This window comes from Brassica napus, chromosome C3 (assembly GCF_020379485.1).
Source record: "Brassica napus cultivar Da-Ae chromosome C3, Da-Ae, whole genome shotgun sequence".
Lineage (NCBI taxonomy): Eukaryota > Viridiplantae > Streptophyta > Magnoliopsida > Brassicales > Brassicaceae > Brassica > Brassica napus.
Window position 1 is genome coordinate 18,050,167 of NC_063446.1, and position 67,116 is coordinate 18,117,282.

The 67,116-nt window shown below is 34.7% G+C and overlaps 7 protein-coding genes and 1 long non-coding RNA gene across 12 annotated transcripts; 2 read left to right on the top strand and 6 right to left on the bottom strand.

The window, feature by feature from the left end:
* Positions 1-3,098: 3,098 nt before the first annotated feature.
* On the top strand, positions 3,099-5,666 carry LOC106388509. The gene is made up of 2 exons (XM_013828595.3): positions 3,099-3,833; positions 5,130-5,666. The coding sequence occupies exons 1-2, from the start codon at positions 3,372-3,374 to the stop codon at positions 5,586-5,588; spliced, it is 921 nt and encodes a 306-aa protein (XP_013684049.1). The 5' UTR covers positions 3,099-3,371; the 3' UTR covers positions 5,589-5,666.
* Positions 5,667-7,151: 1,485 nt separating this feature from the next.
* Positions 7,152-7,636, bottom strand: LOC106388510 (metallothionein-like protein 4B). Its single transcript, XM_048752853.1, has 2 exons — positions 7,489-7,636; positions 7,152-7,409 (listed from the first exon to the last, which is right to left on the bottom strand). Exons 1-2 carry the CDS (start codon positions 7,575-7,577, stop codon positions 7,238-7,240), a joined length of 261 nt encoding a protein of 86 aa, XP_048608810.1. The 5' UTR covers positions 7,578-7,636; the 3' UTR covers positions 7,152-7,237.
* Positions 7,637-10,276: 2,640 nt separating this feature from the next.
* LOC125584403 (amino acid transporter AVT3B) lies at positions 10,277-11,708 on the bottom strand. Its single transcript, XM_048752854.1, has one exon. It carries the CDS (start codon positions 11,594-11,596, stop codon positions 10,385-10,387), a length of 1,212 nt encoding a protein of 403 aa, XP_048608811.1. The 5' UTR covers positions 11,597-11,708; the 3' UTR covers positions 10,277-10,384.
* A 3,399-nt stretch (positions 11,709-15,107) lies between these two features.
* Positions 15,108-19,987, bottom strand: LOC125584404 (leucine-rich repeat receptor protein kinase HPCA1-like). Its single transcript, XM_048752858.1, has 19 exons — positions 19,551-19,987; positions 19,348-19,468; positions 19,187-19,258; positions 19,031-19,105; positions 18,868-18,939; positions 18,616-18,780; positions 18,444-18,518; positions 18,276-18,347; positions 18,127-18,198; positions 17,976-18,044; positions 17,779-17,853; positions 17,631-17,702; positions 17,414-17,551; positions 16,867-17,342; positions 16,644-16,796; positions 16,438-16,574; positions 16,144-16,363; positions 15,838-16,073; positions 15,108-15,761 (listed from the first exon to the last, which is right to left on the bottom strand). The coding sequence occupies exons 1-19, from the start codon at positions 19,636-19,638 to the stop codon at positions 15,288-15,290; spliced, it is 2,862 nt and encodes a 953-aa protein (XP_048608815.1). The 5' UTR covers positions 19,639-19,987; the 3' UTR covers positions 15,108-15,287.
* A 6,240-nt stretch (positions 19,988-26,227) lies between these two features.
* LOC106388504 (leucine-rich repeat receptor protein kinase HPCA1) lies at positions 26,228-34,212 on the bottom strand. Of its 5 annotated transcripts, none has more exons than XM_013828587.3 (19): positions 33,976-34,212; positions 33,787-33,907; positions 33,626-33,697; positions 33,467-33,541; positions 30,208-30,279; positions 29,941-30,105; positions 29,763-29,837; positions 29,594-29,665; positions 29,434-29,505; positions 29,285-29,353; positions 28,818-28,892; positions 28,660-28,731; positions 28,440-28,577; positions 27,889-28,364; positions 27,666-27,818; positions 27,460-27,596; positions 27,166-27,385; positions 26,860-27,095; positions 26,228-26,783 (listed from the first exon to the last, which is right to left on the bottom strand). In XM_013828587.3, the coding sequence occupies exons 1-19, from the start codon at positions 34,061-34,063 to the stop codon at positions 26,310-26,312; spliced, it is 2,862 nt and encodes a 953-aa protein (XP_013684041.2). In that variant the 5' UTR covers positions 34,064-34,212; the 3' UTR covers positions 26,228-26,309. The 5 variants fall into 5 exon arrangements, with proteins under 5 accessions (XP_013684041.2, XP_048608812.1, XP_048608813.1 ...); XM_048752855.1 differs by having other exon boundaries at positions 33,626-33,715; XM_048752856.1 differs by having other exon boundaries at positions 33,772-33,907.
* A 12,332-nt stretch (positions 34,213-46,544) lies between these two features.
* On the top strand, positions 46,545-49,865 carry LOC106388501 (AT-hook motif nuclear-localized protein 17). The gene is made up of 2 exons (XM_013828582.3): positions 46,545-47,729; positions 49,435-49,865. The coding sequence occupies exon 1, from the start codon at positions 46,821-46,823 to the stop codon at positions 47,610-47,612; it is 792 nt and encodes a 263-aa protein (XP_013684036.2). The 5' UTR covers positions 46,545-46,820; the 3' UTR covers positions 47,613-47,729; positions 49,435-49,865.
* On the bottom strand, positions 47,850-49,426 carry LOC125584405. Its single transcript, XR_007321347.1, has 2 exons — positions 48,186-49,426; positions 47,850-48,070 (listed from the first exon to the last, which is right to left on the bottom strand). It is a non-coding gene; the product is annotated as an uncharacterized LOC125584405 (long non-coding RNA).
* An 11,893-nt stretch (positions 49,866-61,758) lies between the features above and the next one.
* On the bottom strand, positions 61,759-64,704 carry LOC106388500 (endoglucanase 25). The gene is made up of 6 exons (XM_013828580.3): positions 64,180-64,704; positions 63,795-64,105; positions 63,256-63,720; positions 63,046-63,181; positions 62,782-62,954; positions 61,759-62,506 (listed from the first exon to the last, which is right to left on the bottom strand). Exons 1-6 carry the CDS (start codon positions 64,550-64,552, stop codon positions 62,099-62,101), a joined length of 1,866 nt encoding a protein of 621 aa, XP_013684034.2. The 5' UTR covers positions 64,553-64,704; the 3' UTR covers positions 61,759-62,098.
* Positions 64,705-67,116: the final 2,412 nt, after the last annotated feature.

Consider the following 67,116-nt stretch of genomic DNA (forward strand, 5'->3'; position numbering starts at 1 on the left):
TAACGAAACAGAATGGCATCGACCATCATTGTCTTGGCAAGATCCTCGGACTAAATAATGTGAAATAGACGTCCAAAGATTATAAATTTACAAATCTAGCTTATCAAATGTCAGACACATTTGCTGACCCGAAAAAGAATGACTAAGTCATATATAAACCAGCTTGTAAAGCACCAACTAAATTGATGTCCAAGAGAGACACAGTCAAGTTGCTACAGAGTCTATACAAGATAGACCAATAAGTTCCAAAAGATAAGAATCATCGGAAACAAAACAGAAAGGTGCATAGAATGGTAAAAAAAAATCCGAGGTTAAGTAAACCATCCCAGACATAGAGATAAGGCCGGCCGGCTCTAAGGTACAGGTACCAAACAATGTAGCTTGGGACGCCAAGCTGCAAAGTATTAAAGGTCCTGATAATAATGAATCTCAATCGATTATATCATGTCTTGAACATAATGGAACACAATAAGGAATGTCGACATAAGATGATACAAGGTAGCACTTGAATTTATGAATATAAGCGAGGATCATGAACCCACGTCAATATAAGAGTGCGCACTCGTAAAACAGATTGAATAGAAACGTGGGGTTAAATAGTTTAAAGAAGAAAGACGCATTTGGCCATATGATTAAGACGCTACATGATGTTAAAACCAGTGGATATAAATGGGTCGTGTGAGGAATAGAAATCGTGAGATATAAAGCTGATGTTGCACAAGGATTCTCACAAAGACCAGTAATAGATTATGAGGAGACATACTCCCATGTGGTGGATGCAACTACTTTTAGATTTCTCATAAGTCTGGCTATATAAGAGAGAAAATTAGACTTGCAGCAAACTGATGTAGTGATTGCATATTTATATGGTCCACTGGATAATGAAAGTACTAGACGGTATTGAGCTGAATGTATAGCAAGTTCTCGAGAACAATATTGATAATCATCGAAATATATGATCTGGATATCCTAGGAACCTCTGGATACAATTTTCCAAACGGTTGAATACCTTAAGAAAGAATTCGAGATGAAAGATCTCGGGAAAACAAAATTCTGTTTGGGATTACAACTTGAGTACATAAATGATGTGATCCTTGTGCATCAGATGGCATACACTGAAAAAGATACTCAAGAGATTCAATATGGCCGATTGCCATTCTTTGACCAGTCCCATGGTCGTGAGGTCTCTCGGCCTGGACACTGACCCATTCCGTCCCAAGATGGACGATGAGAATGTCCTTGGTCCCGAAATGTCATATCTCAGTGCCATAGGAGCTTTAATGTACTTGGCAACTCACACACGGCCTAATATAAGCTTTGTCGTGAACCTACTATCTAGATTTAGCTCCTGTCCGACCCAGAGGCATTGGAATGGGATCAAACATGTTCTTTGTTACCTACAAGGAATGAAAGACTTGGGTCTATATTATACTAACCATAACAAAGATGATTTAGTTGGTTTTGCTGATTCTGGTTATTTATCAGATCCACATCAAGCTCGATCACAGACATGATATGTCTTTACACATGGAGGTACAACCATATCATGGCGTTCCATGAAACAAACCATCGCGGCCACTTCATCTAATCACTCGGAAATCCTTGCCATACATGAGGCCAACCGCGAGTATGTTTGGTTGAGGTCGATGACCCAACACGTCCGAGCTGATTGCGGGATGGCCGAGTGCAAAAAGCCAACTGTGACGTATGAGGACAATGATGCGTGCATTGCTCAGCTCAAGGACGGTTACATAAAAGGTGATAGGACGAAGCACATATTGCCTAAGTTCTTCTTTACTCACGAGCTTCAGAAAGCCGGTGAGTCCAGGTCGTCCAAGTACGATCCGGTGACAATTCAGCTGACCTATTCACCAAGGCACTTCCTACCTGCACGTTCAGGAAGCTCACGCATCAGATTGGAATGCGTAGGCTGAAGGACCTCCACTGAGGTTCACATCAGGGGGAGTAGTACGTGTTGTACTCTTTTTCCTTCGTCATGGTTTTGTCCCACTGGGTTTTCCTGATAAGGTTTTAATGAGGCAACATTAAGCGTATTACAATCCATGTATGGTTATGGCATCCAAGGGGGAGTGTTATAAATCATTTGGTGGATGTCCATAACTGGCCCGGTCCATAACTGGCCCGGTCCATAACTGGCCCATACACTTAGAGAGAGAGACGGCCCAACCCCAGAGAGAGAGAGGCGGCCGCGAGACTTGGAGAGGAGAGAGAGGCGGCTACAACTTGCCTATTTCCTAATTCGTTTATGTTTATGATTTGTAATCTTTCATATTATTGTATTTCCATTTATCTCTCTTGTAATCCCTATATAAAGGGAACACTTATTCATTAATAATATACAGATACTTACAATTCTAAATCCTTATGTTTACAACAAGTTCAACAATTTTAGCTATAATCTGCAAATTAAAAATTAAAAGATTCATTTCTTATTTCGAATTGCATTTTGATGATATATGTGAGTATTACGAAAATAATTTATGAAATAAAGTGATATTGTAGTTGTAATATAGTATTTAATTATGTATTTCTATTCATAATTTTATATTTTAGTATAATATTTTATTAATTAATATTGCTGTAATATTTTTAAATTATTTATGAATTTAAATTAATTATGAAAAATATAAGGACAACAATATGAAATATAAATAATTTTAAATTTAAGTTTAAAATTTTGCTTTTGAAGAAAATATTTTTATATAATATAGAATTTTGAAAATTTTAAAATAAAAAAAATCTTTTTGAAGATAATTTGAAACAATAACCTGAAAGAGGATTAGAAAGGAAACGTCACGTTCTTTTTGGATATGTTTTTTTTTTTTGTTACTAAAAGTTCCAAGTTTTTAAAGTTTTCGAGGAAGGCCTTTTCCCACCAAAATGAGGAATTAAAAAGAAAATAAATGTGTAAATCTATTTATTATTGAGGAGTTTTCAGTTCTTCAAAGACATTCTGGGTTACTGTCAGTACAGTTGACTGCATTTTTCATTTTCATAACCCACGCGCTGATTCTGTGGCTTGAGACGCACCTTCTGCCATGTATAAATATCAGCCGTGTTGTGGGTTTAGTTATGCGTTGAAGCGCGTGGAGAGGAACGTCACTAAATTGGACCAACTTGCTTGAAAAGAAGTTATGAAAGACCCCATACGGCTTTCGCTTTTATTGCACAACCTCCGAAACCATTTCGCGTTTATCGTCTAGAGACGGGAGTTGATAAAAAAAAAAAGACATAGAGTCGGGACAAAAGAAAGAGCCAGACACGACACTAGCGTCTCTGTTTTATTGCTGCTTACCTCTATTATTCTGTCACAAAGGAAAAACCAAGGAGAGAAGATCCAATTGAGAGACATGCATGCAAAGACGGACTCCGAGGCCACTAGCATTGACGCGGCTTTGTCATGGCCGCCGCGCTCTCCGCCCCGTTCGGCGACTAGACCTCTTTACTATGTACAGAGTCCCTCCAACCACGACGTGGAGAAGATGTCATTTGGGTCCGGTTGCAGCCCGATGGGTTCTCCCTCACACCCACATTACTACCACTGCTCACCCATCCATCACTCCCGTGAATCCTCCACCTCTCGCTTCTCTGACCGAGCACTCCTCTCCTACCAGTCAATCCGCGAAGGAAGCGGACGCCGTCGTTACATCAACAGCGCCATCGACGAAGAAACTGACGACGGAGATGACGACCCCTTTCGAAATGTGCGTCTCTACGGCTGCTTGCTCCTCTCCTTGTTCCTCTTGTTCTCAATCTTCTCTCTCATACTGTGGGGTGCTAGCAAATCCTACCCTCCTAAAGTTGTGGTAAAGGTAACAATAACTATCGCTCTTTTCTTCACTCGGTGACTCGGGCTGAGTTAAGAGTAGAGTCGACTCGTCTAGTGGATAGGTGTTCGGTTTCACTTTCTTCGGTTTCACTTTCCTTAAAAGAAACAATCTGAAAAAGGCCAACAATGAAAAATAGTATAATACTAGTGTTATGTCCCGTACTAGCGTACGGGCACAAAAATTAATATTACGCATATCTTACGAAACTTGAGTTTATGTAACTGATGAGATCCTCAACAAAATTTCCTTCCTGATAAACTGTGTTGGATCTGATCCATTAAAAATGATTTGGATTATCTAGTCTAGTGTTGCGTCAGAAAAATTCACTCGTACTTGTGTGGACATAGTTTTGACTATCTCATACCAACTGCACCAGTTAGTCTAGTGTTGCGTCAGAAAAATTCACTCGCGCTAGTGTTATATTTTTTTTGCGTCAATGGTTAAAACAAACAGATTTAGTTCACAATCTATACCTCATATATTGTATTGCACATAATTCATTTCATTTGTTGCAGAGAAATATGATGGAGCAATATATGAAAAAGTAGCAATAGCAGAAAATAGAGAAAACGAAAAATTAAAGAAAAAACAGTTATAGAAGATGAAACAGTTTAAAGTCATGTTATGATTTGAGAGAGTGACGATTTGATAGTGATTTTTTGTAACTTTTTCATCTTCTATAAGTGAGTTTTTTTCTTTATTTCTCTCTCTATCGTTTCTTATTCTTGATAATGTTTCCCAGCTTTTCAATATTCAACAAAAATCAGTATAGGTTTTTGAGTACTCTATTCATATTCCTTTTGTTTGGTTTATCCCTAGATTTAGAGATTAAGAATCTAAAATATGTTTTTGCCAAAGCAAATTTCTTCTCTTATGTTTTTGCCATATAATTTTAATTAAATATAATGTAAATCAAAATTTATGGAAGAAAAAAGCTTTTTGAAGTGGTGAAAACTAATTTGAACGTGGGATGAGATTAGATGAGATCTTTGAGAAAATATAGGACTTTAGATATTTGAAGTTGCAAAAAATGAAACTGACGTTAAGATTTTTTTCATTTTTCTTTTTGGTAAAACATTATCCATGTGTCAGAATTTTAGTGGGCAAGTATTTTAGTGGGTAAGTGACTTGTGCTTTAGTATATAAGAGATTCTCTTTTAAAAATAAATAAGTAAAATAGATTAACAAGTAAACAAAGTGTGGAATGAGAGACAAGTGTGCATTTGATTTGGGAGTTAGAATGTGAGCAAGTGTTAGACTGAATATAAATACTTGCAGGGGATGCTGGTGAGGAACTTTAACGTGCAGGCTGGTAACGATCTTAGCGGTGTGCCCACTGACATGCTGTCTCTTAATTCGACTGTCAGGATCTTCTACCGGAACCCCTCCACCTTCTTCGCCGTCCATGTCACTGCTCTCCCTCTCCTCCTCCGCTACTCCAACCTCCTCCTTTCCTCCGGTGAGATGGAGAAGTTCACGGTGGGTAGGAAAAGCGGAAGGAATATAGCCACGGTGGTGCATGGCCATCAGATTCCCCTATACGGCAGTGTCTCTCCCCATCTCGACAAACTGTCCCTGCCCCTCAATCTCACTCTCGTCCTCCGTTCCAGGGCTTACATTTTAGGCAGACTCGTCACCTCCAATTTCCATACAAGGATCATTTGCTCTTTCACTCTTAATGCCAACCGCCTTACCAAACCCATGTCTCTTATCCACTCATGTACTCATCACCACTGACACCACCTTGCACACTTTCTGTGTACTTTGGATATATATTTTTATCTTTTGCAATCAATCAACAAATTCTTCCAGGAATATTATTGCTACGACCAAAAAAAAGGCGGTGCAACTCATCACATATAGGTGAAAGCAGACAAGGTTTACAGTTTCCACCGAGTTTATTAATACTCAATTGTGAAGAACAATGAGCCAAGATTCTACAAAAAGAAAAAAAAAATTCAAATAACATAATCGGTAAATATATCTACAAATATACAGTATACTATGAGTAGAGTAGCCTTGGAAGTTGGAATGAAGAGAACCTCCGGCGATAATCACTGGAGTAGTCTCTGTATTACCATCCATACTTAGTATTGTGTTTGCATCCATTATTCTACGCATGGAACGGGAAATTTTGAACTTTATGAAACGTATTGTTGTGTGATACTGTTATCTTTCACATAAGGAAATTTTGATTCGTTTGATTTCTTTCATTGATAACCCTATCTATAATAGTCTTTCAACATAGACTCCAAATCTATGTTTAGACTCCACAATTACATTCAAAGAATTTGATAGAATTCATCACATATGTTACTGTAAATGTAAAAGAAGGAAAAAGAGAGTGGAGGCAGAGGAAAGTCAAAAGGAAAACAGAGGAAAAGAAGATTGATATGATCTGTAAGCTGAGCTGGTCAATTGATAGAAAGGAGCAAAGACTCCTGGATAAGCCACAAGTAGTATAAATAAGAAACACTGTACTTGATTTACTGTTTCCCTATGCGTTTTATATTTATGTATTTGTTTGTTTGTAAACAAGCAACACTGATCTGTTTGTAATAAGCTTTCTATCATTAGTAAAGGAGCTCCCAATTCCATATTCTATTATCAGAGTTGCTCTAAAGGATGTGAAAGTGCCGGTTTTCACTTTCTTGTTTGATTAATTCAAGATTTGCTACTGTCTTCAGTTGCTGTAAAATTTAGATTCATGGTTTCATATATTAGCAGAACTTGTGGAGTCGGGGGTTGGGTTGTGCTGGGCTGGACAGGTGTTTCCACGTCAACCTTTGGTACACCAGATCACAAACAACTCTTCCATATTTAATAGGAGGTCCCTGCAGGCGATTGGTCTTAGTGGGAGAGTTTCTCACTGTTTAGAATGGTGTTACTATGTGTTGTATGAACAGATATCCTGTTCTTTTTTTTTGAACGGATATCCTGTTCAATTCATAGATCTTTTATATTCCATTACCTTTTATATTCCATTCGTAATGTGAAATACTTCACTAAAATGTTCATTTTTCCAAAATATCAAGTTTGACCAGGCTGGGGTGGTTACATGCATTTCACCAGCTTTCGTTTTGAGTTTGGGGCCTCCTTTCTGACTCAGTTAGTAGACTACTTTCCAAGTGAAGTTATTTGGAAGATTGATATGGTGAAAGTGGCCCTGGTGGTTCATGCGTCCTTGATACTCACATCACCCATTCCCAAGGTATGTTTCCTTGGTCTTCATATTGGACTTTAGATGCAAGCGCTTTCAGTACAAGAACAGAGAATAAACGATATGTTTGGTTGTATTTGGACCTGGCAAACACAGTTTTATTCCAGAGACTGGGACCTAATCGACTAGCTCGTACCCTATTATACATGTATGCTATAAACATGGTCTAAGCGGCACAAGAGGCGCAGGTGCAACCCTCCCCACAGGTGCAAAAGGCCTTGCCGCCCTTAGCGGACGTCTGGGTCTTGGAGCATGTGCAAGGGTTGCAGCCGCAGTGCTCCCCACACGGGCACATGTTGTGTTCTTGATCCCCACCAGATGCTGCGCTCATCCTGCACCTACATGGACTCCAACAACGTTCTTTTTTAAGTTGAACAAAACACATCAATTCAAGAGAGCATATAGAAGAGTAGAAACCTGCAGGATTCTCCACCTGGACAGGGAGATGGGCAGCCACAGCGATCGTTGCAGCCAGCGACTGAGGTTCCTTTGCCTATGTCTGCCATTTCTTTTACCTCGCTCTTTTTCTTTTTTCTTCTACTCCCGTCTTTCACATGATCTATATAGATATAGACGATGGGCCGTGCACGCACGTGGCCTCTATGTTGGGTAGCATGTGCCATGTGGTAGCTTCTCGTCTCACTTGATTGGTGACGAAGCTTCATGAGTTCAAATGTGCTACGTAACCACAGCACCATCACAAAAAAAAGATTGGCCAATTCATACATCAATAAAGAGTCGCGGTCCGAATCAGTGCTAAACACACGAATCATATGTTAAAACATATATCACAAAATATATTTAAATTTTATACACTAACAAAAATATTTATGTTTATACATACATTGAAGTATCCCCATTATTCAAATGATAACACTGACATGACATCTACATTTTAATTAATTAATAAAAAATAATAAAAAATTCATTCTAAAAATCTATAGATAGTGGACATCAAACCCAGTTTCAAATCATATCTAACCATATGCTCAACCATTATGCTAAATCAGATTATTAGTTGAATTATGTTTTAAATACATTGGACCATTTTTATGATCTTTTAATTAAAAGGTAAGATGTTTTGTATATTTATGTTAAGCCCAATTTAATAAGCTAATATGATTGATTTAAATTCGGCAAGTGGTTAGGGTAGTCGGGTAGGTAGTTCGGCATTCGGGTAGTTAGGTTTAACCAAAATCTTGCATAAAAAAACTGGAAAAATGTTTTGGTTGGTTCGGTATTTTGGATAGTTTTTTTAATTTTTACCGAAATTAACCGTTTTTTAGTTTTGATTATATTTTGGTTAAAATTCGGTTAAACTCGGGTGATTTCAGGTAATTTTACTGAAACTAACGTTTACCTAATTGAACTGAAAACCAGAATTTTAAATAAACCCGCCAAATCGAACCAAACTTCTCACCAAAATTTTGGTTTAGCGGGTTTGGTTCGGTTCAACATCCTAGACCTAATTTAAACGGTAATCAATACCATTAAAATATGATCATTCCCAAATTATACTCTTAATGAAAGTTACAGTTTTTTCAAAAATACCCATATTTTTACAAGGAATTAATAAAATTCATTAATCGCATTTAAGTATTTTGGTTTTGAGCCTATTGATACACCTAAATGGATCTATAAGTAATGAGCATATATATGTATATAAAAGATATATTAACTTTAAATTTAATATAAATATTCTAAGTATAAATATATTATGAACCATAAATAAATTAACAAACACATGAAAATATTATTTTCATAAATCTATGTTTCAATATTCAAAATAGATAATTCAAATATTATGCAGATTTTCAATACAAATCAAAACTTTAACACCATATATCATATACATATTTGAATATCATTTTTCCGTGTAAAATGTCATTTTGTACATAGTATTGATATGGCAAATACGAGTGTTTAAGAATATTTTAAAAATTATCTTAAATTCATTTTTTAAATCTAAAATAAAAATACAAACTTATAATAGGTTATTAATAACGAAAATAAACTAATATTGTCATATCAATAAGTTTTTTTTATATTATCATTTTTAATTTGGATAATATAATAAAATTTCATAATATTCTAAAGAATCATAATTTTTTGTAATATTTAAAAATATATGAGTAATTTAATCATTTTCTTAAAAAATACTATCAGATATTTTGTGTTTTTATTAGATCAATGATGGATCATATCACCAGTTAATAGTGAGTTTTTGGGTTTTTATCGGGTTCTATCAGATTTTTAATTAACGAATTTTTCATCGGATTATGTACAATATATCGGGTATATAGGTTCAACCACACATCTAAGTTGGATATGAAAACAATTCTTAAACTCAAACATTATTATAGAACAACTACCATATTTCGAACAAATAACATATTTTGAAAGAAAAAAAAAACAAATGATAGAAACCTAAAAACTCAAATATTATGGATCGAAACAAAAATAATGGTAGTTTGTAAATCAGTTTTCAATCAATAAATGAAAAACAAACCCGCGCTTTCTAAGCGCAGATCAAAATCTCGTTTAAACTTATGTCTTAGTAATATAAATAACTAATATTAAATATGTGTATTTGAATAAAGTAAGATATTTATAAAATGCAAATTTTACTAAATTCATTAGTTTTTTATTACTTATAATTTTTATATGATATTAAATGATATATGAGTTACATACAAAAATATTTCCAAATTAGTTAATCTTTCAAACGCAAATCCAATATGTACTACTAAATATATAATAAGAATCTACAAGTAAATGTTAGTTTGAAACAATATACTAAATGATGAACATGTAAACTATAACATTATGGTGTTTAGAAAAGTCATATAAACATTTTAACAGATGGTTAAAGTACATATATTTGCCACTAATACTTTAAAATAAAATCTCTATATATATATAAATGTGAAAATAAACATCTGCGCGGTTACGCAGCTGACATGATTAAAAAGGAGTCAGGATCAAAACATGATAATATTTATTTGATACATGGCTGGACTGGGCCAAAATGCTTCTTTTACCATCCCTGAATATAAGTCGTGGTGGCCGAATGATACGAGATATCATAGAATGTTTGAAACATTACCTCTAAAGGATTGAACAAGAACACCGTAAATGTTATAAAAAATAACAATGGCAACAGTTGAATCGAATTGTTACCAATATAGTAATATAACAAATAGTATTCTGGAAATCTCTTGATTGAAAAGTAGAAAAAGATTCGAACAAAAGAAGACAAAATGGGCAGAAAAGAAACAGCAACGTTCAGTCTCTTTTCACCTACCTACAAACTCTAGTTCCAGTTGAATATCTCGCTCAGGGAGCTCCAAGTACCTGAGACAGCTAGAACGAGGCCCAGTAGCACGATCCCAGAGTTGAAAGTCTGTTGCTTCCACCCTATTTCGTCTTTGAAGACCATCAGATGAAACAAAGCAGGCAACACGAAGCCCAACGCACAGCAGACGCTGCTGCCCACCAATGACAAAAAATCTGCAAAGTTTGGCACCAAGAGAGCCACCAGGGTCACTGCTAAGACGAGTAGCCATCTGAGCCACACGCAGTACATACCACTCCAAAAACGTCTCTCAACGATCTCAAACACAGGGTTCATCATCAAGGGGAAGGTGAAGAAGAGGTTGATGCAGAGTCCCAGCTTCACCAGGCTGCTCACCAGTCCTGGCCCCAAGTTGGCTGTGATTATGTCCATTGTTTCATCCCCAAAGGCCATGTAACCTAACACACCGAAAGCTCCGAAAATCAACGCGATGATTCCCATGCTGAGCGCCAACACTTTGCCAAACTTTTCCTTGTCCTTCATCTCCGATTCGAGGGGTAAAACCATCCCCACACCTTCGAAGGCGTAGACAGCCACTCCCATCCCATAGAAGAAAACTGACATACCACCAAAGGCAACCACGTCAGGCCTTTGCTCCACTGCAATCTTGACATCCTCCACAATCACCACCGCCATTGCGCCAAGATCAACCACGTCGGCGAATATGCTTAGAGGTGCCAAGTGAGTGAGCGTCTTGACGGAGTTCAAGCCCAGCTGAAAAGGAAAACATCCCCATATGTAGAGACTCTTAGGGGACACGTGTCTCAGGGTCAGAGTGGTGGTTGGGTTGAAGAGATTAGCTAAAGTAGTACCGATAAAGATGAGATATCCGACACAGAAGCCAGCCTGGGACAAGATGATAAGAATGTCAACGAGGAACCTCCCGAGTGGGCCGCAGACTGCAAAACCAAGGTCTCCGAAAGAGCCGATGTTGGCGGCACCGAGCTTGCGGCGGATGTGAACGAGAAGCATCATGCAGTGGGTGATCAAAGCCGCTACGGAGAAGAGCGTGAGCACACCCATGAGCCATCCGGTACGCTTGAAGGCGTAAGGAAGACCCAGAACCCCAGCCCCGACGATAGCAATAAAGACATTGGCGAAAGTCTTGAACTGGCTGGACAAGGGTCTTTCCTTCCCGAGAAGGGGTGTGTCCTCTCTCGCCGGTCCCATGTTGTCGCCAAAAAGCCAGAGATTGGGGCTCTCTCGAAATCAAATTTATCAAAATAAAATAGATGGATGATTTGGGCGGCATTCCCTCGCGCTTTTAATTACCACCTGAAAACAATCTTCTATTAAAAGCAGCCTCCCTCTCCATCGTAGCTTCAATTTGGCATAATAAATCTCTCTCTCTCTCTCTCTCTCTCTCTCTCTCTCTCTCTCTCTCTCTCTCTCTCTCTCTCTCTCTTCATTTAGAGATATTACTGTTTATGGATGAAGAGAGAGACATGGCGAGAATTTCTTGTCTGCTTCGTCTACAACATATTCCTTCATCTCAGTCATTTCGCTGTTTCTCCTTTTCTTTTTTTCTTGTTAGTGCCAAATCAATGATCAAGTTTAAGATTATTACCAGCTCCTCTAAGACTGATCTGGGTCTTGTCTTATTGTTCCTCTGGCTTATCTTTACTATGCAACATAGATTTGACATGTGTTGGTTGAGCACCCCCACTAAAAAAAGGATGACGATATGATAGATAAGAAAACCTACTCTTGATAGCGATCACCATGGCGGCTGCTTCCATGGATCAATTTCTTCACTGGAATTTTAGTTCTCACTCTGATCTTCACATCCTTTGGTGTATGATCGGCCTCCACACTCACATTCTTCTACTCTTGTGTGGTCACCGCGTTTGGTTACACGTTACGTCTCTGATCCGCGTTACGATCTCTTTGGATAGTTCGATTTTAACTCGGTTGGAGCTTTGATGCTGAGACTGAGAATCTATCTCACAAGCCAGGCGAACAATCGCTCTGTGCTCAACGTCTCTTTCTTGTCATCAGCGTTCATCATGTTGAATCTGGAGTGATCCTAGCTATATCAACAACTGCATTGTCTGATCATGACGGTATTGCGTCTAATCCTTGATCAGCTAGTCTAAACAACCTAAAATGAAGTTCTCTAAGAAATATAGAAGACTCAACTGTTGATTGAGTTTAATGAGTTAAGAAATTGTTACATACACGTATATGCACCTGCAATCTCCATACATATTGTGAAGATAATACAGAACCGGCTCATCACACACCGCTGTCTGTACCATACATATATATATATATATATCTTTAGGAGGAGAATGCGGAGTGCAGAAACTAACTATGTACTATTCATGCATTGCTTGTTTCATGTGGCGTTTTAGGCACCATATTTGTTCATGTTTTCTGTATTTGAGTCGGTGGTTGCATGTTTAGAATCTCATATTTCACTAAGTGGCTCTGATGTTGCCACTCCTTTTTCTTCCTCTTTTCAGATCAGTCGGATGAGTGGTTAAATATCTAATTCAGTGTGTTACGATGATCATGATTTTATTTCGGTTTATATAACTTTTTGCTTCGAGATATTTTGATTGTTGAATTTTAAATTTTTTATTTCAGAGTGTTGATATTTTATTTAATAGTTTTTGATATTTTATTTTTCTGTTAATCCAATTATTTGGATTATTTATAGAAGAATGATTAAGTGTAGGAAACTAGTTATCAGTAATCCCCTGTATATCCATCCTGGAGCATTAACCACGTGTCATCACTAAAATAATTCTTAGAATCTTTAGAAATAAGTTGGTCAATATAGATATATATATATATTATAGTTATTATTAAATTAACTATCAAATTGATTAGTAGTGTACAAAAAAATATTATTTTTTTCTTTAAATAAAAACTATGAAATATTATTTTTTTCTTTAAATAAAAACTATGTAATTATCTAATATGATTATCATATATATGACAATTAATGATTATGAATAATTCATATTTGATAACGATTTTTGTTTTCTCTCTGTTTTTGGATTAATTTTGTATTATTAAAATAAATTAAACAATCACATTAAGAATATAATAAAAAAATTAGTTTTTTCTTATATGTTATATTTTGAAATTTTTAATTAAAACAACTATAAATTACTAAAAACAACTATAAATTACTAAAAACAGTAAAATTCCCACATTGAAAATTTTGTGATCAATGGTTTAATTTTTATTTGTTCAAGCAAGATAGAAATAATCATAAATAGTATAAATATGAAGTTTCATTAATATATATTCATATATATATATATATTAATATCATTTAAATTAAATTATATACTATATAAAAATATGTTAATCTCAAAATTTGGAGTGAAAAATTATTGAGATCTTAATATTTTAATTTTGAAATTTGTATTGAAAAATCTCACAATAAAAGTTTTGTGATTAACGGTTTAATTTTTTTGTAACAGCAAGTATACAAATGTTAATAAAATCATATGAGTAGAAAGTGTCAATAATAAATATTTATATTAAAATATACTATATATATCTATGTCAATATCACTAAAGTTTAATTATATACCATATAAAGTAAATAAAATGAGTTTTTTATTTATTTACAAAAAACATAATTGTAAATTAACAAAATTATTGGTTTTGATTTATGTCCTTAATGTATATACTTTTATGTATACAAATTATTTTTAAATAGGTGGTTTCTAATATGTTATTTGATTCTGAAAATTCCAGAAATACACTTTTTCAAATCGAAGTGATTTTAATATTGGAAGCGTTGTATATTATTTCATTCAGATTAAATAATTTAGTCTTGATTCTCATTCCTAAAAGCTTTTAATGAAATATCATGACAAGATTTCAATCACCTCCTTTTGAATTTATTCGAAGAATGAGAGATTTGATCATTCATCTTTTATTTGTTTCTCCCTAATAATACCCTATCTATTAATCTATTGTAATTGTAAGAATGAGAGATTTGAACTATTTATTATAAGTTTTCTAGTTTATTATTTAATAAATCAAACATTTCTTAGTTTATAGATAGTTTACATATACTACAATGATAAAGTATTATATATATTGTTTATCGGTATACTCTTAAGTAACTAAACCCAAAAACATAGGTTAATAAAATAAATAATTTGTTTTGTTGTTTTAGAATTATATGATTTTTAGACCAAACTCGTGAATATATATACTAGACAGACATTTATATTTAGAATCTGCACTCATATTCTATAACAACAAAATTTTATAGAGGTAGAAAATGAAATCACTTATGGAGAGTCAAAAGTAAACAAATCGAGAGCAGAAAACCTAATCCTCTTTCGTCATTTTACAACAGATGTTGCCTATCTGGTTTTGGTGATTTATGTCAGCCGCAAAACTTAATTTTTTTTTTGTGCTTATGAAGTCTTAAAAATAATTAAAATGAGTTGTAATACGTTAACTCTCCAACAAAGATGATACATTTAAGAGACCAACATTTATATTCGTCATTTTATAATAGATAAAATTTTAGTATTGCATAATGTTAAAAGCATTTAATAAACAAATATTATTATAAAAAGTTATCCGTCCATGCTCGTAGGTTATCATCTAGTGTCTCTTATTAAAACATAATCATTATCATAGACTCAACCTTTTTTGTAAGTTTTTAATATACATCATTCTATTATATAATTCGCTCTTCTAATTATGGAAAATAACATTATACTACTAAATGTGTTTCTAAACAATACAATAACTAATCTTGTGTCCAAACAATATAATAGATTAGGCACATAGCAGCAAAATCAAATCTTGAAAATCTGACATTCACAAGGCATTTGACGTATTAAGTCAGTTACAAAATATTTGAAAATAACACAACCGATCATTGGGGTTCGAGCTTTGAAGCTGGGAAATTCCCACTGTACTCAAACGAGTCCTTTCCATAAGGATCACCGGATCCTTTGATAGCTTCCTCGTACGTTCTCGAAGAAGATGCTGAATCAACGTTCGGGTTTAAACCCGCAAGCTGCATTATGTTCTCAATCTCTTTGACAACCTCACCCATGGATGGTCTATTCACTCCTTCCTCCTCCACGCATCTCAGAGCCAAATCTACATACTTCTCAAACCCTTTAAGGTTGCTGCTGCTTGCGATGATTGTAGTGTCCATCAGTTCTTGGAGGTCATACAAACTTCTGGTCTTGTTCATCTTCGTCTTCACCTCTCTCACCACGTATTTACCTCTCTCTATTGGACTTTTACCGGTTAACAGCTCAAGCATCACCACACCAAACCCATACACGTCACTCTTCTCAGTCAACTGATTTGTCATGTAATACTCAGGATCCAAGTATCCCTAATTACAGAGAGTACTTTTATATTAAAAATATATGAGAAAGATATTGAAATATTATGATTGATTCGCTACTCACCATAGTTCCTTTCACCTGTGTTGTCACATGTGTTTTCTCAGGGTCTCCCACAATTTTGGAGAGGCCGAAATCAGCAACCTTAGCAGTAAGATTTTCATCAAGTAATATATTGTTTGATTTGATGTCTCTGTGTATAATTGGAGGATCAGCAAGCTCATGAAGATAAGCTAGACCCTTCCCTGAACCAAGTGCTATTTTAAGCCTTCTTGTCCAATCAAGTCTAATCCCACTCTTACCTGCATTATTACAAAATTCAGCACCCAAAACTGGCAGAAATTCCGCAAAGACAGAGGTTTGGTATATAACCTGATAGACTGTCTCTAAGAGATCCATTTGGAATGTACTCGTACACCAGCATTTGTTCCCTTCTATCGAAACAGAAGCCCAAAAGTCTGACAACATTCTTATGATGGACTCTAGAAAGAAGTTCAATCTCAGTTTTGAACTCCAAGCCTCCTTGCAAAGATCCTTGTTGAGCCCTTTTGATGGCTATGAGTTGTCCAGAGGGAAGAATCCCTCTGTAAACCTGTTTCACCATCAGAATTTCAACGAAGGCCATGTATGTATCATTTGAATTGATTCCATTGCAAAGACACAAACCTTGCCATAACCTCCACCCCCAACATCATTTGCCTCTGAAAAGTTTTCTGTACATTTCTTCAACTCTTCAAAAGTAAAAGATTTTGCTCCCATTAGCTGCGGAGCATCAATACTGCTCTTGCTCGTACTCCACTTGGCTGAAACATACAAAATGAAGATGTAAGCATTTTAAGTCTTAAGGGACAAATCTTTTGTAGTAAACTTACCAAAAGGATTGTTTTGATCAGTTGCTTTGTCTGCTCTCTTCCTTTGCCTGAGAGCGTAAACCCCAGCTAAAGTTAACAACAACAGAAGAACCACAGCGCCAACTGCTGCTCCGATTATAATGCCCATGTTTGATGAGCTGGGACCTCCTCTATCTGTGGCAAAAAAATAACTGAGCCATATTGATCAATACAGATTCTGTTTGACTGCGTGTGTTGATCATACCAGAGAATTGATTGTAAGGATTGGCTCTGAATACGTAAGGACCAAATCTAGGAGGAGGTTTATAAATCTGATTGCTAAAGGCAAAATTAACAAGTGACATTCCACTCTCATTAAAACTCTCTCTGCCAAACGGGAAGACTAGGAGATCTATTAGAAGCTGATGATCGGTAGCGTTCTCTCTTATGTTTCTGACGGCTACGGAGTCCACTGGATAACTCGACTTCTTAGAGAAATTTGCTATAGACTTCTGGAGAATTTCGAAGTTGGTGGAGTTGAACAACCCTGAGAAGGAAGGAGATCTGAAGTAGAGTGTTCCTATGATTGGATGCGCGCAGCGGCACGAGGGACTTGCTTCCCTGCCCTGATCACACGGAGTGCATGTTGGTGGGATTGTAGAATATGAGGTATTGGGTGGGATTGCTGAGCAGTAATTTGGCTTGTTACCCTCTTCCTGGCACACTGGATTATCTGCCAATCTGTAGATATAAAAAAACACATAAGCAAACTATTATTAAGAAAAAAAATCATTTGTGACCAGGATACATACATTACTTGGATGAATGTGTTAGAGGATGGTTGTTTATAGACATCTATGTTGTTGTATTGTAAATCAACAAACTCCAACTGGTTGCTAAAGCTGGTACCGAAGTCTAACGTTGAATCTATCTGATTTCTCTTTAGGATACTGCAAGTCAATAAAGCACAATTAGTACTTATCTCATAACATGAGTTTATTTTCCTGTTTCATGTATTGTTTGACTTACACAGTCTGCAACTGAGCAGGGCTGAAAAATGAGTTTGGTATCGAACCATTGAGTTTGATTCCTTCCAACCTTCTGAAAAGGAGAAGACCATTTGTTCTTAACACATGGAGATCAAGAAGAAGAAAAGAGATAAGGGAAGTTCTCATACAATGTTGCCAGAGAGTCTAATGAAGAGATCCATGATGGAATAGGTGAGGGTTCGAAAGTGTTATTGCTCACATCTCTGTTACAAAAAAAAACAAGCACATATAGCATTAGATTGATTGATAATATATGAAGGCTTGATAATAGTAGTAATGGTAAACAGAGCATCAAAAGAGGACATATATATTTTTTAAAACTTACAGTGTGTAGAGACTGGTCAAGCTGGTTAGATTTGGAAGAGTGCCAGTAAATTCGTTGTTCGCCAAGTACCTGAAATGAATTCAACTCAAACTCTCTACCATTTTCTTTATATATCTACAAACACAGAACAAAACTTTGGTTGTTCACTTACAGTTCTTGGAGACTTGTGAGATTATTAAGACTTGTAGGAATATTGCCAGTTAGTTTATTCCTATCAAGGCGTCTGTAATGGAGAGTAAAGCATAGTATAATAATAAACAATTTAGAATAAAATTTTTTTAACAAAGCGTTACTGCTTACAACACTGTCAACGTTTGAACCAGGCTGAGTGTGTCCGGGATTTTTCCCGTGAATTGGTTTCCATCGAATAGCCTATGGATAAAAAAAAACAAAAAATGTAGTCATGTTGTTAGTTACAAGTCTCAAATTGTGCAAACTCTGAACTTTCATAAGTATTATGAAGCTTACACATGTATCAAAGTCATGTTTGAACTGAAAAGGTTTTCTGGGATATAGCCTGAAAGCTTGTTTTTTCCAAAATGGCTGGAGAAAGTGAAGGACAGTCAGACTAATTAGTATCTAAAATGAGTGATTACACACCCAAAAAATTAAAGATAGAAAGATTTAGGATTATATATACAAATGCTTAGTTTCAAGAAGCATATCAAGTCCAGGTGAAGAAGTCCCATTAGAAACTGGAAGCGTTCCTTCAATCTGATTGTCAGCTATATCAAACCAATATAGTTTCGATAACCGTCCAATGGAAGCTGGAATTGTACCACTGAATTGATTTAAATTTAGGGAGCTGTATTTCGGAAACACACAAATTAATACTGATGGATTTAGAGAGGCTTGAGCGCAAAAATTGAAAAAGAGTCAAACAAAATCTTACAGATATATAAGTTGTTCTAATTGTCCAATGGACTCAGGGATTTGACCAGTGAAACTGCATCCCACAAGGATCCTGGAGAGTAAAAATGAGTTAGCCAAAATAGGAAATAAGACAAGGAGATATATAAAGTTGTGATACAGATCCAAAGATCATGTTTTCCTACAAGTTTTTCAACTTCTTAAGTTCACCAATATTTGGTGGAAGTGGTCCAGTCAATCCAGTGTTGTATGACAAATCCCTACAAATATTAGATCATAAGATGAAAAAAAATAATCCATTTCTATGTAAAGAAAGAACAGAAAGAAGAAGAAAGACAAACAAGATCTGCAATTCAGACAAGGCTGCAATATCCCCAGAAAGCTTTCCTTCCACGTTAAGGTTACCTAGTGATCTGCAGCAAGCAACAACACTGTTAATAATCTGCACAGAGGGTTATTGGAAGAAGCAGAAACAAATTACAAATAACAAACATGTCAATACATTGAAACGACCCGGTTATTGCTACATGTAATTCCAACCCAACTGGTTCCACAAGGATCAGCGCCTTCCCAGCTACTAGGAGGCTTGGTCCATTCAGCCTTCAGGGCTTGTAAAGCAGGACCTGCACCAAAATTTCAAACTAGTTCAGAATTGAAATTTTTGTATCTAGAAACAGTGATCAGCGTCTATTTGATTATACTTACCGTCAAAACCATTTGTGAGAGCAGAGACGGACAAAATTTGGAAGAAAAGAAAGATCAGGAGCATAAAGGCTCCAATTCTTGAACTCATCTTCAATCCGTCAGTGTAACTCTTTTCTGTTCCTACTTTTTCTAATCCGTCAACGTAACACAACTTATGAAAGACTGTAATGTTTACAAAAGGAGGACTTCGAACAATTTAATTAAAAATATATATGAAATAAGGTGTGGACCATAAAAACCTTAGTCAACTTGAAATAGCCGATAATGGGATTTTAGAAGGTTTCAATTCAGTAGGGTTATGGGTAGGAACAAATCATGAACAATACATTAAAGAAAACATATGAGTTGTCGTGATGCGAACCTTTTGTGGGACCTCTTTACATCTACTATACTTAATACACTCAATTATTGATTTCAAAATTAAATATCTCCAAACGTATTACTACCTCCGTTCCCGAAAGTAAGATGTTTTAGATTTTTTTCTTGTTCCACAAAGATAGATTTTCTATATTGTTAAGGTACTTTTTTATACTTTTGAGGAACATTAATTGAGAATATTTGAATTGATTAAATTTTATTGGTGGAAAGTTATTGAAAAGTGTATAAAAAAGTAAAAAATAAATTAAATTATAAACATTTATTAAATTCTTAATAAGCGTGCATACTCTAGAAAATCTTACTTTCAGGAACAGAGGGAGTATTTGTTAGCCCAAAACATTTTAGTATCTTCATTCCTCCTCTAGACTGCAAGAAATCATTTTAATATTTTATAGTATGTAAGAAGCTTTATTTGGATACGTGAAAAATCACCGGAAAGTTAAATAAATCTAATAGGAGCTAGGATGAAAAAGCTATCCCACTATAAATACCGAATAGAGGAGAAAGGAGAAAGGAGAACCAGAAACACACAGAATTTTACGTTTTAGACTTGCAAGAGGAATCCAAATTAGTGTATACAAAGCCCCAAAACAACAAAGGTAAGTTGATTAAGGTTGAAGGCCAACTTTGGTTCCTTCAGATTTTTTCAGCTAGCGTGAATATTATTGGCAGGTGATCCACTTTGGTATTTCCATTTAGTACACGCTACAATCAATAATTTCAAAGAATGGTACTAGAGAATGGTTAAAAAGTAAGTAAAATTGAAAAAGTTCATTATCCTCCATCTTGACTCAATAAAACATATAAAACTAAAGCTCAAAACAAAACACAATATCATATCAGTAGAACCTCCTCCAGACTTAAATAACATTGTCCCCACTGTTATACAATATAAGATTGGTGGGAAAATAAATCATAAAGACACAATTTAACAAGGAAAACAGTATACATGCTCGCTGATGGTGAGCGTCGATCGGCACAGTTAAGTGGCAATCGATCGATACTCGTGATGCTTTGTCGATCGATAATGGCCAGTTGTCGTCAATCGTTGCTGGTATATCAACTCCTCTTCCTTGGATCTTTTTATGAACAGTGACACTGCTATAGTGTCGATCGACGACTCTGCTATAGTGTCGTTCGACATTGTTCATCTTATTTTTTTTACTTACCTATCAGTGGGTTGCCTCTTACTCAGCGCTTATTTTCAGCCACTAGCTTAACTTCTGGAGATCTGATTCAGACCGGATGAGAACTTGCTCCAACAAAAGTCTCAATGTCTACTCTTTGAAGCTTTATCATTTTTTTTGTGAAAGCCTCCACAGACTCTTCTCCTTTGTCTATCATCTCAGCAATAAGGAGTGCTTGAAGCTTTGCGAATGGCTGTGAGAAGTGAGGAATCAATGATAACTGAGGACCGCCCTAGGTCCTTTTCCTCTTCTTCCAGTTCTTCCTCTTCTTTCCCCCCAGACTTGTCTGGTCGTGTGGTGGTGCCTCTATCAAAAAGATTTCGACACACTTCAAACTCCTTCTGATCTGATACACGTCCAATGTCGATCGACGATGAAGTGGTAGTGTCGATCGATGTTGTTTCTGTTGGGGCTGTGTCGACGTCACTTATATGTCTCAACCCTCTCTCAAAAACTAGTGCATACATATGATCATCAAATTTCCCAATGTAAGAACCTAGATGCACGCTTCTATTTGTTGGAATAGGAGATTCAACTTCAAATACAATGCATGGGACCACAAACTTCACATGGTCATGTATCCTCTTGACTCTTTTGTGAAACCCAGCAGCTTCTTCTGTGCATATAGGTGGTCTCGGATGTTCGGGGACAGCAAGGTGTGAGGTCGTAGACGTGTGCATTCTCTCCTCAACTACTTTCAGCCCAACTGTGACCTTGGCAGGTCGTCCAACGATGGGTGTCGATCGATATCATTAGGTGGATGTCGATCGGTATCAGGTGGGCGGGGTCGATCGATGTTGGGTTGGCGGTGTCGATCGATGCTGGCCTTTGGAGAAGTTTCCAGATCTCTTCTTGTAGTGTGATGATCGTCATAAAGCTTTATCTTCGAGTCATGGCCCAAATCTCAAGGTTGTGCTTTATCCTCTAACTTCAAGAAATCCTATGGCTCTAAGAAATCTTCCATAGTGATCTATTTATCAATATCCCAATCTTCAAGATTTTCTCCCTCCTCTAGATCCAAAAATTCTTCTAGCTCCAAGAAATCTTCCATAGTGATCTCTCTGTTTACATCTAAGGAAAGATAGCTGCTTGGTATATCGATGCTCTCTGGTGTCGAGTCTGTAATGTCCTGAGGAAACCTCGAACCTTCAGGGATTTCAAGTGGTGTCTATCAAGAATAAGAGATTGTGTCGATCGACACGATCGATGTTGAGGTGGTATTGTCGATCGATGTTAAGGTGATGATGGTGTTGATTGATGCTGAAGCCGTAGCATCATCTGCTTGTTGAACCTGAATGTCTGGTTTCTTGATGTGAGTGCTCATGGTTTCAAATTCTCCTTTCTGCTAATTGTAGACAACACCCAACATCTGACTGAAACTAGACATCAATTCCCTCTCCTGATCATCAATCATCTTGTCCAACATATAATCAAGCTTTCTATGTCGAGTTGCTGCAGCTTCTCTGAATAATTTGATGAGGAAGGCATTTTTAATGTCCTCCCAACAGGTTAGAGATCCTTGCTGCAGTTGACTGAACAAGCTAAATGCACCCCCTAAGAGAAAGTGAGGGAAAATCTTGCAGAGAATGTGTGTGGTCTACATATACATCATTGCTCGCTCTCTGAGGCTAACTTCTCAAGCTCCTTGATGTGGTTTCTAGGATCTTCATGAGGAAGACCATGTAAGGGGTCTTGACCTACCCAATCATACCATTCGCGGCTCAGATCAAAGTCATTCATCTCTGCAGCAACAATCACATAAGGGATTACAGCATCATGTGCATTAATCAGTTGTCATGCGCTGTTGCGAATGCGGCCTTCTTCGTCTCGTAAGAACCCATTTTCATCAAAACTCAGTATGAGTACTTCGATATTCTCTGTCTCCATCCCATTCGGCGCCGGATGAATAGTACCAGGATGAACAGTGTTGGAGTAAACATTGTTGGATAAATAGTATCGTTCGGCATGGGATGAACAGTGTAGTAAGGTGCTTGGTTAAAGTTGTCGATCGCTGCTGCTCCTAGACTTACGGATCGTGCGTGAATTAGCATGCTCCTTCTTTGAAGAACCCAAATATCCTCTCATCATAGTTTTTCATGGTACTAATATGTATGTACCTGAACAGAAGAATTTATTTTATGTTAATAAACTAATATAGAAAAACCTAGATTAAATCAAACCAACTGAGTCTAATGGCGATCCAATGCTCCCCGGCAACGGCGCCAAATTTGATGTCACTCAAATTACCCTAAGGAGTGACTTTACTCTCTCAAATAAGAGGTTCAGTGGTAGTAATTGGGGATCAAATTCACAGGGAGCATGAACACACAATAAACTCAATACAGTAGGCAAACAATTATGAAAACAATAAATAAAGTAAACATGGTGAACAAGGTAGTTGTTCAGTTGATTGATGAGTTGTTTGATGGAAGGAGGGTTGCCAGACTTAGGGTTTCAATCAGGTTATCATGACTTTATCAATAAATGCTAAGGGTTGATCCTAGAACTCGAATTCATATAAGTAAGTAAACCAGCTCTCGCATGCGCTTACTAACAGATGCCTGGAACCATGTGATTCCAGTTGTTGCATGCGAACTTATGAACGAGCGCCGATCGATACTATAGAGTGAGTGTCGATCAACACTCGTTCCAGAAAAGCGTTAAGAGCCAATTCGATTTGTTCACTAAGTTATCTAAATCAGCTTTCGCATGCACTTAGCAACCTAGCTCAACAAGACTCAAGTCAAGTAGTAGACCAGCTGTCGCGTGCGCCTAACTATCCTATGATCATGTTTCTAGTTAATTACTCTAGAAACAAGCAGTAAGAACAATCCTATTAAATAATCTATTAAAGCACCCTAGCATATCTATATTTCAGAAGAACATCAAAACCCTAGAAAACCTAGATCTAGCAGGTGAATCTATTCACACCTGATAGTTGTCACAGAAAATCATAGATGAATATATATAAAATAGAAAGAAATATGAAAAACAAAAGAGTTCCAAGAGGACTCTAAAGGAGTTACTCTCTTCTTTCCTAACATAAACTAAGAAAAAAATATGTAAAGAAAGCGTAGCCGTCAACTATGGCTTAAAAACACATAAATAGGGTTCTGAGTCGTTTATCGGCATTCTGGTAAGTTGTTGTGACTTCTGGGCATAAGTCGGTCTTCAAATATACTTGTCCAGTATTTTTGGATCTCCGTCGATTGACAGCAAAGCTGTGTCATCGATCGACATTCCTTCATATCTTCGACAGCTTCCTCTTGCGAGGCAGACGTACCACTCTTCAGTAAAACGGGCATAACTTCTGCTACAGAATGCGGATTGACCTCAAACCGGTGGCATTGAAAAGATAAATCAAATATATATCTTGTATCAAAAACATCAGCTTAATCTCACCGTGGTAAAGTATCTATCCATAGATAAACATCTGATGCATCTGTGCAGTTCTACACCTCAAAGGCTCCAAAATCACCAAAGTTTTCTAGAACGTACCTAAACCTGAAAATACTCTAAAACGGACTCCAAAAACATATACTAGACTCTAAAACAACTATATATCATGGTCTAAAAGTGGTATAATGTATGGTATATCAAAACTCAAAAGAGAAGAAGCTGAAAGTTGCAGATTTTTATTTGCTTTCCTTCCTAAACGATGTTGTTTTCTTACTGTTTTTTATGCCTGATAAAATGAATAATTACCACATAATATTCACTTAATACCACGTACTACACTATAAAACACGTAAGCAACATATAACGGACATCCAATTTTCTATAACGTTTTACCAACAAAAATCGGATCAATGTATGCAAAAGCCATTATTAATAAGTTTGTGTATCGAATTTGAATGTTTTTGTTGTTGACGTATGAATTGCCCAACCATAGAGTTCGTATACTGATCGGGACCGTTCGATCTTGTTGACGTATGAACATGTTGATTTGCCGTTATAAATAGCATGGTTGTACTAGTTATACTAGTTCTACTGAATCTGTTTTTATAACATATTATTACTAGTTGAACTAGTTTCAGTCTTTTAAATGCACTAGATGATACACTACATATATAATTTCTACTTATTTTTTAGTTCAACCCTGTCATAATAATTTCCAAAACAATTTTCAATTGACTTGTTTACCGATCTTTGCGCGTCATTGTCAATAGCAGCCTCGGGTGTGCGTGAATATCTGTTGTTATATCCATTCTCCTCATCATTGTCTTCTACACGATGTGAATGACTCTTTATGGAAGAGTTTGAAACTGAAAGTGAGGTTACTGGAGGTTACCTGGATTCCCCACCTCAGTAGGTGCTTGACTAGGTGATTTTTGGGGCTGACTCCAAAGCGTTGGGCTTGCCGTAGCCTCATTATCGGGCTGCGAAGACAATTTCGTTGATGGTGCCAGGGAATGACAGCCTTGACGGTCCGGTGGAGATGCTGCCGCTTCTCTCACGCGGTTCCAAACCCACTTGGTTGGATTCGAGGGGGACCCACCGTTGACACCACTTTCTTGCTTTCTCTTCTTTTCTGCGGCCTCACTCTTCTTCTCCGCCAGTTCACTATTCTTCTTCGCTGCGTCTCTCTCTTTCTTCACGGCGTCTCCTCTTTTCCGCTGCCACTTCTCTTCTCTTTACGGTGGCGTTGTTCTTCTTATTTTCCGCCGCACCTGTGTTTTTCCTCGCCGGTGAGTCGCTCTTCTTCTCTGGCGCTCCTTCCTTCTTCTTCTTTCCGGTGAGTCGAGTTTTTGGCGACATTGCTGGATGTCTCACACAAAATTGGAGATGGAGATGAGATTTAATATGATTGATGCTTGAATCTGAGTTTAATTACTGATTAGAGGAATTTGAGAGGAAAGATAGAGGGATGAGATCGTGGTTGGTTATGGGAGTTTCGAAATCGAAACTGAGAGATTTGGAATTTAGGGTTAGAAAGTGGGGTTGGGTTGGTTGGTTTGGATGATTGAGTTTGTAAATAAGTTAAAGTTCTTAGGTTTTATGGTCCTTTCTTCCTATTTGTATTTTTTTACTCATTTTTTAAATAGTAAAACAAGAGGTTCATATTAGATTTTTTTTTTTATACCTTGTGGTCTATTCCAGCAATTTTCTAGGTGGGAAACAAAAACAAAACATGCAAATTCAGACATTTGAAGTATTACGTCAGTTACAAAATATTTGAAAATAACACAACCGATCATTGGGGTTCGAGCTTTGAAGCTGGGAAATTCCCACTGTACTCAAACGAGTCCTTTCCATAAGGATCACCGGATCCTTTGATAGCTTCCTCGTACGTTCTCGAAGAAGATGCTGAATCAACGTTCGGGTTTAAACCCGCAAGCTGCATTATGTTCTCAATCTCTTTGACAACCTCACCCATGGATGGTCTATTCACTCCTTCCTCCTCCACGCATCTCAGAGCCAAATCTACATACTTCTCAAACCCTTTAAGGTTGCTGCTGCTTGCGATGATTGTAGTGTCCATCAGTTCTTGGAGGTCATACAAACTTCTGGTCTTGTTCATCTTCGTCTTCACCTCTCTCACCACGTATTTACCTCTCTCTATTGGACTTTTACCGGTTAACAGCTCAAGCATCACCACACCAAACCCATACACGTCACTCTTCTCAGTCAACTGATTTGTCATGTAATACTCAGGATCCAAGTATCCCTAATTACAGAGAGTACTTTTATATTAAAAATATATGAGAAAGATATTGAAATATTATGATTGATTCGCTACTCACCATAGTTCCTTTCACCTGTGTTGTCACATGTGTTTTCTCAGGGTCTCCCACAATTTTGGAGAGGCCGAAATCAGCAACCTTAGCAGTAAGATTTTCATCAAGTAATATATTGTTTGATTTGATGTCTCTGTGTATAATTGGAGGATCAGCAAGCTCATGAAGATAAGCTAGACCCTTCCCTGAACCAAGTGCTATTTTAAGCCTTCTTGTCCAATCAAGTCTAATCCCACTCTTACCTGCATTATTACAAAATTCAGCACCCAAAACTGGCAGAAATTCCGCAAAGACAGAGGTTTGGTATATAACCTGATAGACTGTCTCTAAGAGATCCATTTGGAATGTACTCGTACACCAGCATTTGTTCCCTTCTATCGAAACAGAAGCCCAAAAGTCTGACAACATTCTTATGATGGACTCTAGAAAGAAGTTCAATCTCAGTTTTGAACTCCAAGCCTCCTTGCAAAGATCCTTGTTGAGCCCTTTTGATGGCTATGAGTTGTCCAGAGGGAAGAATCCCTCTGTAAACCTGTTTCACCATCAGAATTTCAACGAAGGCCATGTATGTATCATTTGAATTGATTCCATTGCAAAGACACAAACCTTGCCATAACCTCCACCCCCAACATCATTTGCCTCTGAAAAGTTTTCTGTACATTTCTTCAACTCTTCAAAAGTAAAAGATTTTGCTCCCATTAGCTGCGGAGCATCAATACTGCTCTTGCTCGTACTCCACTTGGCTGAAACATACAAAATGAAGATGTAAGCATTTTAAGTCTTAAGGGACAAATCTTTTGTAGTAAACTTACCAAAAGGATTGTTTTGATCAGTTGCTTTGTCTGCTCTCTTCCTTTGCCTGAGAGCGTAAACCCCAGCTAAAGTTAACAACAACAGAAGAACCACAGCGCCAACTGCTGCTCCGATTATAATGCCCATGTTTGATGAGCTGGGACCTCCTCTATCTGTGGCAAAAAAATAACTGAGCCATATTGATCAATACAGATTCTGTTTGACTGCGTGTGTTGATCATACCAGAGAATTGGTTGTAAGGATTGGCTCTGAATATGTAAGGGCCAAATCTAGGAGGAGGTTTGTAAGTCTGATTGCTAAAGGCAAAATTAACAAGTGACATTCCACTCTCATTAAAACTCTCTCTGCCCAATGGAAAGACTAAGAGATCTATTAGAAGCTGATGATCGGTAGCGTTCTCTCTTATGTTTCTGATGGCTACAGAGTCCACAGGATAACTCAATTTCTTAAAGAAATCTGCTATAGCCTTCTGGAGAATTTCGAAGTTGGTGGAGTTGAACAACCCTGAGAAGGAAGGAGAACCAAAGTAGAGTGTTCCTATGATTGGATGCGCGCAGCGGCACGAGGGACTTGCTTCCCTGCCCTGATCACACGGAAGGCATGCAGGTGGGATTGTAGAATATGAGGTATTTGGTTGGATTGCTGAGCAGTAACTTGGCCTGTTACCCAACTCCTGGCACACTGGATTATCTGCCAACCTGTAGATATATAAACAGACATAAGCAAACAATTGATAAAAAAAAAACATTTTGATTTCTGATCAGGATACATACATTACTTGGATGCGTGTGTTAGAAGATGGTTGTTTATAAACATCTATGTTGTTGTATTGTAAATTAACAAACTCCAACTGGTTGCTGAAGCTGGCACCAAAGTCTAACGTTGAATCTATTTGATTTTTCTTTAGGATACTGCAAGTCAAAAAGCACAAGAAGTACATATCTCATCTCACACCATGAGTTGATTTTCTGTTTCATATATTGTTTGACTTACACGGTCTGTAACTGAGGAGGGCTGAAAAATGAATTTGATATCGAACCATTAAGTTTGATCCCTTCCATCCTTCTGAAAAGGAGAAGGCCATTTGTTCTTAGAGAATATACACTTGGAGATCAAGAAGAAGAAGAGAGATATAAGGGAAATTCTCATACAATGTTGCCAGGGAGCGTAATGAAGAGATCCATGATGGTATAGGTGATGATTCTAAAGTATTATTGCTCACATCTCTGTTATATAAAAAAAAATCACATCATGGCATTAGATTGATTGATTATGAAGGCTCGATAAGGGCATCTCCAACCCTACTCCTTTTTTTCCTCCGTAATGGAGTAAAAATGGAGTATAGAGTAAAAAATGGTACAACCCAACTTCATATCTCATTTTGTAATGTAGTTTACGTCATAAATGGAGTAACTTATTTTTTGTTTGTTCATTATTCTATTATGAAATGAAAAATAGAGTTGGGTTAGAGCATTTTTACTCTATATTCTCTTTTATTCTATTTTGGAAAAAAAATAGAGTTTTACATTGAAAAATGGCGTAGAGTTTGAGTTGAATTAATTATATATTCTAAAAAACTTACAATGTGTAAGCCTTTTATTCAAAAAAAAAAACTTACAATGTGTAGAGACTGGTCAAACTAGTTAGACTTGGAAGAGTACCAGTAAATTCGTTGTTGGCCAAGTACCTGAAATTAATTCAACTCAAACTCTACCATTTTCTATTTATATCTACAAACACAGAACACAACTTTAGTTGTTCACTTACAGTTCTTGAAGACTTGTGAGATTATTAAGACTTGTAGGAATATTGCCAGTTAGTTTATTCCTATCAAGGCGTCTGTAATGGAGAGTGAAGCATAGTATGAGAATAAACAATGTGGCCATGTGAGATAAATAAAAAATTTGAACAAAGCTTTACTACTTACAACACTGTCAACGTCTTAACGAGGCTGAGTGTGTCCGGGATTTTTCCCGTGAATTGGTTCCCATCGAATAGCCTATGGATCAAACAAAACAAAAAAATGTAGTCATTTTTTTAGTTACAAGTCTCAGATTGTGCAAACTCTCATCTTTCATAAGTAACATGAAGCTTACACATGTATCAAAGTCATTTTGGAACTGAAAAGGTTTTCTGGGATATGGCCCGAAAGCTTGTTTTTTCCAAAATGGCTGATGGAGAAAGTGAAGGACAGTCAGACTAAATAGTATATACTAAAACGAGTGATTACACACCTAAGAAGTTAAAGATCGAAAGATTTGAGATTATATATACAAATGCTTAGTTTCAAGAAGCATATCAAGTCCAGGTAAAGAAGTCCCATTAGAAACTGGAAGCGTTCCCTCAATCTGATTGTCAGCTATATCAAACCAATATAGTTTCGATAACCGTCCAATGGAAACCGGAATTGTTCCACTGAATTGATTTAAATTTAGGGATCTGTATCGAGGAAACACACAAATTAATACTGATGGCTTTAGAGAGGTTTGAGAGTGAAAATTGGATTAAAAAAAACAAAAAAAGAGACAAACCAAATCTTACAGATATATAAGTTGTTCTAATTTTCCAATGGACTCAGGGATTTGACCAGTGAAACTACATCCTACAAGGATCCTGGAGAGTAAAACAGAGTTAGCTAAAATAGGAAATAAGACAAGGAGAAATATACACTAACAAAAACTCTATAAATTAATAGTACTGAATCATAACATTTTATTAATTTATAGTTATCAATTTACAAAAAAAATTGTTTTTAAATTTTTTATTTTAGAGTGTTTTTACTTCTAAACTAAGAAAATAATTAAGTTTATGTTATATTCATTTACATGTTCGTTTTTGTATGCAGACAGTGCATTTAGATGACAATATTCAAATGTTGTTTGTTTGAATACTATTTATCAACATTTAGATATTGCATATGGATGCTACATTTGTATCTCAAAATTAAAAAGACTTAAACACCCTTCAATACAATTATAAAAATTAATTATATTAATCATGATGATTATTATATAATATTTTCAATTACAAAATCAAGTTTTTCAGGAAAACTAAAAATCAGGTTTTTTCACAGAAACTGAAAAATCAAAATTTTCGGCCAAAACCAGAAAATCGAGTTTTCTGTCAAAACTACATTTTCTGCCAAACGGCAAAATCTAGTTTTTTCCACCAAAACAAAAAAAAAATTGAATTTTCCTACCAATACAGGAAAGTCGAGCTTTTCATTTGGAATCGGTAAATCGAGTTTTCACATCGAAACCGAAAATTGATCTTTCTGCCAAAACTAGAAAATCACATTTTCCACTAGAACAAAAAATTGACTTTTCCCACCAAAATCAGAAATTATGTTTTCTTGTCAAAAGTGTAAAATCAGGTTTTCTTGCCAAAACATCAAAACTAGTCTTTCCTCCTAAAATCGCAAAATCACGTTTTTGTGCGGAAACCAGAAGATCAAGTTTTTTCACCGAAACCGATAAATCAAAATTTTCCGCCAAAACTAGAAATAGAGTTTTCCACCAAACCGTGAAATTAGGTTTTTCCGTTCAAACCTTAAAATCACAATTTTCACCGAAATTACAAATTGTGTTTTTCAGTCAAAACTGCAAAAGTAAATTTCTTGCAAAAATTACAAAATTTATTTTAAATATATTTATTGAAATATTATTATTAATTCATTATTAACATTTTTATGAACCGTCCACAAATTTGTCAAAACTAGTTAGGGCAAACTTTGTCATAAAGACCTCACAATTGTTTTGTTGGCTATTTCCGCCACACTAATGTGACAAACTGTGACAAAATTTGGTTACAACTTAGAATGTCACCATTTTTTGATGAAAGAATTACTAAATGGTGATAGACCATGGATTTGACTCACTTTTACCCATGGTTTATAAGTGTTTTAACTACTAATTATTATATTGTAGAGTCTATTTAATATATTTATAGGATCAGAAGTGATTTGGAGGAAAGTGATGATTTTGGAGCATTTTGGAGATATTTGGAGTAAGCACCCGAGATGACCATCGAGCACGACCATCGGTCGACACTGAGGAAGAATAATCGATTGATGTTCACATTTTGACATCGATCGACAGCGAAGCGCGCAGAAAGCTCGTTTGGTCACAGCCGGCTTAGAGCCTAAGTCTTTACCTATTTACAAGATTACCCCTGACGAGTTTTAACCTAATTATATAAGCTTTGCCAACATGTTAGATGCAAAGTGTGCTTTGTTGTTTTATTATTTTCACAGCAAAGATTTTCTAGGATTTTTAGTAGATTGGAGAGAAGATCCAAAGAGATTTGTGATTGGAACTCCATTAATATCTATCTATTTATCTAATACAGTTTTCATACCTTATTGTTGTTATGAATTGTTTAGCCATGTCTGAGTAGTTCTCTTGTTAGATTTAGGGTTTAAATAGGTTATAAGGGATTAGCCCCAACTATAGATTGCTAAGTTGTGATATTCATCTTTAGGATTGTCATTAATGCTTGTTTCTAGATTAGCTACCTAGAATTTGCCCTAGGAGTTGTAGACATAAGCGATAGCTTGCATCTCACCCTGAATTCATCCTAACTGAGCTAAGATTGGTAGAGTATGTGAGAGCTGATCTAGGAAACTTAGTGAGCATATTCAATCCGCGCATTAACGCTTGACCAAGAGCGTCGATCAATATTCCAACGAATAATTGGTCGACGTTTCAACAAGTGTATCGATCGATATTCCTATAGAATACTCGATCGACACTGGTCAATAGACAAACCTAGAAAGCGAAAGCCTAATGGTTTGTTATTAAGTGTTGAGCTCTATAATATCATGCATACAACTTATTAGGAATCTGTAGGATTATAATCTCAACACCTGAATAAAAACCCTAAGTCTAGCTATTTCCATATAAGTACCAAAACCCCAATCAATCAATCGAGCAATCATTTGCTCACAAACCTGCAACTTTACATTTAAATCATTAAACAACCTAGCTTAACAAATTTGATTAGATTTATTAGGTTCTCTGGCTCTATGTGGATTTGATCTCTAAGTACTACAACTGAACCTCTTATTTGAGAGAGTAATTCACTTCTTATGATAATTTGAGTGATATCAAATTGTGACCTAATAAAATAGCAATGTATTTGTTATGTCACAGATTTGTGACCAATAATTTTTGTCTCAAAACTTCTCACAATAACTCATTTTCGTGTAGTTTTTAGTTTTTTAACTACTAATTCAAATGCTATTATAAAAAAACAATGGATGCAAATACTAATTATAAAAATGAAAAATATTTAGTTGCAACATCTAGATGTTGTATCCAGATATTAGGTTTAGATGTTGAATCAATACAAAAATGAACATGATGTTACTAAATTTTAGAAATTTGAATTTCATATTATTTTATTATAATATTTTTTGAATATGAAATATTTTTTATAGAATTGAAAATGTGTTAGATATAACATTAGAAAATAAAATCAAAATATAGTGAAGTGTTAGAAAAATAAAGATAATGCCAATGTAAATATAAGAAAACAAGACAATGTTTTGTTTGTACATATAAAAAAATGTGTATATATATTAATTATTAATTTATGATTTCAAAGGAACCATATATTTACATAAGGTTTTCTATAAAAACAAAATTATCTTACTAAATTTATCAATTTATGTTATATTTTGAGCCGGTCTAATTTAGAACCGAGAAAATTTATTAATTTATCATGTTTATTAGTTTATCAAATATTAATTTATAAATCTACACTAATTTGTGCTACATATTCAAAGTTTATGTTTGCCTACAAGTTCTTCAACTTCTTAGCTTCACCAATATTTGGTGGAAGTGGTCCAGTCAATCCAGTGTTGTATGATAAATCCCTGCAAACATTGGATCATAAGATGAACAAAATTAATCCATTTGTCAGTAAGGAAAGAACAGAAAGAAGAACAAGAAATACATACAAGATCTGCAATTCAGACAAGGCTGCAATATCCCCCGAAAGCTTTCCTTCCACGTTAAGGTTACCTAGTGATCTGCAACAAGCAAAAACACTGTCAAAAAAATATGCGGAGGTTTATTGGAAGAAGCAGAAACAAATTATAAATACAAAACAAGTCTTGACATTGACACGACGCGGTCACTGATACATGTAATTCCAACCCAGCTGGTTCCACAAGGATCATCGCCTTCCCAACTACTAGGAGGCTTGGTCCATTCAGCCTTCAGGGCTTGTAATGCAGCACCTGCACCAAAATTTCAAACTAATTCAGATATTGTGAACAGTGATCAGCATCTATTTGATTATACTTACCGTCAAAACCATTGGTAAGAGCAGAAACAGAAAAAAATTTGAAGAAAAGGAAGATCAGGAGCATGACGGCACCGATTCTTGAACTCATCTTCAGTCCGACAATGTAACTCTTTTATGTTTCTACTGCTTCTTATTGTATCTCAAAAGATAAATTCATGTGGTCTACACAATTTATGAAATAATTTTTAAATAAAAATTGACAGCCTCGCTTAGTCGCTCTCAAAGGTTATAATGTTTACAAACGGAGGATTTCAAACAATTTAATTAGAAACATAAAAAAATATACAGAGTGGACCATAAGAAAATTGGTCAACTTGAAATAGCCGATAAAAGGATTTGAGAAAAGTTTCATTCGGTAGGGTAACGGGAAGGAACACATCATGAACAATACATAAAAAACAAATGAGTTGTCGTACTGCAAACGGCAAACATATTGTGAGTTATAAAGAATACAAAATTAATTATCTCCAACGTATAATTTGTGGTACGATCTGGTCTCAACTTCAAGGGTAGGAAGACTATGTAAGAACCAGATAAACAATGGGCTAATGCACGATCTGATGGGCTTTATGGAAAACTAATAAGCTTGATCCATGAAATCTTGGACCGAGAGAAGGCTATGGACCTTGATGCGGCTTCTATCTAACCGGATCGGATACCAGTGAGAAACTTATTTAATCAGGACATGGGCTGGACGAACCTCGATAGACAGGAAATGGCAACGAACTTGCTTGGATATAAAACGGACTGGGGGATCTGATATGATCGAAAAATGAACCAGTCAAGACGACATGGGTGAGAAATGAGCTGGAAATGGAAGATGAATATCTGGAACTAGAAATGGATCAGCAAGAGCATTTTCATCAACCAAGTGTGCCTGAAGAACATAGCGGACGTGCTGAAGTTGGTGAAGATGGAGCCCATTATGGAGTTAGTCGTATGTGGCCTTTACCGGCCCATAAAGTGGAAGGACCGACCTGCTTGGTTTAAGTTGGGTCGATTTTTTTATTTAAAGGGTATTGGTATTTTGCTACATGTAAACCAATTAGAATTAGTATTTTGTCTTTGGAAACCCATTTGGATAGGTGTTCATAAACCAATTCGAATTAGGATTAGGATTTGGTTTTCTTAAACCAAGTTGTTTTAGGATCTGCCTTACTTTACTAAATGCATTATGCAAGTCCATTATGGAAACTTAACCATTCTCTTAATAAAAACAAATTATTAAGGCTTCAAAATCTTGTCTCCTTCAAAAGACTTCTATCATTGTACTTCTTGAACAATCTTCACACTAAGGAGAGTGATCTCCTGTGGATCATCTTTTGCACTAAGAGGGCTGAACCTGTTCCATAAGAGTAGCAAAACAACCTGAGAGCAATCAATAGCTCCAAGGTGAAGATTATCCATCATCCAAGAGCTTTCAAAGGTAAAGGTTTTGCCCACCATACTTTCAAGTCTGATTGACAAAAGGTCTTCTTTTCCAAGGCCACGCCAAGTGGCATCAACGTTGCTCGAAGGTTTAGGGTTTCAAGTTATAAACCTAGGATCACGAAACCCATCAAATATCTAGCAACATTCTATGTAATCTTATAGAAAACAAGAAGCGAAGGCTAAACAACAAGCAACAAGGGAGTTATCGGAAGGAAAGAAAAGATTGATACAGATTCCGCCATTCTATAGGGAGTTTGATCTTAATACTTACATAAAATGGGAAAAGGAGATGGAGTTTGTCTATGGATGCAAAAACTACACAGCAGAGTTTGGTATCTTCGTAGCAGCCACATTATGTGGATATGCACTTGACGGATGGTGTCAAATTGCTAACACTAGGAGACACACTAAATAGCCATATGTTTCTTCTTGGCATGAGATGAAAACCATGATGAAGAAAAAGTTTATATCTAGAATGATGGCGACGTCAAGTCATCATCAGAAAAGGAGAAAGGAACCAGGAGCAAATCAGTGGAGAACATGAACCTGAAGAAAGCTAAAGAAGTCAACCAGGACATAGGTACAATCAAAACAACATATCTTAAAAATCAAGAGGAATGTATCCATGAAACCGGTTTTCCTGAATTCTATACTCAACAAGAGCACACAGAGAATTGGTTCCACACCACAAGGATTAATGGTTTAGGAGATATTCCATTTCTAAGTCAAGGGTGACCCGACTTACCTTATTTGGAAGCCCAATGGTTTAATCAGTTGCAAACCAAACAAGATTTGGCATCACCGCTTAATTCATGCCAAGCGTGATTCCAAATCCATTATATATTAATTGAGAAACATTACAACCTTTAAGTGTAGACACGTGTCATCACCAGAATGAAATTCAGAATCCTTAGAAAATATGTTGGTCCAATTAAGTATATATTATACTTTTCATTAAACTAATCATAAAATTAATTAAAGTATACAATTACTATTTTCTTTTCTTTCCTTAAATAAAAGCTACGAAATTACCAAATATGACTAATATATATATGACAATTAATGATTTTAATAATAAAGATTTGATAACAATTTATAGTTCATCAATCGTTATTGTTTAATTTTATATTATTAAAATAAATTAAACAATCAAATTAGCTATAAAACTAAAATATAGATTTTTTCGTATATGTTATATTTTGAATTTTAAAAACGACAAATTACTAAAACTGTTAACATTATTATGTTAAAAATTAATGATCAATGGTTTAACACCCCCTATATATTAATAGAGAAACATTTAAAAAGTTTAGAACATGTAGTTTGTACTAATTAAAAAAATATCATGCTGAGTTGTCACGTAATTAGAATTTTAATTTGTTTACGTTGCGGCTTGAAAATCAATTGAGAATTTTGTTAGTCCAAAATTAAATTGCTAGGGAATATTATATTATATAGTATGTCCATTACAGACAATTCATTTATCAAATTGAAATTTATTATATGTTATTTCCTTAAATAAAACCTACCGAATTACCTAATGTGATTATGATATATATAGTAATTAATGATTTTAAATAATGAAGATTTGCTAATAATCTGTATATTTTCTATCATTTTTGTTTAATTCTTTATTATTAAAATAAATTACACAATTACATTAGTTTAAAATTTAAATTTTGTTGTATATGTTGTATTTTGAATTTTTCAAAACGAGTATAAATTGCTAAAAGTGTTAAAAATCTCACATAAACTTTTGTGATCAATGTTTAAATTTTTTTCTATAATAAGATACAACGATAATAAAATTATATAAATAAATAATTTTATTTTAATAGGTGTTTATGTTAATATACATATATATATACTTCATATCGTTTAAATTTAATTATATATCATATACGATAGATAAGATTGATTGTTTTGATTTATTTATCATAAAATGATTGCGAATAAACAAGAGCTGTCATTTAATTTATATGTGCAAGTCAATTTATTACATAATAGTAACTGATTTCTTAGTATTTAACATATAATTATTATTTTATTATTTCATAATATGCAGAAAAATATAAAATAAGTAATAAGTATAAAATATTTATTCTGCACAAGGCGCATATCTTAACCTAAGTATGTTTCTCTTTAATAATTTTGAATCTTAAACATTTTCTAAATCTGAGGCCAAAATAAAAGAAAGAAATGAGAATAAACTCAAAAATCAATATTTATATCGAGCAATAACCAAAATGACACAAAAAGAAGAAAAATATCAAAGATAGATAGGATTGACACGTAAACGTAAACTTCTCATAACCATAATTAACTTTTAAATTGCTAAATCATGATATAAAACCGAACTGACATAGTTCCATTGTAACCAAATAGTAGGCATGATATTCTTCGGCCTAAACGTTAGGTTTTTATGTTATAAATAATTTTTTGACCTAAAATATTTTTTAAAATGAGATAAGTTCATTAGTAAACAAATTATGTAATTAACAAAAAAGTTTTTAAAAAATTGTTTAAGGGCCAAAAATATAAATTCGATCAATAATATAAATTTTATTTTCCATACGATATTTCTTAAATAATTTTCATATAAATTTACCATGCGCAAGGCGCAGGTCTTATCCTAGTATAGATTAGAGGTGAAAGCTCTAACGCATTATCCAGGTGATTCCAAATATAGATTAGAGGTGAAAGCTCTAACGCATTATCCAGCAATAAATAAGTTTTGTTCTTTAAAATATCACTAGACGTGCGGGTGTTTGTTTAACTTGTAAAATCATTGTAAACTATAAACCATTGGTAAGTATTAGGCCTGGAACTTATTATCCGAGATCTGAGATCCGGATTCGATCCGAAATCTTCTTCGGAAATGGGATATCCGGGTGTCCGGATCCGAATTCGGATAGTAAAATCTTGGATCCATGCAAACTGAATCCGGATCTGGATATCTTAATTTTTAGGTCTGAATATCCGGATGCGGATCCGTATTTTTAAAATACATTAAATTTTAAAATTTCATTAATATTTATATTTGATATATTAATATTTATACATGAATTAATCTTACAATATTATATTTTAGTTTTTACAATATTATAGATATATATAAATATATTTATAAATCTTGTATAAATATTTAATTTATGTATTATATTAAAAAATTTAGTATTTTAAAAAATATTTATATTTTTAATTATTTTTACGGATCCGGATATCCGCGGGTAATAGAATATCGAGACGGATATTCGAAATCCGGAAACCACGAATCCGGTTCCAATATTAAATCCACGGATCCGACGGATCCGGATCCGGGTACCCTAAATTTTCCGGATATCCGGATCCATCCCAGGCCTAGTAAGTATTGTGTTTTATAAATGTGGTCAATGTTATTAGATTTTTGTTGGGTTAGATTATCGTGCTGAATATATGTTTAACACAAATAAGATGATTAGTAATACATTCAGCTATTAATCATTTTTGTTTTTTTTGTGTTTCGTTGTTAATCTTATATTGTAGTCATACCCTAATATCTAAAATTTTGAAATTTGAAATTTTATATATTATATTATAAATGGACTACATATTTTTGGGCAACAAAAATGTATGTTTAAATATCTATTAAAGTTTTAAAAAGGAGTATTGATCTTATATCTTAATGTTTGTATTAAATGTGTTTTTAGTTCGTATAAAACAATTGGTAATACAATAAGTAATTAATTATTTGAAATTTAATTGGTTTTATGTCAAATTTATGTTACTCATATAAAAAATTATATATATATATAGTTATTGTATATAATATAAATGGACTATTTATTTTGTACTTGAAAATTGATCTATATTTTAATAAAATAGATTAAATGTTAAAAATGGTTTTATATTTAATTTGGTTAAATGAAATACAAATTGGATAATGGATATGTTCTTTATATAATATCTAAACTATTAATACAAACAACTACAATGGGCCAATATAATACTTTAATCAAAATATAGTGGATCGTTACTGATGACAAATAAAGTCTATCATACACTAATGTTAATTAAGTCTGGATCGTTACTGATGACAAATTTTAATTTACATATTGTTATTTCAAATTTGCTTTAAGACCGAATAAAGAGAATCAAGTTTGATTAGTTATTTCCATTTGATAAATTCTGATTTAAACTCATTAACCATTGATAATTATATTCTGGAAGGTTGGATTCAAATTAATCATGCTTGATTGTAGGGATAATATATAACTAAGAAAAATAGATTATGAGTGAATCACGTTTTAGGTAATAAAATCCACAGTTTGTTTAATATATATTGGGATATCGTATCTCTATGCAACCTTTTGAAAAAAAAAATCAGTTATAATAAATGTACAATAACTACAATGCATAAGATATTAAATGTAAAGTTTAAGTTTTTGGTAAGTGAACTATCCGGCCAAATGGAATGCGGTTAGATAAAAGTTGTAATTTGGAGTAATTATTTGTTTTAAATGCAGTGGCATGGGATAGTAATATTTGAGAAAAACTCAGAGTTAAGTACAATATGTACTCCTGTTTTAATAGATTAGATACGAGATGTACTCCTGTTTTAATAGATTAGATACGAGAAGGAGAAACCTAAAAAAAAATCACTAGACCACTAAACTAAAATTTGATTTACATAAAAATAATAATATCTGCATGGATGTGCCAGTCAAAGATACTTTGTTCCTTAGATACCGATTATCTAAGCATAATTAAAATATGAAGACATTCAAAAACACAAAATAAAATTCAAAAAATATAGCCAAAAATATAGCTACCTAAATCAAAATTATGTTCGACAATTACATATTCAGATTCAAACCCACATGCTCAAATTGAACTCAAAATTTTATCAGGTTCTTAACATTATTATTTGAACCAAAATAAAAACAAAAATAACTAAACCAAAACCAAATCATATTCATAAAAAACCGAACTATTGACATATTTCTAAAACTCGAAACAAAATCCTACAACCGAACCAAATCCAACAAATAAAAAATACAATATTAATGTGAACCGAAAATTTAATATAAAAAATATATAGATATAAATATAAATAATCTCGTGTTTTGTTCTATGGCAATCTTGGATGTCTAGAAAAGAGAGTATATTCTATTTGTCTAGAAAATTACATATTCATATTTAGATTGAGACGTTTGAATTGAACTCAATGTTTTATCACATTTTTAACATTGTTATTTGAATCAAATCAAAAACCAAAATAACTAAACCCAAATTTATAAATAACCAAATTATTACTATATTTTCTGAACCAACCGAAAACCAAAACTCACAACCAAACCAGAACCAATAAATCAAAAATATAATATTGACGTTAACCGAAGTATATAAAATATTATTAAATCATAAAATTTTAATTTAAAATTATGAAATTATAGATATAAATATAAATAATTATGTGCAACCGCGCATGTCAGAATCTAGTTTGCATCATTAAATAAATCAAATATAACAACCTTGGTATATCTATGTTTAAACATTCCAATTCATCATTTAACAGGTATATACAATTAACATACAGAACATAATCGTATGTAACCGGTTCTGGCCACCATTTCTAATAAGTAGTGATTAGATTTAATAATAAACATGTCCGGTTTATATAGTTATTAAAAGAAATAAGTGATCAGCATAAGACCGGTACTGATAATTATATCTAATACATTAGTAGCTATACAACCGGTTCTTAGAATGTGATACTTGCTAAACTTCATACACTAGAAGAAACCAAAAAATCTTATACAATGAAGTTGGCTTTTTTCTCTAGGCCTGGGCGTTCGGGTACCCGTTGACATTCGGATCGGGTTTTTCGGGTTTTCGGATTTTCGGGTTTACGGTTTTAGGTCCCATACTAAAATTTTATTAGTACGGGTCGGGTTCGGATAATAACACTTCGGGTTCGGTTCAAAATTGTATTACATCATAAAACCCATAAAGTAATCATATATCATACGGATTCGGGTTATATCGGTTCGGTTCGGATATAACCAAAATAAAAAACAAAATTTTTGAAGTAAAACATAAAGAAAAACATCTAAATTAAATAAAAATTAATCTATCACATATAAAATTGATAAAATAACAATAAAATGTTAAATCAAGCATGAAAACAAACATCATTTGTAAACAATATGTATTGCCTTATAGAGAGTAGACTTTTTATTTCAATGAGCAAATTATAAAATACTTGTTTATAACTAATTGTGTGCTTAAAGCATTTATTAGAATTTTAACATTTATTATTATATATAATATTACCACAAATATTGAATTTAATAATTGGAATACTTATATATATTTCAAAATATTTATATTGACTATTAATTTCGGATTTTTCGGGTTACTGGTTCGGATTCGGTTAATAACACTTCGGGTTCAGATATTTTTTGTATCACCCTACAAGACCCGTTCGGGTATTTTTACGTTTCGGGTCGGATAACGGGTCGGGTTTTTCGGTTCGAGTTCGGTTCGGATTTCGGATTCCGGATTTTATGCCCAGGCCTATTTTTCTCCATAGGGGAAAATGCCAAGTGTCACAACTCCATAGGCTACGTGTTATTTTTAATGGTTTTGGTTGGGCTTTAATTTAGATTAAAGGCCCAGAGTTGACCTACTTTCCTTCGTCTGTTCCCCTTTGCAGCTTCGAACGTCTGCGACTAAAAGTGTTTTTGATCGTCAATGACCTTTATGATCTCTGATCAAAACTGTAAAGTCATAATTTAGATGGCTTCATGTCCTTTTCGATCTTGATTTCTCTTCCATCTCAATTTTTTATTTTTTGATAGTTTGTTCTGTGTGGATTTTGGCTTTCATGAACGACCTTATATGATTCTATGTCTGCGATGAGGATTGTTTGATAGATTGAAGCTTTATTGATTACCTCCCAAGCTTCGATCTTTGTTTTGTTTTGTGTTTTTTTTCTTTGCTACTGATTAATTCCAAGGTCATCTCTAACTCTACTTCAAAACCCACTCCAAATTCTCAACCCACTCCAAATTCTATTTTGAGGTAAAATCATCTACAAACTCATTTCAAAATCAACTCCAAAATGGAATAATAGATATGTTTACTCCAAATATGGAGTAAACCAACTCATTACTTCAAAATGAAGAAGTCTTTTATATTTAAATATTTTCGCTTTTAATAAAATATTATTATAAATAAATATATAATATTATTTTATTATATATATTATAAAAATTACTGTTAATATTTCTTAATTATATAAATATCCATCTAGTGAACTATTTTATGCAACAAAATATATATAATATAAAACATAAAAGACCATACATATAAAAAATAAAAAATAAACACCATATAAAAGATATATAATATAAAACATAAAAAATTATACATACGAAAATAGACTATACGAAAATAGACTATTTTACAAATAGCATAAATGAAAGATGATATTACTAATTTTTTAATAACATAAAACATAATATATTAAAAATATTCTATTTTGGAATAAGGAATGGAGTAATACATTGGAGCAAAACTCAACTCCATTTTAGAGTTATTCTATTTTGGAGTAGAAAATGAAATAATACATTAGAGATGTTCTAACAAAATTTCGATATATATATATATAAATCAAAACAAACATTAGCGCGGTTGAATAGATCGAGGTATTACTAGCGTTAATTCTACATTTTCTCGTGACGACAGCTCAGCAGTTTTAAAACAAATATAGTAACATTAATCATGACAAGAAGATAACAAATAACAGATTACTAGGATAAGACATGCGCCTTGCGCAGGGTAAGTTTATTTCTATATATTATCGATAAATTTTTTTATATATTTGATCATTTTATTTATATATATACAATATTTTTTGTTGTTATTATATCATTTCTTTCCGATAGATCAGATCAATTTTTATTAAAAATGATGGAACAAAACTATAATTAATATATCATGGGTTGATCGGATTGGACATTAAACAAATTATGACATAAAAACTTTATTTTTTTCATCGAACACATTCTTGAAAAAAGTGAACAATGTTGTTTTCACAGTTGAATTATGATGACTTTTATCTTCCATATGGTTTTGAAAGCTTTCAAATCAATCATCGAATTGATACATGTCATTTTAATGTTTTTAGTCGTATACTTAAGGAAAACTTACATTTTTGTAATTTAAAGTCGTTTTAAAAAATTCAAAATATAATATATAAGAAAAAATCTACCATATAAGAGAAATATAACATATAAGGTGTCCTCATTTTTGTATTTTAAAGTCGTTTAAAAAAAATATATATAACATATAGTGATTCCTCATTTTTGTAATTTAATGTCATTTAAAAAAATTCCAAATATAACATATAAGAAAAAATCTATTTTTTAATAATATAAAATAAAACAAAATGAAGAAGAATGCAAAAATTGTTATCAAATCTTTATTATTCATAATCATTAATTGCCATATATATGTAAATCATATTAGGTAATTTTGTAGCTTTTATTTAGGGAAAAAATACACACTTCTTATATTTTAGGTTAATATAATGTTCTCTAGTGGACATTAAACAAATTATGACATAAAAACCTTATTTTTTCCTTCGAACACATTCTTGAAAAGTGAACAATATTGTTTTCACAGTTAAATTATTTTGACTTTTATCTTACATATGGTTTTGAAAGCTTTCAAATCAATCATCGAATTGATACATGTCATTTTAATGTTTTTAGTCGTATAATTAAGAAAAACTTACATTTTTGTAATTTAAAGTCGTTTTAAAAAATTCAAAATATAACATATAAGAAAAAGTCTAACAAATAAGAAAAATATAACATATAAAGTGTCCTCATTTTTGTATTTTAAAGTCGTTTTAAAAAAAAATATAACATATAAGGTTTCCTCATTTTTGTAATTTAAAGTCATTTTAAAAAATTCAAAATATAACATATAAGAAAAAATCTAATTTTTTATTATATGGTTAATGTGATTGTTTAATTTTTTTAATAATATAAAATTAAACAAAAATGAAGAAGGATGCAAAAATTGTTATCAAATCTTTATTATTCATAATCATTAATTGTCATATATATGTAAATCATATTAGGTAATTCTGTAACTTTTATTTAAGGAAAGAATGCACACTTCTTATATTTTAGGTTAATAAAATATTCTCTAATGGACATTAAACAAATTATGACATAAAAACTTTATTTTTTCTCTCGAACACATTCTTCAAAAAATGAACAGTATTGTTTCCACAGTTAAATTATTTTGACTTTTATCTTCCATATGGTTTTGAAAGCTTTCAAATCAACCATCGAATTGATACATGTCATTTTAATGTTTTTAGTTGTATACTTAAGGAAAACTTACATTTTTGTAATTTAAAGTCGTTTTAAAAAATTTCAAAATATAACATATAAGAAAATTCTAACATATAAAAAAAATATAACATATAAGGTGTCCTCTTTTTGTATTTTAAAGTCGTTTTAAAAAATATATATATAACATATAAGGTGTCCTCATTTTTGTAATTTAAAGTCATTTTAAAAAATTCAAAATATAACATATAACAAAAAATCTAATTTTTTTTATTATATGGTTAATGTGATTGTTTAATTTTTTTTAATAATATAAATTTAAACAAAAATGAAGAAGGATGCAAAAATTGTTATCAAATATTTATTATTCATAATCATTAATTGTCATATATATGTAAATCATATTAGGTAATTTCGTGGCTTTTATTTAAGGAAAGAATACACACTTCTTATATTTTAGGTTAATATAATGTTCTCTAGTGTTATATAATTATGGAATAATGTGACACCATTATATTAAACTATACTTTATATTAGATGCTCTAGAATTCTTTGAAATTGAATTTAGAAGGCATTTAGAGTGTCAGGTAGAATTTGAGGTTTTTTTTAATTAATACAAAAATAAGGTTCTAATTTTTCAAATGCTTCTCAATTAATATATAGAGGATTATCTCAGCCCTGAAGAAAATTGTTACGCAGTCAAATATCAACCATAGCTGGAGTTAGAAATAGGGCCGAAACCAAGCACATCCACTTGAAACATTGGTCATGGCCTCTAAAATTTTGAAAAGTTTTTTATACAGAAATAGGCTTCTAACTTAAGCAAAAAATATTTATAAAAATTCTTACAAACATGTTTTAAACTCACGGAATTTCAGATCCCGTCTCCTTAGAGCATCTGCATTGAAGGTTCAATGCCCAAATTCACACTATTCCCAAAAAAAATATATATTATAATATTCTCATTTTTATGAACTCGTCTCTTGCAGGTTCGCTGGGATGAACTCGGTTCATCACTGTAACGTGGATTCCACGCCACGTGGCGGTCCACGATTGATTCCCTTACTTTTTTTTTTTTTTAAATCAAACGAAAAAAATAAAAAATTAAAATTATGATCCCCTCAAAATTTATTGATGCAGATGTTCTTATTCCACCAAACACAGTTTTTAGGATTACTTATCGTGAGATGCATAACATCATTTTAAAAAAACAGAGGCATGTATGCTTAAATCTCTGTTAATCTCTCTGTAATGTTTTCTTGTTTTTCTTTTTTTCCTTGGAAATGTTTCTTTAGGATTACAACACTGTGATTTCCTCTTTTCGGTTTATATGATATTAATGTTTTAGCAAAAAAGAAAAGAGATAACAGATTTACTAAAGAGTAAAAATGAGGCGACCAAGGGATATATGAAAGAGACAGAGTTGGTTCCTAGAATGCTCCAGATTTGGGATATGGGGGATGTCTCTATCTCTTTCTCATCCCCACTTGTCTCCAATCTTTTTCTATCTAGCATTCAAATCAATTTCTAAATCTTACTAATCCATGACTCAGACCAGGAAAATAATTTTTTCCTACTTATCATATTTAAATAATCTAAATTTTTATTTTCTCGGCATATGTAACATTTTAAGCAGATTCATATATCTACTTCGAAAGTTTAACAATATTTTAAATTAAAGTTGAAAATATATTTATACGAAAAGAGAAAGTGTGAACCCACAAACATGGCACAGAATCAAACATATATATCTTCGCTTTTAATTCTCAGCTAGCGGCGCCGCTCTCTCTTTTCTTGCATTCAAAGCTCATCTTTCTTCTTCTTCCCTATCCTCTCATTTTCCTCTTTCATTTTTATTTATATATTACCAAAAGAGAATACTTTTCCATTTTATAATTTCTCCTTACCACAGTTGGATTACGAAAGGTCCTTCCCTCCTCCATATCTTTCCATTTTATACAACCCATACCAACCTCTTCACACTCTTCTTCCTCCTTTTTAATCATTTACATAAAAATCCAAACCAAAAACTGTAATAAACAAATCAGAAAAGAAAAGAAAAAAATGAAAGGTGAAGGTAACGAGATGTTTCCAAAGCTCCCTCAAAACCACTCACTCTCCTCTCACTTCAACCTCCCGGCAACCATCGCCGTCGATGACTCCTCCATCGAAGTCGTCCGTCGACCACGTGGCAGACCACCAGGTTCCAAAAACAAACCAAAACCACAAGTTTACGTCACACGCGACACTGAGCCTCCTATGAGTCCTTACATCCTCGAAGTACCTTCGGGAAACGACGTCGTTGAAGCCATCAACCGCTTCTGCCGCAGAAAATCCATCGGCGTGTGCGTTCTCAGTGGCTCTGGCTCCGTCGCCAACATCACCTTACGTCAGCCTTCTCCCGCAGCTCCTGGCTCGACCATAACTTTCCACGGAAAGTTCGATCTCCTCTCCGTCTCCGCTACTTTCCTCCCTCCGCCGCCTCGTACCTCCTTGTCTCCTCCCGTTGCCAATTTCTTCACTGTCTCTCTTGCCGGACCCCAAGGACAGATTATCGGGGGATTCGTCGCCGGCCCGCTAATTTCCGCCGGAACAGTTTACGTCATCGCCGCTAGCTTCAACAACCCGTCGTATCACCGGTTACCGGCGGAGGAAGAGCATAGGCACTCGATTTCAGCGAGGGCAGGAGAAGGAGACGGCCAATCTCCGCCGGTATCTGGAGGCGGTGGAGAGTCAGAACACGTGGCGGTTAGAGGAGAAGAGTCTTGTGGGGTATCCATGTACAGTTGCCACATGGGTACTCATGGCTCTGATGTTATTTGGGCCCCAACCGCAAGGGCTCCACCGCCTTACTGACCAATCTTTCACCAAGAGTCTCTCTGGCTTTCTGCTTTTGGTATCGAAGAGTCATCTCCTTTTGCTTTATATCTTCTCTAGCTTTTTTTTTTGGACAACATCTTCTCTAGCTTTTAAGACCATCATCAACCCAAAAACCCACTTTGGGTCTCTTAATAATTTTTAAATATTAAATATTTATTTAAGATACCTAGTTAAGAGACACTAACATTTTTGTGTTCCAATGGGAGTTTCTTATTTAGGAGTTCTTAAAAAAAATAAAAATAAACATTGTTGAATGATCTATAACATGTGTGATTTACATGTTCTAAAATTTAGTTGACAACATAATCGTACTTTATATATCAAAGTTCCCTATATATATCCAACAAAAGAATACGAGACAATGATACATGTGAGGAAAAGAAGGTACCCGGAAGAGAGTTTGGAAGCGTCTTGTATTTGTCTGGATGTATATCCTGCGATAAAAAATGAGAAGCAATTATCACATGTTATCCACACCAACAGAAGCAACAACATAATGCTCAATCGAAATTATCAAAACCAATAGCAGACTCATTTCATAGTTCATACCAAAAGCTGCAAACACCTGCCACTGGATGCCGTGAGGTAGAATCACCTTCTATTCTTCTTTGCGACAAAATCAACTCCAGTTTTGGCTATGTTTTGTATACAACCTTCTATCAAACCTCATTTACCATTAAAGAGTTCTACCCTTGCATATAAGAAATAGGTGCAAGCAATTACTGACTTACATACACTAAGATCTAAGGTAAAGCTTTATTAAATCACAGAACATGTTGGCTTAGTCTAAGTTACTTTTACTAATCATGCTGAAGAGTGCAGATGCATAAATGGTCGCTTATCATTTAAGGGACGTTGTTATAATGGATGGATGCAATAAGATAGTGCAGAAAACAGATAAATAAACGAGAAAGTGAAAAAGATATAATAGAGATTTTAAAAAACATAAAAGAATTTGATACCTTTGTTTGATTCTTCCAAAATCAAGCAACAGAACCACGAAATTCTATAGAAACAGACAAACTTAAACGAGATCGTCTCTCTTGTATGTTGTGTGATCAGGAGATTAGATTTTTCTGGAAGGACAATTCATTACCCAAATAAAAAAAGATCGTAAGACCTCACCTAACTTTGATTAATCGAATAAAAAAGGAAGAAATTTAGCTGCTAAAAATCACAGATCCAAGCGAATTAAGATCGTCCAGGATCCAATGGTTAATCATCGATCACAATATATAATTACAAATCAGCATAGCTCAGAGAAAAAACAAAAACAGTCTGAGATTTCGATCGAAAGAGAGAGACCTTTCTGTGGCGGGCATTAAGCTCCTTGGATACGTTGGCCTTCTCGTTCATGGTTGGATAACGGAGGCTAGGAGGAGAATCGCCAAAGACGAGGAAGAGCTGAAGAAAACAAAACAAAATCTGCTCGAAGAGGCGGAGGATATACACGTATGAAGCCAGGGGGATCGAGAATGTCGCGGGAAGATGGAACGGTGGATTGATCGGAGAAATCGACGGCCCATCTCCGGCCAGTACCCATCACTGCTTTGCCTTTGTCCATTCGCTTTAGTTTTTCGATCCACGAGACAGAGATGAACAGCCAAGCAGCAGAAGAACGAGAAGGCGAAGAAGAGAAGGAGAAGAACAACCAATACACAACACGCGTCTCAGAAGACGGTATCTTCTTTCCCCTAATTAAGATACGTTTCCTATTAATTATGCTAATTTTCTTTTTTTTTAAATCCAATTAATGGTAAGAGACGGGAGTTGCATACCCCGTTAATGATGCTCTTAATGTCAGAATTTGACTCTCTACGATCTTACTCGCGATTTTGTGTTGTTTTAACTTAGTTACAAGTTTCACATTTAAATAAATTTTATTATATGCCTCCAACCCCCAAGTTTCTTCCACTATATTTTAGGTGATATTAAACTAAAAATTGTGGCTCTTAATGATTAATTTCCATTATTTAGCAAAAAAAAAAAAAGAAGATTCTTTTCCATTTTTTTATGGTATTGCATCAATATGTTGGTTTATTGGATCTCCAGAAATGGATGTATAATAGTGGTGTTACTAATCTTGTTAGAGTGAATTAATGGATTTAATTATTTTAAAGTGAACTAGTCCAAAAGTATTTTTGCCACTTTGCTAAAATTAACTTAAAATTTGAATTTCCGTGAAAATATATTTTCTAAATTTAATCAATTGTAAAAGTAGTTTACAAGGACAAATTTTTTTGAGCAATTTAAGTTGATTTAAAAAGTTCATTCAGAACAATGAAATTTTCCAATTTTTTTTTTAAAAAAATTCTATTTATGTTTTAATCTTAAAATTACTTCAAAATTTTTTCGTAATTATTATGATGAAAATAAATAAAATTATGTAAACATAACCAAATATAAATTGTGTAAATTTAATAACAATGATTTTTTCTACATAAATGAAGGACCATAAATGGTAATTATGATTGTCTATTGGTTATATCTCGGTCGATCACCACTGCATTTAGAGATAAAAGTTTTCATTTGGACAATTGAATGATCGAGAAATTTTAGACAGTTTAATAATCAGAGATACAAACTTTCATTTAGACAATGGAATGTAGGAGGAATCTTAGACAGTTTAATGTGATATTTGTAATGGATTGCTCTCAACTGCTGAAGAAGATTTTGGAATCAGAAGAAAATCCAACATTTGTAAATTATTTGGAAGACATATCATCTCTGAAAAAAAGTTTCAACAACTCAAACATCATTCATATTTCTAAGAAGCAAAATTTAAGGAAGGACAATCTCACACGCAGTGCAAAATAGCAATCATCGTTTGTGGTCCATATAGATGCGGAGTTAACAATCTGGTTTATATAGTTTATATGAGTCTGTAAATTTTTCTCACAAAAAAAATTGGTTATAATTTGGTATTATGTGTTTAAATATATTTATATTTACGGTTAGATTTTGGAATCATGAATAATTTTCTTAAATTAAAATTTCACCTATAAATATTAAGTTTCATATATATTATAAATTCAATATGATGGTTATATGTTTAATGAAAAGTTTGTTGTTATGCAGTTGAGTTATTTGATTTTATAGTTTAAGTGTAAGAGACTTCATGAATCTGCAAAAAAAGGTAATATCAGGCTTTTTAATAATTTTTTATAATATATGGTAAATTTAAGGTTAAAATCTTTTTTGAAAAGTTTGATAAACTGTAATTTATTATTAAACTTTTGAACTTTATAAATGTATTATAAAATATTTCCAAACAGAAATTTATTTATTTAGCTGTGTATTTCACTTTTAATTTGAACATATCCAAGATTAAACGAAACCTTAATTTACTTAAACAATATGGTGTAGAAGCCTATTTGAGTAAACTTCTTTAAGAGGTCTTTTACATCAAAATTTTATAACCTATTTGAATGTTTATTTTTATATACAAAGCAAATTTACACATTCTCTTTTTTTTCTTAATATTTATAACAAAAGTGTAATATTTATTTTTCTAATTTCTTAAGAATCTCCTAAATTCGAAGACATCAATTTCTATTTTAATGTTTCATGTATTTTTCATAATTTTTTTTTTACAGTTTTATAATTCTTTTGTTTTCGTTTTCCCTCCTAAAAACTATATCTATAAATTTAGATGCGCTTTGTCCAAAATAATAATAATAGATTTCAGATGTGCATATTATGCATTTTATGTGTTAAATTCGAATAAAACTATAAATTCAATAATGGCCCTGTTCGTTTGCTCACCCAGGTGATTCATTTGGGTGAAGATGCAAATCGATGTTCGTTTGTGCATTATAATGCTACATCCAGATGGATCACCCAGCTGAATTTTTAAAAACTCATCTCAAATTGTCACACAAATGAAGGTGAGTCTTGATGGTGCATCTGGATGTAGATGCATCTAGTTCAGTCCAAAATGATTAATGACAAAAATGACTTTTTAAAATCAAAATATTATTTTCAAACCGTAAATTCTATTTTCTTGAATATACATTTTTCCGCTATAACCAAAAAATACATTTTCTTGCAAAAACTGAAAAACACACATTCCCGCTAAAACCGCAAGATGCGTTTTTCCGCAAAAAAATGTAAAACGCATATTTCCATAAAACGCATTTTTCGGTCAAACCAGTAAAATCGCACTTTTCGACCAAACCCGAAAAAAACACATTTTCCCGTCAAAACCGAAAAAACGCATTTTCCCGCCAAACCCCAAAAAACGCATTTTTCCGCCAAAACCCAAAAATGCATATTCCCGCCAAAACTCCAAAAAGCATTTTCCGGCCAAAACCGCAAAAAGCATTTTCTCGCCAAAACCGGAAAAATGCAATTTTCCCGCCAAAACCAGAAAAACGCAATTTTCCCGCCAAAACCGGAAAACACAATTTTCCCGCCAAAACCAGAAAACAGAATTTTCCGCCAAAACTGGAAAACGCAATTTTCCCGCCAAAACCGAAAAACAGAATTCTCGCCAAAACTTAAAAACACAATTTTCCCGCCAAAACCGGAAAACACATTTTCCCGCCAAAACCGGAAAAACAAAATTTTCCCGCCAAAACCAGAAAAACACAATTTTCCCGCCAAAATCCCGAAAAAGCTTTTCCCGCCAAAATCGCGAAAAAAAACATTCCCGTCAAAACCAGAAAAATGCATTTTCCCGCCAAAACCGGAAAACACAATTTTCCCGCCAAAACCGGAAAATAGAATTTTCCCGCCAAAACCGGAAAAACGCTATTTCCCGCCAAAACCAGAAAAACACAATTTTCCGCCAAAACCGGAAAACACAATTTTCCCATCAAAATCGCGAAAAAGCTTTTCCCGCCAAAATCAACTTTCCCGTCAAAATCGTGAAAAAAAACTTTTCTCCTCGAAAACACTTTCCCGCCAAAACCACAAAAATATATTTTTCCCGTCCAAATCCCAAAAATGTATTTTTCCGCCAAACCCATAAAAACTTATTTTCCGCCGAAACCACGAAAATACACTTTTTCGCCAAAACATATTTTTTCTCAAAAACCGCAAAAATATTTTCCGCTAAAACGGTAAAAATGTTATTTTTCCGCCGAAACGTAAAAAAATTATATTTTAGTCATTTTATTAACAAGTCCACCTGGATGCAGATGAAAGTTAAAAAATGAAAAGCAAACGAACATAGTTGCATTCAGATGATTCATCTGGATGCATGAACGAAATGAAGAAACGAACAACACCCAGATGAAATATCTAGATAAAACATCTAGATGGAACATCTGGATGCATCTTCCAGATGTACAAACGAAGAGGGCCAATATTGATTGTGTTCCCTTTAGTATGTCATAACAATAAAAAATAGACATTTGCTATTGTTTTAAATTCAGATTGACTGTTAACCAAAAGAAAAAAGAGGCTGACTTTAGGCGCCAATTGTTTTGGAAAACCAGAATTTGTATTTGAAAGCATTAAACAAAAAGGGCTGTATTGTAGATTGGTATTGGCATGGTGGATAGACACCGACAGGACATGACATATTCATAGGGAAATTCCAAGAGACTATTATAAATGAAAAGATGAGATAAACCGGATTTGTTTTTAAAGTTTTGTAACGACGAGAAAGAAAAAAATGGGAAGGATGGGTCCAATCACGCGTCCATAACTCCCTGTCAATAAGGGTCATTTTGCCCAATATTTCTAGCAGCTCCGTCTATTAACAATATAGCCATGTATTGTTGTCCGTGTCAATTTTGTATGAAAATAGACCACGTTCTCTTTTTCAGCGCGTGAGTATTTGTTAATATAATGGTTGATATTGTACTATACTATATTTATTAAATATATAGTACATAATAATTAATTTATAACAACAACATAAGGAGAAAACGACGGTGGCTCCGGTGGTATAGGAAGGAGGGCGGTGGCTACGACGGCAGAGAGGGAGAGAGAGAGAGAGAGGGCGGTGGCTGCAGCGGTAGAGGGAGGGATGGAGGGAGGGAGGGAGGGAGAGACAGAGAAAGAGAGGAAACAACGGTAGAGGGAAGGAGGGCGTGGCTGCAGCGGTAGAGGGAGGGAGGGAGGGAGAGAGAGAGAAAGGAAACAGCGGTAGAGGGAAGGAAGGCGGTGGCTGCGGCGGTAGAGAGAGAGAGAGAGAGAGAGAGGAAACGGCGGTGGCTGCGACAGTAGATACTGCTGAAACAGGACCTTGGATGCGGCGGTAGAAAAAGAGAAAGAGACAAAGAGAGAGATTTTCATACTATGTTTATAAATAGAATGTAACACAACAAAATTACGTCGTATTTGAAAATAAAATATAACTATACAATACATACATATATAATAGTATAGTTTTAAAATTTCGTTTATAAAATATTGTATAAAAATTATAAAATATATGTTTGTTTTGAAAGTTTCAAATCATATTAAGTTTAGAAAAAAATCTATGTTTTTATTATGTAACATACAAAGTTTAAAATTTGTTTTAATAAAAACCGAAAGCAATTCAAAGTTGATGGAAAAACAACTTTCTAAGAAGAGAAGAAAAACAAAAACAAAAGAAAGAAAAAAATTGGTTACAAGTAAATGTCTCCATGCCAAGGCTAATATAGCCATTAATACGCAAATATCATAGCACTTCCTTTACTATGGGTATATAATCAATTGAAATCCTACAATGTATATGAAGTCAAATTTCCCTATCAATAACTCCACTGGACTTTAGAATAAAGACTTCAGAATAAACTGTTCTAGCTATAATATTAAAAATATATCATCCCAAAAATCTATTATACAAAAGTTATTGGACCTATTTATTAGAAATTTAACAAATTAAGAAAATATGTATACATGACTATTAACATGTAGTTATTAATATTAAACCCATTGTTTTTTATCCTATTTTTGTGGATAATTGTACCTAACTTATACTTCTATCTAATTAAAATATAACTATAAAAGTTATTTTATTTTTACTTTTTTGAAGGAACTTTTTTATATAAAAATATTTTATTTTTACTAAACCCATGTATCTAACCACATATATGTAATTTACTATATATGTTATGGTATATTTTTAATTTTGACTAAATTTATTGTAATAAAATTTTTTACCAAACAATCATAAAAGCTTGATAACACATGTTATGACATTATATTGCAAACAATCAAATTGATCGACACATTATAGTATAAACTATAAACTATTTTTTCTGTGTAATGAAAATTAGCCAACATTGTCAAATCAATATCATTTATAATCTTTATAGCAGAACTTTCATAAAAGTTATACTATATTATTTGTGCTATATCTATAAAATTATACACCATAACATTTACATGATTCCTATGCTAAAGACTTTTCTCTTTGTATGTATACAAAAATATTTTTTTAAGAGTTATCTATTAATTAAAAATATCCATTTAATATGATAATATTTATCAGTTTTTTTAAAAAATATTTCTAAATTAATAAAAGAAGTTTAAATCTCATTAGTGAAAATTTTCTTTTGATTTTGGGCTTATAGATAGACTTAAATGGATTTGATTTGCAAAGAATAATGTAAATGACACAAAGTTAAATATGATTTTTACACTTGCAGGATATGATTTGACACCACACCAAAACTTATACGCTTACAACTCCTCGAAAACATGTAAAAATTAGGGGTGACTAACTGATTTACTCAGTGAGATAGCTCTATTCCAGCTTTCCCACAAGAGCCACTATGCGACTCAATACAAAACGAGAACTGATTAGCTATAGAAAACAGTTCAATATTAGGACATCTCCATTTCATTTGTCACCATTCTTTATCATTACTATTCCATTTCATTACACATTATCATCAAGCACGCATATTCAATGGCATGTCGCCTTGCTGCTCTTTCCAGCACTGTCCACCCTACAGCTCCGACATGACTACCAGCTCATGGCCCTTTAGCTCATCTTGCACTGTCCACTCTATATTCACGTAGTCACTTATGCCCAGACTCGTCATCTCATCACTACCCTCCAGACCCTCACAAATCACATACAACACATAGTACATACTCAATATTCATAACATTCATCTAACAACCATTCTTATCACCATTCAGTATCATCAAACAAATCCCCCACAACAACACATATCAGAATGTTTTAATCCCATAAAATTACGAGTATTCTTATGCATCAATCAACACGTATCTAACAACCTAGCATCAAATGATAACGCTAACCAATCCTAATCCATACATAAAGAATAAGAAAAGAGAGAGGACTTTCAAAACTGCCTCACATGGATCAGAGATGAACGAGATCTAAAGGAGATGAACCAGAGACGTATATCTTTAGAACGACAAGAAGAACGATGAAAACTAAAAACAATGACCCGTAAACTAGATTTGGACATGATCGCGATGAGGGAAAAAATGGGGAGCAACGACGATGAACCAAGGTGCTTGAAAGCAGACGTATCAGTGACAGATCTGCGAAGGCTTGGGCTCAGGACTTGGGATTGACACAGAACTTAAGCTCTGTTTCTATATGATAAAGAAAAGAAAAGGATCCAATCCTATTTATAGAAATAGAGAAGGAAACCATATGTTTAGCTTTAATCGACACCGATCTTGAATGCTTCCCTTTAAAAGAAGAAAAATTTACTCTAAGAGGCACAATTCAAATTTCCAATTACTTTAAGAGACTCATTGGATTTTGAAAGCACTTTCTCATGCTAAATTGACCAATAAACCTCTTAACTAGCATGTAAATGAGTTTGGTTACATTTCCTAACTAGAAATAACCTATTAGAAACATAACCGACCAATAATCCATTTATCTTTTTTTTTTTAAATTCAATTCCTTTTTTGGAAACCAATGAGACCAACTCCCTTCTTTTTTTAAATTCAGTTCCTTTATTCTAGATCCAGAAATTGAAAAAAATGGAATGTGCTGAATCCTCATCTTTATGATTTTTCTTTTGTTTTCGTATTCTTTTTTTTCTTGTATCATGATTTGAAATTTAAAACTTATATATAGATGAGAATCAAACAAGTTAAAGTACAGTGACGGTGATGACCACCGCCTGAAAACGTCGGGGCCGGTGAGTCAAGCTTCATTGCCTTAACAGCCATGAAGGAACAGTTATCTCTTCTAAAGCTTTCTTCTTTGTCCATGACCATCTGCTTCGATCTGCACTTCACGCTACATAATGCTCTATCACCTCTAACGTATTCAAATCAGAACCAAAACACATCCGAAAAACATTAACACAAGTCGTGTAATAAAAAGAATTGTGGACGTCAAAGTTATGGAAGATAGAATTGTGGACGAGATAGTTATGGACGAGATATTTTGTGGACAAGAGAATTGTGTTAACATTTTTATAAAGAAGTTATGCAATTAGCTGTTTGTATTTCAAGTTTTGTATAATCAAGTGGAAGTTCAAGTACGCAATGTCTTGGATTTTGTGATCTTACGAACCATGTATGAGAGCATGTGTACTGATTCAAGGGTATCTGTAAACTCAGTTTTCTTACGGTTACATTTTTAAAACAAACATTATTCTCCTTACCAAAAACAAAGTTATTTTCGTCATAAAAAAAGATAGGTGCCAAACTAAAATAGTAAAATGTGTCAAAAATACATTGTGTCTTATAAAATAAAGTAAACTCAGAAAATGCCTTTTTAGTTAAGTCTCTCCTAAAACAAAAGAAAATTTTGGGTCAGAATTTTGGGTGTTACAAAAAAAGAAAACACTTCTCTAATTTTTTTTATTTGCCAAAATAGAACAAAACACACACTATTTGTCCCATTAATATAAAATCAACCTAAATTAATCATTTTATTATAATATTTGCTAAAAACTCCCATCTAACCTTTACTTCATCAATTTAAAAACTCAGTTTTAAATATTAATTAAAAACACAAACGAATTTTGACCGATTACATAACAAACTATTCATCAATCTCTAGAGAAGTTTTTGGTGCATTAATTAACCCAAAAACTGAAGATGTAAGATGTTTGCCCTGAATTAGTCGCTGACGTAGTTGCTGAAGCAGACGTCGCAGTGAGTGGTGAAGACCATGAGGAGTCAAGGTGCTGAGCTGGAGTCGTATAGACTTGGAGAGCAAGAGAGTATCTTGGAGATATGGAAAGATGAATAAACTTGAGGAGCAAGTTTATGACTTAAAGAAAGAGGAATAAGTGCATTCCAAGAAAAGGAAAGTTGAACTTATTGTTATGGAAGATGTCCATACATGTTGTCTTGGAAACTAGGGTTTCAGGAACGTGGAGAATAATATAAGATAGCTATGGGGTCGTCTGTAGAGATACAGACACAGAGGCTGATCTTATAGAAAGAGAGAGAAACTCTTGGAAGTGTTGTGGGTCGTGCTGAAGCAGTGGCTGAAGTACTCGACGGAAGAGAGACACAAGCGGGTAGTTTAGGAATCTTTCAGTAGCAGTTGTTAGGGTGTAACAGACTATGTAAAGCTGATTAAGCAGAACTTGTAATAGAGTGTACAAGGCGATTTCTAATAAAGCTGAAGGGTTGCTTGTAGTTGTTTGTCTCTTGATTTATCTTCTGCATTACATTATTGTGGTGTCATCTTTGCACTAACAAGTGGTATCAGAGCGGGGCACCTAAGTTATCGGTGTTATCCTGAAGGTGAAGATGAACACGATTATTTTTGTGCAGAAGGCGATCGTGTTGAATGCGGACCAATATGGTCATTGGAAGGCTCGCATGAAGCAGATGATTCGAAGAATCAATGAAGATGCGTGGACAGCTGTGGAGATTGGTTGGGAGGAGCCTACCATAGTCACAGGAGGTGAGAAGAAGCCTAAACCAAAAGAGGATTGGTCAGAGGCAGAATGCAATGCATCAAAATTTAATGCAAAGGCGTTGTCGGTGATTTTTGGAGCTGTTGAAGCAGAGCAGTTTCATCTGATTCAAGGGAGTACTTCGGCTAAAGAGGCATGGGAGATCCTGCTGAATTCGTTTGAAGGAGATGAGAGTGTCAAGAGGACACGTCTAGATCATCTTGGATCGCAGTTTGAGAATCTCAGGTGGTCTGATAATGATTCTGTGGCAAGCTTCAGTGCCAAACTCAGTGTTATGGCGCATGAAGCTTTTGTACTTGAGAAGAAGTACAAGGAGAAGAAGCTGGTAAAGAAGTTACTACGTTGTCTTCCAACAAAGTTTGGAGCTCACAAGGCGGTTTTGCAGATGACTACAAACACGGATGAGCTCAAGTTTGACAAGCTTGTGGGTATGCTGAAGGCACAAGAGATGGAGACAAACAATAGTTCAGTCTCTACATCAAGCAGTGCGCTAAAGAGTGTGGCGCTTGTATCTGACAAAGATGGGGATAAACCTCCAGACCCTGAAGATGTCGTGGGTATGTTGGCTGGGCATCTTAGTAAGATGATGAATTCCTCAGGTGGGAGGAATCAATATGGTCACCAGGGAGGTGATCGTAGCAATGTTAGAAGGAGAGAAAGTCTCAGGTGCTATGAGTATGGAGGGGTTGGTCATATAAAGGCTGACTGTCCTGTAGCACAGAAAAGAGAACTTAAGTGTTCTGAGTGCAGAGGTGTTGGACACACACGACGTGAATGTCCAAACTCAAAGAAGGGAAAAGGAGTTCCATTGCAGTCGTCTGATGATTCAGAGTCTGAAGAAGATGGAAAGGTGATGAAGAATATGGTTGCATTTGGTGCACGCAAGGAGAAAATCTAGTGAATCCTCGGATTCAGATGTCAATACAGACTCTGAGGATTATCACGTGATGCTCAACAAGTGGTTGAATCTCAAGAATGAGAATCTGAGGTTGCAACACGAATTGGTGCAGGGCCGTGAGCAGTATGAAGATCTTGCTGAAGAACTTGCTGTTGTAAATGAGAATTATGAGTCTCTAAAGAAGGAGGTTAGCAAACTAAGGGAGGTTGCTATTGATGAACGTGAGAGAGCAATGAGGCTGGAACGTGATTTGGCTGAGAATCGCAAACATATCAGGATGCTCAACAGTGGATCCAAAGAGTTGGATAAGATACTCTCGATGGGTCAACCAGCCAAGGCGAATTGGGGACTGGGTTATCGAGGAGATGAGAGTACTAAGGAAGTACAACAGAAGGGGCTATCACATTTCGTGCATGGGAGCACATCAAAAAGTGGAGCCAAAGGAGCTTGTCAGGAAGTACGTCGGGACGTACGACAGGGAGTAAGGCAGGAAGTTCTACAGCGCGCAGCTGTGAGTAACAAGCCGAAAGTAGTACATCAGTACAACAACACGAAGGTCAGACAGGAGGTTCTGAAGCATGGTTGTGCAGCTGGTACAAGGAAGGAGACTGTTCGGTGCATCAGCAACTGTGTCAGGCTAAGCAAGAAGCAACATCGGATGTGTTGTTGGTTCTGTGGGAAGGTTGGACACAAGAAGGTGGAGTGTTTTGCTCGTGAAAAAAGCAGAAACATGGCCAAGAAGGTGAACAAGACGTTCACTAAGCCCAAGAGGGTTGAAGAGGTGTCCTTAGCCAAGAGTGGCTTACTTGATGAGATCAAGGATGAGATATCAGAAGATGGATGCAGCTCTGGTAGGAGTGATCTTGAGGTTGATCAAGAAGCATCAAGTCTGGAACCAGGACACGAGGTTGTTTGTGGCACAAAGGGGAAGGAGATCGAAGTGCGTCAGGAAGTGGTGCGAGATGATCTTCAGGGGTGTGATAGTGAAATCACTCCAAGACAATAGCAACGAGTGCAGAGGGCACTCGGTGCGGATGGGGAATGGCTCATGGTCAAGAAGAAGACACATGACGAAAGTCTGGTCCTCAACAGAAGCTGGTCGAAGGGTAGTTGAAAGGTGCGTCAGATCGTGATGCAGTACTTGTTATTCCGCTGCAGCAGGGGCTGTGTCATGATTATACATGAAGAAACAGACGGATGGGTCTGTAAGGCTTGACATCTAAGCATCTGTATTTTAGCTTAGTATGCAATCAAGCAGGGGGAGAATGATGATGTTCTGGTACAGAGAATGCATATCTCATGGGGGAGAAAAGCATGGTGTGGTGCACATCTCGTGGGGGAGAAAAGCACATTTGGTATGAAAGTTTCCAGGTGAGGAACGTGGTTGCAACGTGGTTGCTGAACCAGAAGAGTGTTGTGCTTGATCGGCACACAAAGCTAAAAGGGGGAGATTGAAGATGTAAGATGTCTGCCCTGAAGTAGTCGCTGACGTAGTTGCTGAAGCAGACGTCGCAGCGAGTGGTGAAGACCGTGAGGAGTCAAGGTGCTGAGTTGGAGTCGTGTAGACTTGGAGAGCAAGAGAATATCTTGGAGATATGGAAAGAGGAATAAACTTGAGGAGCAAGTTTATGACTTAAAGAAAGAAGAATAAGTGCATTCCAAGAAAAGGAAAATTGCACTTATTGTTATGGAAGATGTCCATACATGTTGTCTTGGAGACTAGAGTTTCAGGAACGTTGAGAATAATATAAGATAGCTATATAGAAAGAGAGAGAAGCTCTTGGAAGTGTTCTGGGTCGTGCTGAAACAGTGGCTGAAGTACTCGACGGAAGAGAGACACAAGCGTGTAGCTTAGAAATCTTTCAGTAGCCGTTGTTAGGGTGTAACAGACTGTGTAAAGCTGATTAAGCAGAACTTGTAATAGAGTGTACAAGGCGATTTCTAATAAAACTGAAGGATTGCTTGTAGTTGTTTGTCTCTTGATTTATCTTTTGCATTACCTTATTGTGGTGTACAAAAACATCGACAAAAATTCTTAGTGTCCATATCTGATATAAAAAAAAACGTCTTCTGAAATCGACAAGATCTATTAGGATATAGTGACAATCTAATGCTAAATTAATCTTCTTACTTTACTTAAATTTGTCATAAAAAGTAGCAATTCGAAATTCTAAATTTATCAAAAAAGTTCTAATACATTTCTTGTTATAGATATTTCCTTCACATTAATTTATAATCTTTAAATTATGGTTTGTGACTCATAAGTGAAACTTATCACAATCACTAAGGTTTCCTTATGTAATTAAATACTTTTTGAGTGATACTTCTCTGTTCCCCTTCTCTTCTCATCTTATTCGAGGTCTTTTCTCCCTGTATATTTCTGGTTACAAAGTTCAGGTATACGGTATTCCTCATAATTCCTTTTTTATCACTCCCACTAAAAACATAGTTCAAAAACAACGAATACAATTTGGAATCAAACATATACAGATTAAAACGCATGGATGTATGTTATATCTCGGAAGACAAACCCCAAAAAAAGAAAATTTAAAAATTGCTCGTGGTATGTTACCCAAATTGGGTTCGTATCTAGTAAAAAGCCACACGAAATGCTTAGTTGATTATGGTTGACTTGTGTGTACCACACAAGGCACCACATCACACAAGGCACCACATCTAATCATCTGGTCTCATACCTCTTTCATCTTCTGGCAGCAGGGACATTAATCACACAGGTTTTAGCTTTCTTAAGGTTTCCATGGTGCTGGTGGGGGAGGCGGAGTAGGGAACAACGGAGGAACAGCTGAGAAGATCGTATTTTTGTCTATAGTACCAGATGCCTCTTCTTCACCAGACAATGCCACGAGAGCTGCGACCAGGCCAGCATTCCCTGCAAGAGTCGGTTCAGTGTAGTTGTAGTTGGTCCGGACATCGCGGAACCCATCGCGCTTGTCAGGACCAGCAACCATGGCTCCTTCAATAGTGTTTGGGTTTGGTTTCTTGCTGTCTCTCCATTTCCATCCTCCTTTGCAGTTATATTTAACTTTGTTCTTGGGAATCGAAGCTCCTCGATGATGGACGTGTTTAGGGTATTTTGTGCCAAAACCCACCAGATAACTCATTTTCGGAGGGTTTTTACCTAGTATGTAATCAATCTGCAAAACACCCCAGCTAGGATGAGTGAAGTCCAATTATGGTTAATCAAACGTAACAAGTGCTTTCCACATTACGACCAAAACAACTATGCTTAAGTTATCTTTGAGTATTAAATAAACTATTTTAATACAAAGGGATACACCCAAAATTTTGTTTTGTAAACCAAGTGTCAGACCAGTGTTGATAAGTTATCTTTTAAGTGATAATCTAGGTCAAAAGTGTCACTATTTGATATTTTCCCTTAATCATTTGTACAAAGAGAAAACCGCATTACCTGAGTTCTCGCAAACTCTCGTAGGACATTGGTTGAATAGAAATTAGGTCCACAGTACCATCCAGGAGTATCAGCAGCATCAAGATAGTCACTGTATAATGTCGCTAAGAAGGCTGCATTTGCAGCATACTGCAGAGGCTGTGGGTCTCCATGATTTAACTCTATCAAACCTCCTGCACATATTACCAAAATTTACATTTTTTAGATTTCCAAATTAAGAACAGGTTCATCTACAATCAAAGTTTTTAATAAAGCCAAACTCACCCCTGGTTCTGTTAAATTTGTTGAAATAAGGCAAGTATGAGCACATGACTATGCTGGTCTGATTATGGAAGGTCCTGAGAATTTCTTCATATGGATATCCAGGACTCAAAAACAACCTCAACCGGCTCAGCAGTAACTGAAAAGCACAGGGATTCATAAGACATGAACATATATAAGAAACAAACACAGTGAGTTGTCTTGGGGACTGACCTGAGCACCAGCAAGCTTATTGTCCCAGCTAAATACACCATAGTACGGGCCACCCCAGAATGCACCAGCATGCTTGGCCATAGTTGGTTTCGTGATAAGATCGAGATAAGTTACGTTTCCTGTGGCATAATACAACCAAGCACCACCCCAAATAAACTCATCCCAGTACATGCTTGAATTGTAGAACTTGGCTGATTCCGCAGTGCCTGCACTGTATCTGCCTCTCCTGGTCCTCCCAAACTGATACACCGTCTTAGCACCATGTACAAGCTTCTTAGAATACTCCCTGTTGTCCTTGAAGACAATGGATGCAGAAGCCAGAGCAGCGGCCATCTCGGCAGCAAGATCCGAGCATCCACCATTACAGGTAGTCACAGGCCTTTTATAGTCCATGTCCTCAGGCCGCATCCAGCAGTAATGGTCATTAGGATCCGTACTTCCGTCGTCGGTATTTCCAGATCCAACCTAATGTCACATGAGGAACTCAGTCAAAAGATATACATGAAAGAAAAGCTAAGATCTTCTTCTACCAAGTTTACCTGTGAGACAAGATCATCGATGGAATCAGCAGTGCTATTAAAGGTCTTGAGAAAGTAATCAGTTCCCCACTTGATGAGCTCCTTAACATGGACAAGCTCTCCTGCAGCTTCGTACTTAGCACTGTATTCAATCACACTCCAGCTCAACATGGTCATAGCATAAGCCATGGGGAAGTTGAATTTGATTGCATCTCCGGCATCGTAATAACCTCCGACCAAATCTTTATAGAAGCTTCCGGAATCACCTTTCCCATCTTGAAGACCAGAGTTACCTCTCCACGACACATTATTGTGCCTCGGCAATTTCCCAGCTGCATCATCAAAAACCAGTTTTGCATTTATCAGATCAGATCGTGAAGACAGAAAGTAAAATCGGGACTCTTACATTTCTGAGCATTGAAGAACTTGAGGGCTTTGTGAAGAGCGACGGTGTAGTTATCCGGCGGTGGATTCTTTTGGTGGTGACGCGGCACAGTTTTGACGATCAAGGTGATGAATCCGGCGAGTAAAGCGGCGGCGACGATAGTGCCGACAGTCCACACGAAGATCTTGCGGCTGACGATTATGCATCCGAGATCGACATACTTCTTCTTCTTCTGCTCCGTGGGACCAAGAAGCCAGCTCTGCTGCGTCTCGTCGAGTGGCCGCGAGAGAGCCGCGCGGTCGATATCGTTCAAATTCCGGCTACGATCGTCGTCGGTGGCGGAATCCGTCGCGTGGATCTCGAGCGGACCTCCCCAGGGATCTCGGCCGTACATAGTGAAGGATGGAAGCAGAGGAGTGAATCAAAGCTGGTTCGAGGATCAGATCTGAGAGTTTGTTGGGAGTGTGAGAGGAAATGAAGATGTGATGTGAGGTAAGCTAGTCAATTATGGACCAAGACGAGACACCCACATGTGCCTTCTTTTTAAAAAAAAATTTTCTCACTTCAATTATTATTTTCCTTATTATATTTGCCTGTCGGTTTATCTCTCCATGTTACGTTACAGCTGCGCACTCATTTTGGACTTATTCGCCAACCATGATTGAGCTTTCTCGCCAACGCGTAAATTTGGTGAATGAAAACCAAACCAAAACAAACTTTTACGAAACAGCTTTCGTTAAGGGAAATAGGATCGTATAACCATGTAAAAAACAGTAATTCACAAAGTAGCTATTTAACCTAATGTTTCTATACACACTGTTATAATTACATATTAATACGTTAATATCCTTAAAACATCACCGGCCCAACCTGCTGCAAGGAAAATCTTTTAACTTCTGTAATAAATTTGTAGCAGTCGAAAGGTCTCCGACACTGAATTCCTCATACGCCTCGACTCTGCATGCAATCGACAGAGTTTCCATCTCCTTCGTCCTCCATTATCACTCGTTTTCGGCGTTGGGAGTCTTCGTTAGGGTTTAAGCGGCGGTTAGTAGCACACTCTTTCTACCGAACTTCTCCAACTCGATTCTTCTCGGATCTCTGAAACTCCCTTAAGTTCTTCGTGTTTTCTATTGATTCTCTTCACCGTCTTCTCGTCCCTGCTTATTTTCTTTCAACTTGAGGCTCCTCTCAGAATTAGGGTACAGAAGGTGTTGTATATAAATGGAATAGTACAGATGTCTGTCCGTATAGTATAGTAATTGTGAGATTGTTGATGAAATTTTCTATGTTGATGGCGAAGAATTGTAGAGTTTCAAAGACTCTTATGGTGAGAGACAAGACTTTTGCAGTGGCGATCACCTCTATCTCTATAATCGAAACCAAAATATTTATTTATGCATATATAATAGAAATGTAAAACAATATGTATTTTCATATTTTGTTACTATACTATTCTATCATGTTCCATTCTATTTGACAGTTACTAAAAAGTAATTTTTTTTTGTTTATAAATATAGTTTGTATTTTTCTTAAGTTCTAACTATGGCTACATGTTTTTGAATCTGTGAAAAACATATTATGATTGACATTGTATAATTTAATATTACATATATAGTATTATGTATTTTTTAGATTTTGATATGTGGGTTTAGGGTTTATACTTGGGTTAGGGTTTAGTAATTAGAGTTTAGGGTTTAGTCTTTAAAAGCTGAGATGGTATGGTTAGGGTCATCGTTAACTTCTTTCCATGCAATTATATACATTTTATAATTTTACCAATATGTATTGTGTTATTTATTTTGTTTCATTCTATTTGGATTTAGAAATTATATTTGGGTTTAAGGTTTAGGGTTTAGTCAATACAACTTTGTGTGAGATCTTTTATGCATAATCTATTTGAAATAGAATATGAAAAATTATATGTTCAAACTATTCTATTTTAGATGAAATCTATTGACAAACTATTCTACTTGAGATGAAATTGCAACGAATGCGCTACCGTTCTTCATCATCGTAATGTTTGAAATATAAAAAGTTCATTTCTATATAAAATACAATGGATTACTCTGTTATAACCATGTTTCCAGAGGTTATCATTTGAGAAGTATTGAGTACTTACAACACATATATCTTGGCCTGTAATACGTGAACTATGCTATTTATCTATATGGAATAACAATTTCAATAACATCAAATATCCATTACGTTTACGTATGTTCTGTTACACAGACAAATATTATTCTCTAATGTCGATGCATATTCTTTCATCATGTGTTAAATATATATCTGATGTACGCCTTCAGTACAGTTCTGTGAGTGTTAATAAGCCACAAAAAAATAACCACGTCATCTACTTTAGACAATGCAACTCGAAACTTGTTGCTGGAAAGCGTATAACCGGTTAGATTGGGTGCAAAAAGACTGACATTTAATTAAGTCAAAATCATGACTACTTACTTAATTTGACACTCATATATGGCTATCTCGCCAATAAGCCATTTCTTTAAGCCAAATCCTGCAACATTTTGCGAAACAATATTTACAAAACTAAATTCGACAACGATATGATGTACAAAATAACTTTTGTAAAATTAAACTCCACAATATTTTATGAAACAATTTTCGTAGAATTAAATTTGACAAACTAAAAAACAGGTTTTGTAAGATTAATTTCGACAACTTTTTATAAAAATTAATTTCGACAATATTTTACGAAACATATTTCATAAAATTAAATTTGATAATATTTTATGAAACAATTTCGTAGGATAATGTGATAACGTTTTACGAAACAACTTACAAAATTAAAATCAAAACAATTTATCAACCTTTAGAAAATTATACAAAGTCATCCAAAGACGTTAATTAGAGGACTGAAGAAACGAGAGGAGCCAACAAAAGACTCTCTCTCTCTCTCTCTCTCTCTCTCTCTCTCTCTCTCTCTCTCTGCTTTCT

Excerpts from the sequence above, each read along its gene's own strand:
- LOC106388509 (XM_013828595.3), top strand. The coding sequence starts at position 3,372 with ATGCATGCAAAGACGGACTCCGAGGCCACTAGCATTGACGCGGCTTTG. Across the intron at positions 3,834-5,129 it reads CTCCTAAAGTTGTGGTAAAG|GGGATGCTGGTGAGGAACTT; the intron begins GTAACAATAACT and ends AAATACTTGCAG.
- LOC106388510 (XM_048752853.1), bottom strand. The coding sequence starts at position 7,577 with ATGGCAGACATAGGCAAAGGAACCTCAGTCGCTGGCTGCAACGATCGC. Across the intron at positions 7,410-7,488 it reads CCAGGTGGAGAATCCTGCAG|GTGCAGGATGAGCGCAGCAT; the intron begins GTTTCTACTCTT and ends GAGTCCATGTAG.
- LOC125584403 (XM_048752854.1), bottom strand. The coding sequence starts at position 11,596 with ATGGGACCGGCGAGAGAGGACACACCCCTTCTCGGGAAGGAAAGACCC.
- LOC125584404 (XM_048752858.1), bottom strand. The coding sequence starts at position 19,638 with ATGAGTTCAAGAATTGGAGCCTTTATGCTCCTGATCTTTCTTTTCTTC. Across the intron at positions 18,348-18,443 it reads AACATGACTTTGATACATGT|GCTATTCGATGGAAACCAAT; the intron begins GTAAGCTTCATA and ends TTTTATCCATAG. Across the intron at positions 16,797-16,866 it reads TCCTTACAATCAATTCTCTG|ATAGAGGAGGTCCCAGCTCA; the intron begins GTATGATCAACA and ends TTTTTGCCACAG.
- LOC106388504 (XM_048752855.1), bottom strand. The coding sequence starts at position 34,063 with ATGAGTTCAAGAATCGGTGCCGTCATGCTCCTGATCTTCCTTTTCTTC. Across the intron at positions 29,506-29,593 it reads GTTAAGACGTTGACAGTGTT|ACGCCTTGATAGGAATAAAC; the intron begins GTAAGTAGTAAA and ends TCTCCATTACAG. Across the intron at positions 27,386-27,459 it reads GGGGTGGAGGTTATGGCAAG|GTTTACAGAGGGATTCTTCC; the intron begins GTTTGTGTCTTT and ends ATGGTGAAACAG.
- LOC106388501 (XM_013828582.3), top strand. The coding sequence starts at position 46,821 with ATGAAAGGTGAAGGTAACGAGATGTTTCCAAAGCTCCCTCAAAACCAC.
- LOC106388500 (XM_013828580.3), bottom strand. The coding sequence starts at position 64,552 with ATGTACGGCCGAGATCCCTGGGGAGGTCCGCTCGAGATCCACGCGACG. Across the intron at positions 62,955-63,045 it reads CAAATTTAACAGAACCAGGG|GAGGTTTGATAGAGTTAAAT; the intron begins GTGAGTTTGGCT and ends TAATATGTGCAG. Across the intron at positions 62,507-62,781 it reads GAGAGTTTGCGAGAACTCAG|ATTGATTACATACTAGGTAA; the intron begins GTAATGCGGTTT and ends GGTGTTTTGCAG.